The sequence below is a fragment of the Pogona vitticeps genome, chromosome 4 (assembly GCF_051106095.1).
Source record: "Pogona vitticeps strain Pit_001003342236 chromosome 4, PviZW2.1, whole genome shotgun sequence".
NCBI lineage: Eukaryota > Metazoa > Chordata > Lepidosauria > Squamata > Agamidae > Pogona > Pogona vitticeps.
In genome coordinates this window covers 39,054,696-39,106,846 of record NC_135786.1, presented here as the reverse complement: position 1 = coordinate 39,106,846, position 52,151 = coordinate 39,054,696, and the positions used below count along the sequence as shown (strand labels likewise).

The 52,151-nt window shown below is 40.2% G+C and overlaps 1 protein-coding gene across 7 annotated transcripts; it reads right to left on the bottom strand.

Moving 5' to 3' along the window:
• Positions 1–19,738: 19,738 nt before the first annotated feature.
• Positions 19,739–51,548, bottom strand: TNNT2 (troponin T2, cardiac type). 7 transcript variants are annotated; one of them, XM_078393341.1, is made up of 13 exons: positions 51,535–51,548; positions 49,929–49,958; positions 48,651–48,704; positions 46,874–46,906; positions 45,403–45,424; positions 40,728–40,788; positions 40,511–40,627; positions 39,247–39,324; positions 36,610–36,720; positions 35,965–36,074; positions 33,709–33,799; positions 31,942–31,982; positions 19,739–20,066 (listed from the first exon to the last, which is right to left on the bottom strand). In XM_078393341.1, exons 6-13 carry the CDS (start codon positions 40,779–40,781, stop codon positions 20,018–20,020), a joined length of 651 nt encoding a protein of 216 aa, XP_078249467.1. In that variant the 5' UTR covers positions 40,782–40,788; positions 45,403–45,424; positions 46,874–46,906; positions 48,651–48,704; positions 49,929–49,958; positions 51,535–51,548; the 3' UTR covers positions 19,739–20,017. The 7 variants fall into 7 exon arrangements, with proteins under 7 accessions (XP_078249467.1, XP_078249465.1, XP_078249466.1 ...); XM_078393339.1 differs by lacking the exon at positions 31,942–31,982 and adding an exon at positions 30,941–30,981; XM_078393340.1 differs by lacking the exon at positions 31,942–31,982 and adding an exon at positions 30,941–30,981 and having other exon boundaries at positions 49,929–49,955.
• Positions 51,549–52,151: the final 603 nt, after the last annotated feature.

The following is a 52,151-nucleotide window of genomic DNA, read 5'->3' as shown; positions in this document are numbered from 1 at the left end:
CTGTGACCAACTCTGGATAGATCACGGACTATCGGGAAAAGTTCTCCCTGCTGATTAGAAGCTTTGCTTATCTGGACAGTGAAGTGAGCTTGATTGGCAGCTCTCACCCTAGTATGGTAATGGTTCGTCATGATCCTGACTGCTTTCTGATTATATTCTATCAAGTTCCATCTCCAAATATCCCAATACCATCCCTGGCCCCTATCGACACGTGGACAGCGTCAAGACCCAGTGTTGCCACCACCAAGCTCCTTACAACCTCTAGAGTGTTTCTATAAACAATGGCTACTTCCCCCCCCCCCGACCCTCCAGTCTACTTTGGTGTTAGACTGCATAACCGGGAGGACAGACAAGAATCAGAATAACACCCCCTTCCCTGCCATCTAAGTTTCAGTTATGCATGCCAGATCTACATCCTCCTCCAGAATAAGGTCTTGAATAATCTGGGACTTGTTGGATACATATCTGGCATTCAACAACACCAGATTGAGAGTGGAGGGATGGCTGTTCTGGCTACCTCGAGTCTGACAGGTGGTCACAGTGCCAGAACAGTGAACAGCCTTGAAACATCTGTTCACCATTCTTCTAAACTGAGTAGGCACTGTGCCATTGACATATCTCCCTCTACCCGTAATCACTCGGATGTTCAAAGAATCCCTGCGGGGGGGGGGGGAAGCCTTCCACTCTATATCAAACAAGAGGGAAGAAAAGAAATTAAAAAGACCAGAAAAATTAATGAATAATAAAAGTTAACAAAAATAAATAATAATAATAATACTTAACAATATTAATCAAAACCATAACATAAAAATACACATTTAAATTACACTAAATGATAATCAAAATAAGTGACTTAAATCTTAAAACTTTAAGAAAAGAGGGAATAAAAAGATAAGAAACAGAACAACACCCCCACTCAGATCACCCCCCTGGTCACATCCAAAGACAAATCTCAATCCTCCTAAGTTGGTCCACAAAGATGTAAGGCCAGGCTTGCTGCACCAGAGTTTTTCTGGCCACTGATAAGCATCAGCGTTGATAAAACAGCCAGCCCTTTCTAGGGCTCAGTGGCCACCACCAACAGCCCAGCAGACCACCCAAATGGCAAAGCTGCAGATCAAATCCAGCCAAGGAAGGAGAGTGTAAGACGGGGCCAGAGGCAATAAACCCAGTCAAGATGACACAGTGAGATCCCTGCCCATGAAGTAATGGCCATTGTAAAATGGAAGTGGCCACTAACTGGGTACTTGTACCGGTAGGGCCAGTCGGGCTCCAGGTAGCTCCTCCACTGATGAATGCCCAGGCGGGTGGCAGTGGAGAAACGCTGCCCTCAAACCTCGCACTTATAGCTCGTCTCCTGTCTGTGAGCCTGACTATGAGTCCGGAGATTGTACGAGAGATGTTGGTAAAACACTTGCCGTAGCCGGCCACCGAGCAAGCAAAGGGCTGCAGTTTTTCATGAGAGTGCAGGTGACGTCGCAGCTTGTAGGCCGTGGTGAAAGCCCAGGCACAGCCCGGCACCGGGCAGCAAAAGTGATGTGCTACTCCTCCCTGTCCAGGACCCAACCCCGCCACTGTGGCGGCCTCTGAGCCTTCGCCACTCCCCTCCAGAGTAGAGGCCACTGGGCTCCTGCCATGCGCTGACAACTGGTGCAGCCACTGGAGCTACTTACAAGAGAGTGCCTTGGTAAAGTGGGGCTCAGGCAAGGGTGTGAGGCCGGAGTCCGAGAGGGGCTGCCCGACAATGCGGTTGCTGGGCTCCCTGCCGGGCTAATGATGTACGGATCAAATATACTAATGATGAATCCCAACTGTGAACAGAACTTTTTTGGAAAACAACTCTGGTTAATTCATCTCTAGATTTGCTATCTGTAGGCTTGCCTGTTCTTTACATATTCATATTTTTCAAAGCCCCACTGTGGCCTTTTCTCATTTGATGTAACAACTGATTCAAGAAAGCTGCTGTCATCTGCAAGAATCGGTTGTATTTTCCAAAGCAGATATTGCTTGGTGACTTTTGCAGTGATGATAGGCTTTCCAGATGATTAGAACTAGAGATGGGCACAAACCACCAAAATGGCAGTTTCTGCCAGTTTGTACTTTGGCCAAACAGATGTTTGACGCTTCCAAGCCCTACCTCCTTTGGTGGGCACTCACTCAGAGGCAGCAGCCAGAGGAGGCAGGGCAGGGAAGCCAAGGTGCTGCTTCTGAGTGGGTGCCTGCCAGGGGAGGTAGGGCTTTAAAGCACTGAACATCTGTTCTTCTGAAGTACAAACCAATACAAACTGCCAGTTCAGTGATTCATACCCATCTCTAATTATAATGGCAGTTTATGCAATTCTTTATCACTGGCTCAGGCAATTAGAGGGGCAAAAATTCCTCACCCCCTTCCTTGAAAATATCTAAGCCCTGGAATAGCAATAGAGACGGTCATGAACCACTCCTTTCATAGCTTGTGCCAGTTTGGCCAATGGCTGCACAACTGATCTGCAGTTAGGTGGCTCATCCGCTCTGGTGGGCACCTACTCACAAGCAGCACCCCAGGTTTCCTGCCCCATATCCTCCGGGTGCTGCCTTTGAGTAGATGCCCGCTGGAGGGGGCAGAGCACCAAACTACAGATCATCTGTGTGGCCATTGGTCAAACTGACATGAACCACTGAATGGGCAGTTTGTGCCTACCTCTAAATGGCAATCAAGTCTTATTTCACTACCACTTACCAGAAGAACTGCAGCCCAAAACCAAAGATGTTATTAGGAAAGAATGTCAAAAGACAATTCCTGTAGCAAAATGAAAACAAAAACTTAGATGGACAAGGGGAGGAACACTTAAAATAGTTAAGAACAGGAGAAAAGTAAAAGTAAAGGAGGACAGAAATAGTGTCAGAATTCTGAATGCTTTTCAGCAACTGTCACATAGAGATAAAATGAATGGGCGCCCTGTTTAACAACAAATCCACATAACGATGGCTTTTTTGCGATCGCAAAAGTGATCACATTGTGATGATTTAGGTAGTAAAAATTGCTTTGCAATGATCGGTAAGCTGTTTCGCTTACCGGTTTTCACATAGCGATGGTTTTGGAACAGCTGATTGGCAGTTCCAAAATGGCCGTCGGGTAATTAAAATGGCCGGCTGCTGTATTTTTGCGCCCATTCCTCGTTTACCGGGCAGTGAAAATAGTGGCCGTATGGAGGATTTTCGCATAACGGTGAGTTTACAGCCCATAGGAACACATTAAACATGTTTTAATGCATTCCTATGGGCTTTTTTGTTCCGTATAGCGACAAATCCACATAGCGACAATTTTTCCGGAACGGATTATCGTCACTATGCGGGGCACCACTGTACTTTGAAAAGGAATCCTATGATTAAGAACCTGCAGTTCTAGAAAGTGAAGTAAAAACTACTCTAAAAGCAAAGGGAAGAAATAAATCACCAAGGATAGATGGGATACCAGCAGAACGATTTCAAGCCAAAAAGTTTGAATCTGTCAACATCTTAGTAAGAATACACCAACGTATGTGGAAAACAAAACAATTGCCCACAGATGGGAAATGTTCAATATATATTCCAATCCCCAATAAAGAAGATGCCAAGCAGCGCAGTAATTATAGGGCCATTGTTCTAATTTCCCATGCAAGCAAAGTGATGTTTAAGGTATTGCAACAAAGGCCTTTACCTTATATCATGTGAGAAATATCTGGTAAATTTCTGGATTCCAAAAAGGAAGAAAGATTTGAGATCATATTGCAAATACCTGCTGACTGCTGGAGCACACCAAAGAGTTACAGAAGAAGATCAATCCATGCTTTATAGACTACATCAAAGCCTTCAACAGTGTGGGCCATGAGAAGTTATGGATAATTCTGAAAGAAATGGGTGTGCCTCAATAAGACAATATTTATTTATTTATTTATTTATTTATTTATTTATTTATTTATTTATTTATTTATTTATTTATTTATTTATTTATTTATTTATTTATCTATCTATCTATCTATTTATCTATCTATTTATCTATCTATTTATCTATCTATCTATTTATTTATTTAATTTTGTTTGTTTGTTTGTTTGTTTGTTTATTAGATTATACCACCCATCTAGAATGTGTCTACTCTGGGCAGTTTACACATGACATAAAAATAAACTAAGGTAAAATCCAGCTTAATTACAGAGTCTGAGATGGGAAAGAAAAGGAAAAGGGAGAAAACGAGAGAGAGAGAAAAGAAAAGGGAAGATAGTCTAGGTAATGGCTGTAGGGAAGGCCTGCCTGTATAGCCATGTCTTCAAGTTAGTCTTGAATCCCCTCAGCAAGGGAGCCAGGCAGATCTCTACAGGTAAGTTGTTCCAGAGGCGAGGGGCCACTGCCAAGAAGGCTCGATTTCTAGTTTTTCCCCACTGGGCCTCTCAACTACCTTGCTGAGAAACATCAGCGACAGGCCTATAATTGCCAATGTAGTCCGCTGCCAAGCTTGGTTTCTTTCTAATGAGCCTAATGAACGTTTCCTTAAGGGCAAGAGGAACCTTGCCCTCAAGAAGAGACCCATTTATTATTTCATTGGCCCATTCAGTTATCACTGGCCTGGAAGCTTTGATCAAGCCGGGCTAGGGTCAAGGGAGGAGGAGGTGGTTCTGCAGTGATCAAGCCTTTTCCACCTCTGCGAACATCACAGGTTGAAACTGAGTAATTCTCAATGGACAAGGTGCTGCGCTGGATGTCTCAGCTTGATCCACTCTTTTCAAATAGGGTGTGAGATCTTGGTGGATGGCCTTCAGTTTTGATTTTAAAAATGCTGCAAATTGGTCACAAAAAATGCTAGATGGAGGCCATTTATTGTGGCCAATTCCAGATAGGCCGCGTACTATACGGAAATGTTCCACCTGCTTATCCGGACAGCGATGTAGACTTTCCTAGCAGCCTTAGCAAGGTAGAGGTTAGATGTGACCTTCACAGCTTTTAAGTTATATTCTGTTGGTTCTGCACTCCAGACACACTCTAGCCTTCTCCTATTAGGCTTCATAGTCTGCAGCTGCTGGTTAGACCAAGGTGCTGGTTGGGCTTTGTGGCGGAGAGGGCGTTTAGGAGCGATTGTGTCTACAGCCCTGGAAGTGACGGCATACCAGCCATATACCAGGGCCTTGACAGGAGTGCCACCCAGGTCAGTTGCAATCACACACATGGCATCCTGGAATGCAATAGGATCCAGTAGCCTGTGAGGGCAGACTATAAAAATAGGTGTCTGCTCCTCACAGGGAGGGAGGGCCATCGTGAGATTGCACTTTATCAGGTGGTGGTCTGACCATGACAAGGGGCTTAACCAAACGTCAGTCACCATCGGGCCACACTCTCTCTTCTCAGTGGAGAAAACCAGGTCCAAAGTGCGGCCACCTACATGTGTGGGACCATTAACATATTGGGACATGTCCAAGGAAGCCAAGAACTCTGCCTCCACATGGATGTTGAGATCACCCAAGACAATCAGTCTCGGGGATTCCAAGAGAGCCGCAGAGACAAAATTGGTTAGCTCTGCTAGGGAGGTGGCTGGATTGCGGGGAGCATAGTATGCCAGCAAGATCCCAATACCATCCCTGGACCCAATTAACATGTGGAGGGTGTCTAGGCCTGACATCGCCATAGCAGAGAGCCTGACAACCTCAAGGGTGTCCTTATAAACAATGGCAACTCCCCCCCCCGACTCTCCGGTCTACCCTGGTGCTGGACAGCCTAATCGGGGTGACAGGCAAGGTACAGGGCTACACCCTCTTCACTACCCATCCATGTCTTGGTTATGCAAGCCAGATCTGCATCTTTTTCCAGAATAACATCTTGTACTAGCTGGGCTTTATTGGATACAGACCTGGCATTCAACAGCACCTAAGTTAGACTGGAGGGATGACAGAGCTGGCTACCTGGCACCTGGCAGGTGGTAGCAGCACCAGCATTTGTTCACCATTCTTCTGGAACAACTAACAGCTGTACCAGTGCCAGATCTTCCCCCACCTGTAATTACCTGTATGTTCTTGAAGCCCCCACTGGAAGGCAAGCCTTACTTTCCATTCCAAATAAGTGAGTCCTACAACATGTGAAGCCTAAACTATCTCTGGAGGCAAAAATGGCAAAAATGAAGTTGTCATACTTTGGGCACATCATGAGAAAACCAAGATTCTGTGGAAGAGACAATAATGCTAGGATAAGTTGAATGCAGAAGGAAAAAGGGAAGACCAAATATGAAATGGATTGACTTCTTAAAGGAACCACAGACTTGAGTTTCAAAGAAAAAAAGAATGGGGCTGTTGAGGACAGAACATTTTGGCTCATTCATAGGGTCACCATAAGTTGGAAGTGACTTGATGGCATGTAACAACAACAGCAATAGCAGCAACATCAAGTACCTAATATTGTGACTACAGGCATTTCCCATGTGGAGAGTAAATCCCCCTCCTAGGGATACTTGGGCCTTGGGACACCTAGTGCTCTATCTTTACTCTCAGACAACAGAGTTCCCTCATGAAACAGTGAATCACACTGCCACAACTGCTAATTACAACCAGAAAGTTGCTGGTCATGGAAGTGTGCCTGTTAATTTTAAGGCATATCTTACCCACATCAGCAGGATTGCAGAATTACTCAAAATCATTATAAATAATTTCTAAGACAACGAATTAGCAAGAGAAGAAGAGCTAAGGAACTACCCTGGGTGGAACAAATGATTATGACACTCCTTAAAGGTATGACATCATGGGGCGGGGTGTTGCAGAACAAAAGACACACCCGTGTGGGTTTTATGTCCCTGAAACCACTCCTTTAGGAACTCCTGGAAGGGACTTTTATGTTCTTGCTCTGATTAATTGGCATGGGAACAGGGAGGGATAAAAAGGACTCGACTCAGCTCAGCTCAAGTCATGACACAGATACAAATCCAGAGTGAATCACCACTACACTTCAATCAAAGAAACTGTGGGAAAACAAGGTGCCCAGCTAAACCAAGGGCTTTAGCATCTGTTAAGTCAGCACTTACTTGCTTGGGACTATATGTGTTTACACAGAATCAGTACTTTCCAAAATGGGCCATGTAAAGATCTCATTGTCGTGACAGTGGATGGCATAATCAAGTCTTTTCCTCCAGCCCAAACATGGTCAGATGACGGAAGCATCATCTGCTAGGGCGAAAAAACTTCATTGTCTCCCTCCTCTCTTATACATTTAAATCCACTCTGAAATGCCAAGACGGCTACAAATCTTCTTCCTTTCATCCTTAGCAACTTCTTAACCTTCAAAATCAACAGTTCTTAGGCTTGGCTAGACTATGAACCCTGGTGATCTATGGCTTGATAAAAACTGTGTGGGATGCCTTTTCTTGGTGGGAGGAAGAGGTGCTACAGTTTTAATGGGCAATGTAAGGAGTGTATAGAAAAGGAAATGGAACAGGCCAAAGAAAGAAAAGGAAGAAGGGATAGTCTCATTCTGCTGCTTCGCTGTCAAAACTGCAGTAGTCAAAATGTCATTTGGAGTGGATTTTGCAGACAATGTAACACTGAATCGACTTGGATTAATTTCATTGGCTTCCTGTTTGCTTCTGAAACCACTTGAAGGTGCTGGATCTTACTTACAAATTCCTATATAGCTTGGAGCCAGGGTATTTGAAAGACCTCCTTCCTCTACAGGAAACTGCCCATAACCTGCACATTTCTTCAGAGCTTCTTATTATATTTCCACCAACTAGATAGTATGTCTGGGTAGCTCAGTGGTTTAGGCATCTGGTTGCAAAGTCATAGGCTGGGAGTTTGATTCCCCACTGTCCATCCCAGGAGAAGAGCCAGCATGTATACGTAGCTGTGGGCAAACTGCACAATCCCAGGGCATCCCCAGAAGAAGGGAATGGTAAACCACTTCTGTGTGTTCTCTAACTAGAAAACCCTGTCCCTCCTTGGATTTAGTTGTCTGTTTTTGTACTTCATCTCCGTTCTCTTATTGTTGCTTTATCTGGGTTCTAGATTGCACAAAGCAATAGTTCATAAATAAGCTTATTAAATAAATAAAACCAAAACAATTTGAGTCCAGCTCAAATCAAAACATGCAAAAAACAACAGCCCACACAACCCTCAATTCAACCACATTTGATGTAATTGCAGATTACTTCTTGTACCAGCAAAATGGATGAGAAAATACTCATAAGAAAAATCAACAATCACACACAGCATCAAAATATTTCACTGCATGTGGTCTGGATATGGGGAGGAAGATTCATACAGAATCCAGAAGACTTTAAAATACAGAATACTTTAGCAGTCAGACAGGTTAGTGTCTTGGTCAGTTATTAACACTGAATCACAGGTTTTACTACTTAATCATACATACATTATAGAAGCATGTTCCAACTCAAGGAGGTTTTCTCAACTATACACGTGTCTAGGACTGCAATCTTGGGTGATTCGTTGTTGGTTCAGAGTCACTCTGAATTAGTGCAGATTTTCATGGGTGAGACTGAGAGTTTGGAACCTGAATATTTATTTTTAGGAGACTATTTTGATTCTAGTATGTTGCTATTATAGTGGCATGTTACTATAAAAGGGCATGAAAAATAACATTGAAATACATACACTGGTGCCCCGCATAACGACGTTAATCCATTCAAGGATTAACGTCGCTATCCGGATTCGCCGCTATGCGGGGGAGAAAAACCCCTTAGGAATGCATTAAAACGGGTTTAATGTGTTCCTATTGCAGCGAAAACTCACAGCTATGCGGGGAATCCTCGATCCGGCTGCCATTTTCGCTGCCCAGTAAGCGAGGGCAGGGCACAAAAACCCTGCAGGCGGCCATTTTGGAACCGCCAATCAGCTGTTTAAAAAACATTGCAATGCTTACCGATCATCACAATGCGATATTTTCCCTATTAAAACATCGCAATGCGATCGCATTAGCGATCGCAAAAAATGCATCGCTATGAGAATTCATTGTTAAGCGGTGCACTCGTTAAACGAGGCACCACTGTATAATCCTTCTAACAATGAGAAGAAGACATATTCATTACATTCAATTAGTCAAAAAACCAACAAAGAGACATCAAGCAAGGGAAATTCCAGAAGCTGAGTTCTTTTTAATCAATTAACCACTTCTTATCAAAACACAAAGCAACTGTCAAGGTTGTATTTGACAAGTGTGAATGGTAGTGAACATAAGAGTTTATCTTATAGATCATGATAAATGCTGCCATTGGTGTTGTAATAAACATTCAGACTGCCCTTTGAGATGCAAAGCTTGGTATACATTTTTCTGCTGGCGTTGTTGTTGTTCAGTCATTAAGTCGTGTCCGACTCTTCGTGACTCCACACACCAGAGCATGCCAGGCCCTCCTGTCTTCCACCGCTTCCCGGAGTTTGGTTAACTTCATGTTGGTAGCTTCGATGACACTGTCCAACCATCTCGTCCTCTGTTATCCATCCCCTTCTCCTCTTGCCTTCATACTTTCCCAGCATCAGGGAATTTTCCAGGGAGTCTTCTCTTCTCATGAGATGGCCAAAGGATTGAAGTCTCAGCTTCAGGATCTGTCCTTCCAGTGAGCACTCAGGGTTGGTTTCCTTCAGAACGGATAGGTTTGTTCTTCTTGCAGTCCAGGGGACTCTCAAGAGTCTCCTCCAGCACCACAATTCAAAAGCATCAATTCTTCGGCGGTCAGCCTTCTTTATGGTCCAGCTCTCACTTCCATACATCATGACAGGAAAAACCATAGCTTTTACTATGCAGACGTTTGTTGGCAAGGTGATGTTTCTGCTTTTTAAGATGCTGTCTAGGTTTGTCATCACTTTCCTCCCAAAAAGCAGGTGTCTTTTAATTTAGTGGCTGCTGTCACCATCTGCAGTGATCATGGAGCCCAAGAAAGTAAAATTTGTCACAGCCTTCATATCTTTCCCTCCTATTTGCCAGGAGGGGATGGGACCACTGGCCATGATCTTAGTTTTTTTATGTTGAACTTTAGACCGTTTTTCACGCTCTCCTCTTTCATCTTCATTACAAGGTTCTTTAATTCCTCCTCACTTTCTGCCATCACAGTAGTATCATCTGCATATCTGAGGTTGTTGATATTTCTTCTGGCAATCTTAATTCTGGCTTGGGATTCCTCCAGTCCTGCCTTTTGCATGATGTATATTTCATATAAGTTAAAGAAGCAGGGAGACAGTATACAGCCTTGTGGTACTCCTTTCCCAATTTTGAACCAATTAGTTGTTCCATATCCAGTTCTAACTGTTGCTTCCTGTCCCACATACAGATTTCTCAGGAGATAGATAAGATGGTCAGGCACTCCCATTTCTTTAAGAACTTGTCATAGTTTGCTGTGGTCCACACAGTCAAAAGCTTTTGCGTAGTCAATGAAGCAGAAGTAGATGTTTTTCTGGAACTCTCTGGCTTTTTTCATAATCCAGCACATATTAGCAATCTGGTCTCTAGTGCCTCTGCCCCTTCGAAATCCGGCTTGTACTTCTGGGAGTTCTCGGTCCACATACTGCTGAAGCCTGCCTTGTAGGATTTTGAGCATAACCTTGCTAGCATGTGAAATGAGTACAATTGTACGGTAGTTGGAGCATTCTTTGGCACTACCCTTCTTTGGGATTGGGATGTAGACTGATCTTTTCCATTCCTCTGGCCACTGTTGAGTTTTCCAAACTTTCTGGCATATTGAGTGTAGCACCTTAACAGCCTCATCTTTTAGGATTTTAAATAGTTCAACTGGAATGCCATCACCTCCACTGGCCTTGTTATTAGCCATGCTTTCTAAGGCCCACATGACTTCACTCTCCAGGATGTCTGGCTCAAGGTCAGCAACCACACTATCTGGGTTGTCCAGGACATCCAGATCTTTCTGGTATAATTCCTCTGTGTATTCTTGCCACCTCTTCTTAATTTCTTCTGCTTCTGTGAGGTCCCTGCCATTTTTTGTCCTTTATCATGTCCATCTTTGCACAAAATATTCCTTTAATATCTCCAATTTTCTTGAACAGATCTCCAGTTTTTCCCTTTCTATTATCTTCCTCTATTTCCTTGCACTGTTCATTTAAGAAGACTCTCTTGTCTCTCCATGCTATTCTTTGGAAGTCAGCATTCAATTTTCTGTAACTTTCCCTATCTCCTTTGCAATTTGTTTCCCTTCTCTTCTCTGCTATTTCTAAGGCCTCCTTGGACAGCCACTTTGCTTTTTGTTGCTGCCTTCTGTACAATGTTACGAGCCTCTATCCATAGTTCTTCAGGCACTCTGTCCACCAAATCAGGTTCCTTAAATCTGTTCTTCACTTCCACTGTGTATTCATAAGGGATTTGGTTTAGATTATACAGTACCTGACTAGCCCCGTGGTTTTTCCTGGTTTCTTCAGTTTAAGCTTGAATTTTACTATAAGAAGCTGATGATCAGAGCCACAATCAGGTCCAAGTCTTGTTTTTGCTGACTGTATAGAGCTTCTCCATCTTTGGCTGCAGAGAATATAATGAATCTGATTTCAGTATTGCCCGTATGGTGATGTCCATGTTTATAGTCACCTCTTGCGTTGTTGGAAAAGAGTGTTTGTGATGACCAGCTTGTTCTCTTGGCAAAACTCTATTAGTCTTTGCCCTGCTTCATTTTGAACTCCAAGGCCAAACTTTCCTGTTGTTCTTTTTATCTCTTGACTCCCTACTTTAGCATTCCAGTCCCTTATAATGAGCAGAACATCTTTCTTTGGTGTCAGTTCTAGAAGGTGTTGTAAGTCTTCATAGAACTGGTCGATTTCAGCCTCTTCAGCATTGGTGGTTGGTGCATAAACTTGGATTGTTGAAAGATCTGCCTTGGATTCATATTGAAATCATTCTATCATTTTTAAGATTGTGTTCCAGTACAGCTTTTCCCGCTCCTTTGTTGAGTATGAGGGCTACTCCATGCCTTCTGTGGAATTCTTGCCCACAATAGTAGATATGGTAATTGTTTGAATTGAATTCGCCCATTCATGTCCATTTTAGTTCACTGGTGCCCAGCATGTCAAAGTGTATTCTTGCCATCTCTTGCTTGAGCACATCCAGCTTATCAAGGTTCATAGATCTTACATTCCAGGTTCCTATGCAGTATTTTTCTTTGCAGCAAAATGCAGACTAGAAAGCTATGCACCAGTTTCCAAACCCTTTCCTTAGGGTAGGCAACCCGAGGAAGAAAAGTTATATTGAACCCAAATCTCTATTTTGTGTGTTTGTTTTCCAAAAGATGTTCCTGTGCTTTTTCAATGTTTTAGGTTTGTTTGTTTTTTAAGAGCTTGGAACTAGCAAAGAATGTCACTGGAAACCAATGTAAAAATCAACCATACTGTGGGAACGAAAGACAGGGAAACAATCAACTCATTTAAAATGTGGTTTTGGAGGTGAGCACTCAGGGCTTGGACAAATACAACTGCTCTGTGGTTTTGTAATGCAGAAATAGTTTGAATATGCCTTACAAAACTGTATGCTAATTAGCTGGAGATAGATGGCAAAATATCCCCCTTTCTGGAGGACTGCCACTATATTAATTTTTCTTTTTCTTCTTTTACTCTTCAAAGAAAAACTCTTTGTTTCTGTGACCTTTCATTACCCTCCAAATATCTCCCTTTCCAGGCCACAAAGCTGCAATAATGTATCTATTTTGAAACCTTCCTGCTGGTAAGCCTGTTTTTAGGCATGCTCTGTTTTTAAGAAAGATACTGTTTTACCCTTTTGCGAGGTCCTATTTGAATATCAATATTTCAGCCCCTGCATCCTGTATTCATTTCAAATAAAAAAAGTGAGTGGGATCAACCATTCTCTTTCAAGATAAACAAGGGTGATCTTTTCAATTTATCTGATCTATTTTAAACTGGGGACATATAAAGTCACTTGTTTCTGCATGGGGGGCATTTTAGTTTTAAAAAGTCATGACTCAATGTTCCTTTTGTAAACATTTGTTTACCTTGAGCCCAAATCTCTCCACATTTGGCACAGAATAAGAGCAGACCATGTGCTATGTCTGTTTCAAATTTGGTGCTGATCCAAAGTTCAGTTTCAATGTTTTTTTTGTTTCAACCACCCCATTTTTAGAATTGGCATGTAGAATGTTGGTATGCTTTGCTGCACAATAATAAAAAAATAAATGTTATTTCACACTTCCTTTGGATTCAAGAAGTGATAGTGCCCATCAGAGGTCTTGTTATGATACAATATTTATTTAATTAAGCACAGAAAAAGAGATTTTCATAGTTTGGGGGGGGACACCTTATTACCTCAAGATAAATGCAGATGGAGTAGAAGAACTGGCATAGTTCCAGGGATTGGTGCTCTTAGCCTTTTGGCAAAGTAGAACTATAAAATCAACTCATTACTTCAGGCCCAGAAGAAGACATTACATTCTCATGAGCTGAACTGGCTTTTCAATAGAGCTGTCTTTCAGCAGGGCCACATATTAAGTGCCAGAACACTACTTCCCCAGCTGCAGAAATTAAAAAAAAAGATGCCAGATAATTGGTTTTGGCCCTGTTGCTGCTCTGAAGCCAGGACAAGTCTCTGTTCCACATTGCACCCTTTGGAGCACTGTTCATTCCTTTTCTCTAACATTTACTAGAATCTTTGAGTGGCTGTTGCAGGCAGAAAGGGTTGTGTGCCACCTCATCCATTTGCACTATGATTGCCTGAACAGGTTTGAATGTTTAAGAAATGCTTTGAAGATGGAAACTCCTAGATGAGTGAGAAGGACGATGATTTGATAAGCATATCTATGATCTCTTGCAGAAATGCCTTTAAATGAAGAAAAATTAAACTCGGTCCTTTGATCCATAGGAAAGATTGTATTTGCATGGGCCTCAAATCCCTCTGCAGTCCCAAAGGTGAATAGATATAGTACAGATAGCACCTCATTTGAAGAACTTGAAGTGCTGAAAGATCTGATTGTTGCAGCATGAACTTTCACACCTGCTATACTTCTCAAATTAGCTTGCTTTGTTTTATAATTGGCCATCAGGAGGCAGAACAAACTTCACTTGCAAGTATAATTGTTTAGAAATGAAGGACTGGTGGAAACTTTTCTCTGAAACACTAAAATAATTATACAGTATATACATCATTCCCTTCTTCTGGAGGCATCCTGAGAGTGTGCAGCTTCCCCAACATTACACAAGATGGTTCTTCTCCCACAAGCCACAGTGGAGAACCAGCCACGTTCTCTAATTCAGTGAGCTACCCAACTTCTGTACACTGATTTGCTCATATAGCAAATTATTTTATAGATTCACTATAGGCTAAAAAGACAAGTCAGCTTTATGGTTTCATGAATTAACCTAAAGGAGGCAACTAAACATGCTCAAGTTACAAAGAGAAGAAATTAATAATGAGGACTATAAACAACTTTATAGAAGCCCTTGCTGCATTGTACTCTAGTCTACATTAAATGTTGCTCAGTATGTCCTCTCTTTAAAGACAATTCAACAGTAATTGGGTGTTTTTTTGGGGGGAAATTAAGCCACACCTGCTCAACAGATGCTGAGTTCTCATTTAAGTATAAAGAATCATCTAAGATTTCAGGAAGCTTTATATTGCAACAAGAGATTGCCAGTTCCACTCCCCTTTGCTAGCAACATCCTTGTGTTCCTATATATTATCTGTTGGTCTATATCAGTGGCATTTTTGAAGAGTATTTCAGATATCACCAATGATATTCTTCCTCCAAGGGAAAAATATCTAAGGTTGTTCTTGTTGTGTATAGTCATTTAATTTTGTTCAGAATGCTTGTACTTGTCATCTTTTTTCTATACCTGCATTTCCATGTGTGTGCAATTATGCCATAAGGTTGGTTTGTATCTGTGTTTGAGCCAGAGTGTCTGCTCTGACTTGCCAAGAGAATCTTGTGTGTCCGCATCTCCCATTATGAGCTTGCTCTAGTGTAAAGATCATCAGGAAAGGCCTTCCTCTTGGTCCCCTTCACAGGTGCATGGGTGGGGACACAGGAGACTGCTTTCTCTGTTGCTGTTCCCAGACTCTGGAACTATCTCCCAGAGGAAGTTAGACTGGCTCCAGGTCCATCTTTACTGTCCTTCCACAGACATACAAAGATTTTTCTCTTCAGGCAAGCTTTCCCTGAATGAATGGTTGCTGAATGCAATTTCTTAAAAATAGTTTGTTATGCTTTCTGCATTGAATTTGTTTTGGTATTGCTTATGTTTTTTGGGGGATTGTATTCATTGATTCTTTTAGTGTTGTATCCTTGTTGCTAACTTAAATACTGTCTTTTAATCGTAAGCTGCCTTGGCTCCTTTTCAAGGGGAAAGGTGTGTTAACATATTTTAAACAAATGAACAAACAAATATTCATGTGCAGAGTTTCATGTGAATTTGAGCATTGGACAGCAGATAGGGAATATTTGGCTTTGCGCTTTTTCGCAGCTGTACATTTAGATGCATAATAGTGTTAAGATTTCCAAAGAATGATAGTAGCAGCCTTGCAAGTCCTGGGAGGAGTTCGCAATGTGTTGGCCCTGTCAATTCTTCCCAGGTTTTGTCTCAAGTCTGGGCTGGAGTTCATACCACACCTTCTTCTGAAAGAGGGGATCAACGGAGACCAGTTTCCTGGTATCTCTTTTCATCAAACAGTGGGCCCTTATGGGTAGGTGACTCAGACACAGCCTAGAGAAACAAGTCACACTCTAGAGAAAACATGCCTTTCATTCACCATAAAGAAACCACCAACCTCAATGATATCATACCATTTCTTGCATTTTTAAAATAGCCTTTTATAGCATTTTGGTGGCTGATCCCCACGGAAACTCTCCTCTAACCAACCAGCAAACCAGCTTCAGCGGTAAATCATCAGAGTATACAGTCTCTTTGTTGTGCAACGTGTGTAGGAAGTAGCATTTAAGGAGTCTTAGGCCACATATAAACATCCAGTTTTTCAAAAGCATTATCTGACACACATTCATGGACAGATATTTATTTATAGAGTGATTTCATGATCAGCTGCCCCAATCCTTATCTGTAGTTATTATTACTACTGTAGTTTAAGCTGCTTGTTTTTCTCGAGGAAGAGCTGCATTTTCCTTTAATAGCTACATGACAGAAATTCAATACCAATTCATTTCTTTTCTCAGTACAGAGATGCAGTGATAAAGAAAGTTTGAATTGCTGATTTTCTTTTCTGTCGTGCAAGTAATAAGAGCACACGAGCCTTGCCAGAAAAACAGTTGTGAAACCTAATTGGTGATTGAAAGAATGTTCCCACGACTAAAAGTATTCATATATAGCGCTAGCAGTATGAAAATTTGCATTAAATGTACTGTTACAGCTGGCATTATGCTAGCTCTGATACAGATGTCAGAAAGGGATCAATTCTAAGGTAAGTGCTTAGTATTGGTTTCCAAACTGAAGGCATGAAGAAATTCCAATAGGACCAAGAGACTTTTTCCTAAAGAAAAAAACACATTCAAGGAAAGCAATTCGTGATTTTTTGAAAAATAATGTCATTAAGCTTTTGTGGGGTTTTTAAAATTTTAAGTTTATGGGCTGGATTTCTTGTTAAAATGGGGATGGATCCCCCCTATACACACCCTCTCTTCCACCCCATCAAATGAACACTGAGATGAATTATACAAATATTGTGCTCTTAATATCAATATTGGAAAGAAGATGACTAGATGACGGATTAAAAGATTTCTGCCCACTATTAAGCTGAAGGTGCAGTTCTGCTAATGTGTCATCTCCTTTCAGTAGAAAGTTTCTCTTGGATTTTCAACTCCTTGTAGCTGTCCATGGGATTGTGCCAATGAAAACTCACACACCCAAGCTCTTCAAGTTCAGGCCTGATCAAGAGAGGATGAAAAGATCCAGCGTCTCATGAATTCTAGGAGGAAGCATGGGTCCTCTTTGCCATGTACCAATGAACACAAGGGCTGTACCCGTACCTGGTGCAGACTGTTGGTGCCACCTAAAACACTTCTAGGCTCCACTCCAGCTAATGGTATGCCTAAGTGAAGACAGGAGTGCCGTTTGTATCAGACCAGAACTAAAAGGTATTGTGGTTTTGTTCTTTCAATGTTCCATCCAGTGTTTAGTCCAGAGAGTGGCAAATGTTTGGGGAAAGGCCTATTTACACTTGAATTTCTCTTCCCTGATACAAAAGTTTATCTGATTGTGTGCTTCCTTTACCTGATTCAGATCCTTCCTCCTTTCCTGTGAATGTGCACACAGGTTATCTGAGGCATAAATTGGAAACACCCATCCCTAGCACTACTGACAAGGGTAGAAGAAAACTTCACCATTTTTCACTACTTTGGATCCCATCCTCTTCCAAAGAATATGTAGGCCACAATCCATGCTTATTTTTGAAAACTAATAGGGCATTGATGAAATGGACAAGATTCATTTCACCATTTCACCCCTTGCCAGCCTCACCTAGATGGATTTCATAAGAATGGGAAACTGAAGCAGATCGTGCAATCAACATGTGCCTCCTCTACCCTCTGTTCTCTGTTTCTCCTTATCCGTGTTATCAGAAGACAAAGTAGGAAAAGGAACTTGTGGACAATAATAAAGCGCTTGAAGAGAGAACGAAGGCAGCAAATTCTTAAGTACTTGGAAACACATGTGTGATGTCAACCCTAAATACGTATTAAATTCTGACACAGGAAATCTTGAGCCAGCCCCCCCCCCCAAAATACACAAATACCACACTTATTGCACTTCATACACTTACATGCAACAACGACAAGAGACAATATGCAAAGCACATGATGCAAGCACTCTGTTCTTTTAAAGACTAATCATTCTTTTTCTTCAAAATTGGTTTCAGTGCTTTTTCCTTTAAATGCCAGCTGGCGTTGGTGAAGCAGTGTAAGACAGAACATTGTTGTATTTTGGGTCACAATAACAAACTACGTAACAAAGAAAAATGCCTTATATGCTCTGAAGAAATATATTACTTATGTTAATGACTGGTTTAATGCAATTCATGCATTCACTCTATTCATGTGCCAACTGGGATGGTTGTTGAAATATGTGAACATAACTGTTGCTCCTAAGACAAACCCACACACACACACACAATACAGGAATGGATCATGAGGAAGCTAAATGTGTAGACCTTTTTCTGAATAATAGATTCCTAATATGATATTAAGGATCTCCTTCTCTCTCATTGCATATCCCCATTTCTTTATCAGTTGAGGTGAAGGAAGGTAGCTATGACTTCAAATATGAGACATTGGTACAGAACAGATGTCTTTAGTTAAGTCACCATATACAACTTCTGGTTTTCCAGATGGCTTTGAATTATGCCTCCAGTCATCACTTCCATTGGCAATGCTGCATACAGCAGATTGGAATTGCTTTGCAACAACATCTGGAGAGTTACAGGTACGCTGCCTGTAGGTTCAGACTATCTTGCCTGGAAAGGGCAATCTTAACAGTGTGAAAGCATGGCATACTATTCAACAATATCTACATTTGCTGTGTGGAAAATTGGTTGTATAACCACCCATTACTTATGACATAGCTAACAGAGCCCCCTTTAGGTCTATTTGCAAGGAGGCCTTTTGCTATTACAAACCAGTTTGCCTTATATGGATTTTTGGGGTTTCTATCGTTTCTTCTTTTCCATCCCCCTTCATTAGATTCTTGGTTAAGATTAAAGGCCCTGTGCTTGTGATTTGTGAATAAAATAGCTTGTACTCAAGGGCACAATGCATGATTAATGCCCCAGTTTTATCCATGGTGAGAAGATAAGGCTTCAGTGCAAAACTGTAGATTCTTGTTGGACAAGCTCAGCAGAATGTCGGATTTGAGGGCTGATGTTCTCTGCATTTCCAGTTGCTGGCGCAGCTGTCTGACTCAGCTACACCAGGGGCTAAGAGACAGAAAAAAATTGGCAGGTGTATCAGGCTGAAAGAACACCTTCAACTTGGTATGGGTACAAAAGCACACAACAGAAAGCAGGGTGTGGTTGTGTGACAAGGCAAAGTCCAATTTAGATGCCAGACTGCCACCTGGTGCCAAACTGGAGAAAATCCACAGCAGCAAACTTTCCTTTTTATATCTGCCGGCATGCAACATCAGAAGATAACTGTTGGTCTCTTGGCTTATGTTTCCTTGCTTCAAATAGTATAGCTGGGACTCAGCAGTGTGTTCTTTGCTCGACAACTCTATTTCCTCGACTTACCACTGTGGTTTTGCTGATCTGCTTTGGTCAGAGGTCACCAGTTTTGTGTGCCCTAGTTTATGAAGGCTATTGATAAGCTGGAATACACCCAAAAGATGGCAGCCAGCATAGTGATTGGTAAAAGGTCTGGGAACCTAGCCTCATAAGAAATGATTCATGAAGATGGATATAGTTACACTGGACTAAACTAAAATACTTTCTCCTCTCACCTGCCATTTTGACCCATTCCTCAGTTGCTTCTCTGTGTCTTTTTAAGATTGTAGGTCTGCTGAATAATAACTTCTCATACCTATTCTTTGTAAAGTACCATGTAAACCTATCACATAAGACAATGGCTGTGCTGTTGATTATGATGATTTCAAATCTTGGGGGAAGGGGCATTAGGCAACCTATATGTCTATAACTTTGACAGAATTAAGAGACTTTTCCACAAAAATGGTTTTCAAAATCCCGTGCTTGGAAGACTTTTACATGGAGTAAATGTCTTCTGAAATTTGATATTGTTTCTATTCAATATTCAGAGTCACTCAGAATTCATAACTGGCAATCAGGCAAAGGAAGGAGATGTTGCTGCTTAATTTGCTTTATTTACAGATACATTATGCTTAAGTTTGGTGACAGAATAATCTCCACACAGCAATGCATCTGCTCCAAGCTGTGACAGTGCTGTGCTCACAGCTATAGTCATTCTACAGAGTGAGGCCTTTGGAAGGTGGCCTGGTCTGAATAAGCTAGAACAGTTGGTGCATTCCTTTGGGCTGTGTGGGCTGGGAGTTTGGATCAAAAGTGGGCCAAAACAGGAATAGGATGCTCTTCCATCTCCACAGGCAAGGAATTAACCACCTCTCACTTCCATCGGCCACCAACCACCGGCTTTCCACGGGCAGCCTTTGAGCTGTTGGGAAGCAGACAAACAAATGAGGAAATGCTAAGAATTATGAGGGCAAAGCAAAAGTCAGAAGCAGAAAGAGCACACTATCATCCATCTTTGCTTTGGGGGAAAAGGTTGAATGGGTGCTTCTGCACAGGGATTAGTTTTGTCTCATGTGAAGTTCTTCAGCAACACCCACACAGAAACCCACCTGATGTAGCCAATGAGGTTATGCATAGGGTGATGGCAACATGAGGACAAACCAATGAAAACATAAGATGCCTAGCATAGTCAAGGGAAAGTTTGTAGCTGAGTTTCCGGAACCTCCTCAAAAGTTCCTTCAGGCTTATCTTTCAATTGTTTGGTTGTATTATAGTTTTATCTGTAAGTTTCCTGGAGGGCGATGTAAAGGCGTCTAGCCTCGTCGACGCATGCGCATTGCTAATTACAAGCAATAATACTCACCGCGAAAACAACAAAACAACATAACAAGCATAATGGCGACAAAACGTGAAGTTAAAGAACTGTCGGAGTTGATAACTAATATGGAGAAAAATATTAGACAAGACCTAAAAACGCTTCAATCTAAGTTTGGGCAATTAGTGGAAGAGGTTAAAACAGCAAGGTCAGCTGCAGATAGTGCTGTGAAAAAAAGTGAAAACAACGAGAAAGAAATACAGCAATTAAAAAAAAGGCTGGCCATATTATCAGACCGCCAAAGGCGAAAGAATTTAAGACTTTCAGGAGTAACAGAAGACATTGCTGCAGGAGACCTTGGGAAGACTGTAATTGCTTTTTTTCAGGAACATGGCATAAATATAACAGATGAGGACATTGAACGCACTCACCGATCTCTGAAACCGAAACCAAAGCCTGGAGCCAGGCCTAGAGACATTATAATAGCTTTTTCAAGAGAGAAAACGCAGAACTATGTTTGGAACAAACTCAGGAAAATTAAAGACTTACAACTTCAGGGACAGAAGATATTTCCTCGCCCTGACTTATCACCAGAAACCATGAATGAAAGAAGACTTATGAAACCCTTTGCACAGAAGTTGCATGAGAATGGTGTTTTATTTTCCTGGGGTTATCCAGCCAATATTTTAATTTTTAAAGATGGAAAACTCTTGAAAGCTAGCAACCCAGCAGAGGCGGAGAAGTTACTATACAGACTTAACATACAACGTACTACTCAGCAGGCCGAAGAAGAGAAGGAGGGAGGAGAAGAAGAAGAAGAAGAAGATTGAGGGAATTTATATGTGACTGTAAATATGAATAAGCTTCCTTCAGGAATGTAAAATTTATACCACGTGAAAATAGTTTTTTTTGTTTTTGGTTAGTGTTGGTTGAAAAGAATGAAATTTTTTTTGGGGGGGGAGTATGTGGGTAGACAGATCTCCACGTATAGAGACGAAAATGGGGGGATATAGTATCCTTACCCAACTCCTTGGGAAGGGGTTATTTTTGGGCTATGGGGGAGGGAAAGACCATCAAAAAATAGTAAATAATAGGGGCACACCAGGGGGAGTTGAGATAGACAAAAAATGGGGAGGATAATTAAAGTACTCTCCTTAAATGTGAATGGTTTGGCCTCAGATCTGAAACGTTATAGATTAAATAAGATGATAAAGGATCAAGGGGTTGATATTCTGTGTTTGCAGGAAACGCATAAGAGTAAGAGAGACGTAAGACCTTTGATGAAGTCTTCTGACTGGAGTTTGCAGATAGAGTCAAGGGGAACAAACAAAGCAAGGGGTGTGGCTATTCTCTTGCACTCTAGAATGAATATAGATGTTTTGGAACAATGTAAAGATAGAGATGGAAGATTTATTTTTGTGAAATTCAGGATGAATGGAAAGAAGTATACTTTGGCATGTATATATGCACCTAACAAAGGACAAACCCTATTTTTGAACCGAACCTTTCAAAGATTGCAGTCATTTTATGAAGGAGACTTGTTAATTGCAGGGGATTTGAATAATGATATTAGGGAAAATAAGAAATTAAACTTAAAAAAATGGAAACTTAAAGAGGTATTTAGTCTCCTGCAGGATGAAAAGCATCCTACCTTTTACTCAAAAAGGTATAAAAAGTTTTCCTGTATTGATCATATCTTAGTGAAAGAAACTAACGATATGGAAGTTAATAGTGTGGAAACAGGAGCTATATGGATTTCAGATCACGCACCATTACTTGTTGAGATTGGTTTGGAGGAGGAACAGAAAGTTAGAAGGTGGAGGTTTAACTCTAGGATATTTTTGCAACAAAAGGATAGAGAGGATTTAATAAGAGGGATACAAAAATATTTTAAAGAAAATAAAGGATCTGCGGAGGAAGATATAATTTGGGATGCTGCAAAGGCAGTAATCAGGGGAATATGTATTTCTAAAGAAATTCATTTTAGAAGAAAGGTGAATTTTAAAAGGGAACAAAAATTAAAGGAGATAGTTGAATTACAAAGAAGATTACAGGTGAAGTTTGAAAGACAAATACAGGAACAGTTGAATAGGGTGAAAGAGGAGCTGCAAGAGTTAGATAATTTGTTTTTGTGGAAAAAAGATTTATTGGTGAGGAATGAGTATCAGAGAATAAATATAAACTCGATGAAAAGATTGGCAAACTATTTGAAGAAAAGAAAGGAAAAACAAAAGATAGGGTGCATGAAAAATGAAACGGGAAGTAAGGTGTTTAAAGATAAACAAATAAGGGAGATCTTTGAAGATTTTTATAGTAAGTTATTTAAAGTAAATGAAGAGAAACAATTTGAAGAAGCTATTGTGAACAAAATTAAGAAACAAGATTTAGCAATTTTAAATGAAGAAATCACACAACAAGAAATCTTGACAGTTATTAAAAATTTAAAAAGTAGGAAATCACCAGGCTTAGATGGTTTTACATCAGAATTTTATAAAATGGTGGGGCCTTTAATAGTTCCAGAAATGCAGAGTTTGTTTAACAAGATAATGAAGGGAGGGAGAGCCCCTGAATCATGGAGGAAAACAGAAATTATGATAATCTTGAAACAATCGAGAGACCCGACGGACCCCAACTCTTATAGGCCTATTAGTTTAACAAACCAGGATTATAAAATTTTTGCAAAAATTTTAGCAAATAGATTAGAGAAAACACTCCCAAGATTAATAGGAGAGGATCAATATGGTTTTGTTAAAGGGAGATATATTGGACACCCTATAAGGAATGTGATTAATACTCTACATCACGGAAACAGTGAAGGAAGATTTGCCCTTTTAAAATTAGATGTATATAAGGCATTTGACACTCTAAGTCATGGGTATTTATTTCAAGTACTAAGTAAATTTGGATTTGACGGTCCCTTTTTGATAGCATTAAGAGAAATTTATAGAGAAGGGAAGGCAATGATTAAAGTTAATGATAATTATACAAAAGAAATTTTGCTCCAGAGAGGAGTGAAGCAGGGATGTCCCTTATCCCCAATGCTGTTTGTGTTATCTATGGAACCCTTAGCCGAAAAAATTAGAAGTAGTAGTAAAATAAGAGGATATACAGTAGGGAAAGAGGTAATTAAATTAAATCTGTATGCGGATGATATAATATTGGTGTTACAAAATCCTCTTGATGCAATAAGAGAACTACTGATAATTTTAGAAGAGTTTAAAGAATATTCAGGTTTAGGAGTAAATATTTCGAAATCAGAAATAATGTTTAAAAGGATAGATTTAAAGGAACAAAAAGAAATAGCAAAGCTGACAGGTATGAAATTAGGAATTAGGAGATTAAAGTATTTAGGTATAACAATAACAAAAAGTATTAAAAATCTGATGGGAACTAATTATAAAATAACTTGGAGAAGGATACAGGAAAAACTAAACGAATGGGATAATAGATATATAAGTATTTTAGGGAAAATAAGGGCAATAAAAATGTTTATAATACCAAAGATGTTATATCTATTTCAGGTACTCCCGGAGTACATCCCAAAAAAACAATTAGCTGTATGGGATCAAGAATTAAAAAATTGGGTTTTTGGGAAGAAGAAAGCTAGAATAGTAAAGAGGGTAATATATTCACCACAGGAAGATTTAGGGTGGGGTCTCCCACATTTGGAAAGCTATTACGAAGCTTTTCAAATAAAAATGCTATTGGAATTAGATGGGAAAAGTGTGGAGAAATGGGTAAGATGGGAGGATATAATAAATAAAGGAGTAGGTAAATTTGGAATATTTACACAGAAGGTTAAAAACGACATTAAAAATACAATAGGCCCAAGACAGACAGCACTAACAATATGGGGGGAAAGGCAACTTAATTGGATGCCAAGTCTTTCCAAATGGACCCCACTAGAATCTCTAGGTGAGGATTTGAAAATTGAGAAAACTTTTTGGAAGAAACTAAAAGAAACTGGCTATTATAGAGTGAAGGATTTATATAACCCTCAGGGGACACAGATTCCGGCACAAAATGTAGTAGGACAAGTTGGAAGACAATACTGGTTACAGACTATGGCTTTATATAATATTTTGAAACAGAGAAGGTACTCTGGAATACTAAATAAAGAGGATACCCCGCTAGAAAAACTATATAATAATAAAGAGGATAATAAGAAGGGTATTGCAAGGAAGTTGTACAACTTGATAAATACAGATAAAGATTATATGATTGGGACAATACAAACGAAGTGGGAAAGAGAAATGACATTGTCAGCATACGAAATAGATGGGTTAATGGAAGGCATATTGGAAATCAAAATGGATAAATTTAGAGAATTGGAGATGAAATTAATATTGAAATGGTATAGGACACCCCCTCAGTTGTCTTATATGATAAAAGGTTTGAATTCAAGTTGCTGGCATTGTAAGAGGAGTAAGGGATATTATGCACATCTTTGGTGCGAATGCCCTAAGGTTATTGAATTTTGGCAGCTGATTTTAGAAAAGGTGAACGCCGTGTGTAATATTAAATTGCAGCTGACTGGGAAAATCTTGTTTATGGGAGTTCTGGGGAATAATAAAGTAAAAAAACCTAAACAGAATTTATTTAAAGCTATGATTATAGCAGCACATGCAGTAATAGCTTATGGGTGGAAGGATGCATCAAAATGGACTTTGGAAAGATGGAATTGGTATTTATATGAATGGATTCAATCAGACATACTGTCGATTTTGACACAGGATAAGGTATGGGAAGAAAAAACATTAGAGATAAGAAAGAAATGGTCGGGATATGTAAGATGGGTAAGAGAAGGGGGGGCCAATAATGTTATATTGGTTAAACTCCAAAAGGTGTGCTCATGGTTGCAGATTTAAAATTAAATGGTCTTTTTTTTTTTGGGGGGGTGGGGTGGGATAAGGGGGTAGAAATAAATAGGAAAATGATGACTATGTAAAGATAAGAGAAATGGTTATGTATGGATATGTTAATTAAAAAATTAAAAAAAAAAAAAAAAAAAAAACATGTTCATTAACAAGTTATCCAAGTCTGAGGCTTCCTGTGTTCTGGCCAATGAACAAAAAAGCACTTGAATAAAATAATTTCTGTCCATCAAAAAAAAAAAAAAAAAAAAAAAAAAAAAGATGCCTAGCATAGTCATGTTTCTGTACTTTAAACAATGAACTGGAACCTAGGACCTATATACTGAAAAACAAACCTCACCCTGCACCTTTAAGGAAATATAGCTACAGATCAGACTTAAGCTGAAGTAAAGAGGGTTCTTTTTCCCTAGGAGCCCTGAGGGCTGTAACTCTGTGAATAGGGCAGTGCTAGAGAGTTCTTATAGAGAATTATCAGCAACTTCACCAGTTGACATTTCTTTTTTGCATGAGCAGAGAGGTCAATATAACCAGTTTGTGCTGTTTACCTGAATGACTAAAAGCACAAAACAAAACATTTTTAAATAAGCAATAACTGTATGACAATCAGAGTCAGTGCTTGGATAGAAAACAGGCTTCTGGCATTTAAGATACTCAGTCTACCATGATAAATGCAAGTGAAATAAAGAATTAGGTCTGAGCATGTGAGACAACAGTCCACTAATGGAACAAATTGGGAAGGTCTGGCCTTCCTGTTATTACTAGACTGCAACCCGCCTTATCCATTAATCTTTCTTAGTCACTATGTGGGCTAGGGCTGAAGGGATTGCAATGCAACAATGTCTTGAGGTGGGGGTTACACTTTCTGCATACCTGCTCTGGAATTGTTTCAGTCCACACAATTTTGCTGGTGAACATTGCTAGCTCATGGTTACCTTTTAATCGGGCAAGCTTTCAAGGAGCCTGCAGTATAAACAAAGTGAGATGGTCTGGAGGCCAGCCATGCATGAGCCTTTCTGAGAATACTGTATTTCAGAGAGCAAGAATGCAGTATCACTGATGCCACTGATGTCATTCAGATTCACACTGGCTGAGGCTCTGTTGTCAGCTGAGTCAGTGATGAGGCTGCCAGGTGATCTCTAAATATTTGCCTAATTCCCAGCCTTCAGTCACTGGCCAGTGCCTCCGGCTTGCTTCTCAAAAAGGCAAGCAGCTGTTTCTAAATCTGGGAAGCTTTCACAGTCAGATTAAGAAAGATATTTACTGTTTTGAGAAAATATGCAGAATTTTCTCATACCCAATTCGGCATTTAGTATTAGCTTTGGGTGAGAATTTCATTTTGTTATTTTTTTTTTAAAAAATGAGAACTTTATATATGAAGAAAGTTCTCATTTTTCAAAAAATAACAAAATGAAATTCTCACCCAAAGCTAATACTAAATGATATCGTTGGTATGAGAAAACTGTATATTTTCTCACCAAGGAATCAGCTTGGAGACATCATATATGAATAAAATCCTTCATAAATTTGACAGAATGAATTGACAGATTCACCCATGCAGGCAGAGGGACTTGTCTGTTTAGCCATCCATTCATCTGTTTATGGTGTTGAATTAGAGCTGCCACCTCTTTACTAAAAGTCTCATCTTTAATAGTTACATGGCAGGCAGGTATAATGTGGTACTCTCTATACTAGTGCTCAAAAAGCAGTTAATTACCATTATCATGGCATATTTTTTTTGAAAAATAACTTCAGTATTTCTCAAAATCAGTCATACTGTTACTGAAGTAACTTTCAGTTACTTTTTCAAAACATGTAAAAATAGAAGCTATTGGCTTGTGGCAAAAATACCCACACTCTTCTCCTATCCACCTTTACAGTGGTGCTACATCCAAAATAAGACATGACATATGAGTACATGATAGAAAATATTTCAGCACTTGACCCACGGGATATTCCACCTCAACTATTTAATGTGACCACATCTTTGTAACTGTAGAAGTTACAATTATATCTCAAAAGCATTAAAGTTACCCTTACAGTGGGGTCTTGACTTACGAACGGCCCGAGTTACAAACATTTTGACTTACGAGCCACTCTCATAGGAAAATATTGACTTGACTTACATACTTAGATTTGAGTTATGAACTGAAAAAAACCACGTGGGAGGCAGGGAAAGTGCAAAATTTGTACTTTCAGTTAACTGTTGGCCAGTGAAAAGGGTGCCTGTCTGCTTCCTCACTCCTCCCAGCGTTTAGAGAGTGGATTGGGAGACAGTCTTCGGACTGCCTGGTACTGTACTGCCTGGACTGTATTTTCCCTGCCTTCCCTGAACCTTTCTTGACCTAAGAAAAAAAGAAACAAAATATCCCCCTCTAGTGGTCGAAGGCAGAATAGCAGCTTCCCATTAGTTTCTATGGACGGAAAAGAGCAGATACGGATCAAATGGTTTTCAATGCATTCCTATGGGAAATGCAGATTTGACCTGCAAACTCTTTGACATGAGAACCGCCTTCCAATACGGATTAAGTTCTCAAGTCAAGACCCCACTGTACTTGATTTCAGTGGTAATAATTTTAGAATAATCTGAGAACTGTAGAGCTGGAAGGGACCCTATGGGCCATCAAGTTCAACCCCTGTCAAGGAGGCACAGTTTAGAATTGGACTCTCAGCCTTTGACTCCACAGCCAGATACAAAAATTACCGAGGGTAAAGTAACTTAGTTTGACCTCTAATCCTGGGGAAAGGAAATACTTACAAATAACAAGTTACTTCCAGATTATGAACTGTGCCTATGGAATATGGCCAATACAATTTGTTGAAATCTTTATTCATTTTGATTTTTTAATAACTTAACGTTTTATGTAAGAAAAACCATATATTTGACAGGGAGCCCTTGAAATTAAAAAATGTGAACACTGGATAAGCAAAAGTAACAGATTAATCCATCTTTGGTCTCTTTTGTTTTCCACCAGTTGACTTTCTGTATGATCTCAAGCCCCATTGACCATCTAAGATTCGGGAGCTTCACTGTTTATGAAGTCTGGGCTGTGAAGTCAGGGCAGACAACCTGGGCATGTGACTTAAGTGAAAGGATGCCATAGAAAGAAACTTGATTAAATGCGTCGCAGCAGCCAGCAAGGATCCAATCCCAGCTTTTTGATGAGTGCCTCTGGGTGATAATACCCATTTTGAAATACCTATTTCTCACATTCACACCTTAAATATTTAGAAATACTTGTAATCTGATTTGTACATTTATGTAAAGATCTGCATATTAGAATTCTGAAGGTTTAAAAAGTTATAGACTTATTGCCTTTTGAGATATCCTCTGCTATGCTCAGAGGCATTTTTTTTTTAAAAAATCCCTCCTTGGTCATATTGATTAACTTGATTAACAAGGATCTACTTAAATCACAGTATGTAAAACCATTTTTCTTCTTCTTCAGTACTTGCACTACAATCCACCAGAGCACTGCAAACCACCACATCCCAAAGGGCACAGCATGCTACTCACCCTTTCCTGAAGCAGGTAAGGAGAGAACAAGAGAAGAGGTAAGATATAAGAGGCAGGTAAAGCTCCTGGCTAATAGTAGGCTGGATCTAATGCACCTAGAAGCTCATTGAGGAGCAGGGCCAGTTCTACCATCAAGCTGTCACCTTAACTGATAGATGCTGAGGAGTAGAAGCAAGGTGTTTGAATTGAGGACTGTGTGCTGTGCAGCTGGTCTTGTGCCCCTTAAGCTAACCTGTTTCCTTCCGGTGCAGTGGAGGATGCTGTCTCATTGCCTCTGTTCAAACGGTATATCACTTTGGCTTTTATGAATGCAAGGAGAAAGGGACACTACCTTGTTCTTTGTCTCAGACAGCAAAATGTCTCAGCCTGGCCTTGCTCAGTGCAAGCTGCCACTAATGTCTGGACCGCTGGATGAGTTTTGCAACCGTGCTACCTGCACCACCATTCTACTTCCACCAGTGAGTGGACATATATGCTGCACAGTGGCTGGAATGTCTGTCAAGATTTCAGGTGAGAATCAGTTCTCTGCTCTGCTACACACTACCTATAGGACACCAAGGAATCAGCTTGGAGACATCAAATCCATAAGAGAAGTACTGACACATGAAGAAAGAAGCTTAATGCCTTGTCTCAACGAGCAGATTCTAAGATTCATAGGCAAGAAACAGTTTCACTGGGTGGTTTCATTACTGAAACCTGGACATGTCAGCTATGACATAAAAATTCCATAGTATCAAGTCATTTCCAAAGTAATCTTCACTGACACATCCTTAGAAGGGGAAGTGCTGTGAAGGAATTAAACAAGTGGAGATCAAAGGAGGCTGCAAGGAAGCAATACAGGGATCAGTGGACAGTAGCTAAAGCAGGATATAAAAGGTTTGCAAGGGAAGAAAGGAACTTAGTAAAAAGTTAAGAGAGGCAAACAGAGAAAAGCACAGGAATAGAAGCAAACTAGAGATGATGGATGGGGAGAACAAAAGGAAAAAAATTGAAGATAATAAGAAACACATGTCAGAATTCTATTGTGATTTTAATCTCGGGAAAGTGAAATTGTATAGATATGATACCAAATTGCAGCTAATTAACAAAGTGTTGGGCAAGGATCCAGACAGGCACATGACCAGGCACACAATGAAACACCTTGTAAATTAGTGACAATTATCCGGCATGGCTAATGCAATTTCATTTACTCAAGAGAAAAACCCCAGTAGGATTCTGGCCACAGATTTCACAGATCTACAATAGCCTGAGATCCACTACTGGCAAAATGAGGATGACAATAGCCTTCATAAAGTGTGTCTCCTGAAACTTAGTTCTAAAGGGCTGGATATACAGAGGCACATATAAGAGATAGCCAGAGACCCCTTCAGGAAAGGAGCATTGACAAAATTTATCTCCCCTTTCCTCTAGTGGGAACATTGAGCTGAGTCTTAAAGAAGAAGGAGACTTCTTCTTCATGGAGCAGCTGTGTTGGATCCAACTAGGGACAGCTTCTTCAGATTGCAATGGAGGAGCCCTTTGCTCTCCAACCCCACCCCACCCCAGGCACAAGCTTCTTAATGGATCCAACTCCTATGATAAAACAAGGAAAAGGAAATAAAGGGTGTAAAATGGTGGACAGGGGGTAGCAAAAAGCAAGCTCCAGCTGAAATTAGGGATGAAAGATGAAAATAAGAAAAAGCAAGAGCAGGAAGAGGTTTCCACCACCACCATCCCACCTCTCTATAGTCTTAACAGTATTAACTACATGGCTAGTCAGACTCTTGACCACCAAGTCATGGGATCGAGTCATACCAGTAGCCATCATTTACTAATCATGGATTTCTAGAGCAAATTCCTAAAGCAAGATATGAAGAGCAAAGAACTGGCAGTTTTAATTTAACGAGAAGCGAAGGCAAATGAAATGAGGAACAGAAGGTTTAAGGAGGAAAGCAAAACACAGACAGAAGTTTGAAAGCTCCACAGTGAGCCAGCGTTTCGCAAAGGTGAAGGGAAAGGAAAGGAAAAGGAAGTGTCCATGTGAAAGAAAGAAGCTCTACAGGGTGCTTGGTGCCATGAAACAGATTGAGGTGGTACATGTTCTGAGTACTTACACCTTTTGATGATCACTAATGCGATTCCGTAGAACATTAATCTGCAAGAGAAATAGACAGGAGGTGACACTTCATGGTGATATTTCCCCAAGAGGAGATCAGGAAGATTACAGTGTCAGGAGATGAAGGACAAGAAAAGAAACTGAATATGATGGCTTAGGTTCACAATGTGTAATAGTCAGTATAACTGCACTGTGCAATTGCAAATGTAAAGGATTCCTTTGGGGAATTGTTGGAACTTCTTTTTTTAGTACTGGGAATTAGAAAGAAGAGTGGATCTCTTTATGGTCAACTATCACAAAGAGCAGTTCCTCTGTAACATGAAGACTTCTTTCATATGGAGACATTATAAGTCCAGCTGGCTTAAGCAAACATTGCCCCAATTGATAAAAGAAAGGAGCCAAAGCTTGCTTTCTCACATTTCTGTGCATTTTTCAGATTGATTCTCCAATGTGGCCAGGAACTACATCTTCTGTAAATGTCCTCTTTTTCCATCGTGGCAGTAGTAGGTATCTGAGGTAGTAAAATCTGCAATTCCCGGGCTTGATGCTTCTTGCCAAGCATTTCGCTGCATTCTGGAGCTTGAGCAGTATGCATTGTTCTTTGCAGAAAAGAAAGTTCACCCAAAGTGCTTATAAATCTTGGAAGGGTTTAAAAGGAAAGATCAAATCTATGTGGCTAACTAAAAATGCAGTTTTGTCCTTTGCTTCTGGTGTAAGGATCAATAGCAGCAAAGGATGGTTTCAAAAGAGCATTCATGAACATATCCTTGTCAAACGGTCTGGCTGAAAAGACCAAGTGCCTGGCTGACCACAATGAACTGAATCTTTGCAAGCAAAGCAAGGCAAGCATGCAAGACAGCAAAAGACCACCTTAAAAAAAGACTGACAGCCCTGAACCTTTACTGCAGAGGGCGATATCCAATATCTGCACACTGGATTTCACACCTTGTATCATCCATCACTCTACTTTGTTGTTTGCAGGGAACAGGCCATACTTACTACTTGCTTAGCTCATCGCAGCGTGCAGTGAGTATGGAAATCTGGTTAGGGTTAGAGAAAGGAATACATTACATGAAAGCCCTTGCAAAGGAAACGTTCACTGAAAGAAATCAGAGATTGTAAGAAAACAGCCATTGATGTTCAGCACCTTGCTGAATAAGGGTCATTGTGCAGAATGACTGCATCCTATATAGCAGAAGTGGGCATCCTTCTTTGGTTGTGCTGTCTGAGGCTGATGAGAGTTGCAATTCAACTACATGTGGAGGGTCAAAATTATTCTCTGAATGACAATCTTAATGTAGTGAAAAATGACATTATCCACACAGAAGGAGGAATCATCAGGCTTGGAGAAAACTTCAATGTTTACAGAAGTCACCCCCAAACTTCAAAAACATAAAAACCCTAGGAAAGAGGAACATCAAAAAGTCTGATGTGAATTTGAACCTGGTGAGTGACCTCTGGATGCTGAGTGTCTGTTGAGTGGAGGAAGGGAAAAGTGAAAGGGAGAAGGAATCGTGCATCCTCAGAAATGCAAGCTGGAAGACTGAAAATGTGCTCTTCTGACTTACCTCTAACTCACACTACTTAGTTAGTGAAACTGCAGTAACTTCTGAGAGTGATGCTATATTTTGAGCTAGTTTTAGTTCAGATTAATTAAGCTGTTGTAGCAATATTTCATTCAATTCAGCAATGACAGGGGCAAGCTAGTTGTCAAAATACACTTATAAAGGTGGTCTCCTAGATGTAGATAATTGTTAGACAAAAATGCATTGGGCCAGTCCAGTTTTCACAGAGTGTGTTGCAACTTCCAGCAAATGTTGTGGGGCCTTTCAACATTGCACTAGGCAAGGATACACCACCACAGGCCTACATTAATACTTTTACTTCTTTTACCAAAAAAGAGACATACAGTTGAAGCAAAAAGGTATCTGATTCTACTCATTTAAAGACTCATTCAGTTCTGAGGTCTAAAGTAGATTTCAGGTGGGGGGAAAAGCTATCTTCACATCCAAGTGAAACAAATCAGATTAGTCCTGCCTGTCTGTACTTGTTTTGAGAACAGAGTTACCTTGTAATCATAAAAATAGAAGAAACATTAATGCAGCTAGGGTTGAAATAAGGTATGTCTGGATCACTTTGAGAGTGTTTTTAAAGAACTCCTTGCAAAAGAGGGAGAATGAAGCCTGAGAAAGCCATAATGGCAAGAAACATTCACCTCTCCATACCATCAAAAGAAAAAGAAAGAAAGAAAAAAGTTCATCCTCATGATTTCCTTTGTTGCTATTTCAGTGCTGTTTTGCCCTCTTAACTATGGGTCTTCTTCTTTCTGACAACAATAAGATGGGAGATCCCAAGCAATCAGGGATTGTGTCATAATGGAATGTGTGAGGGGATAATTTCATGACATCCTGATAGAAAAGGTTACTAATAGATCAGGAAGGCAATCTGTCACTCATATAGGTAATCCAAGCCAATCAGGGGTAATTCAGTAAAAAGGATGATGACCTGATAATTCATCGCCAAACTTGATTTGACTTGGTTGTTATATCTCTGAAGATAAGTGAGGCACTTATAGCAGATGAATGTTTTCACCCTTTTTGATACATCTATCAAATGTCTAACATCTATCACACAACTGTCAAACCCTTCTTGACAGCACTGGAGATGCTTGTCAGAAGTGTCTACTCTGTTCTCATATCCTTCAATCTAACAGTTAGCTATTGTGGATGTAAGCAGATGGCTATTCCAACAGACATTCAGACTTACCTCGTATTTCTGCTTCTTGAACTTTTCCTGCAAATCAAATTTCTCAGCTTCCAGATCATGGATACTTTGCCAGAGTTCCTTGGCTTTTTCCCTGATATAAAAACATGCTGCATCAATTACGGTGATAGCCGGTGTTTACATGCACAGTCCAACCTATTTGGAATGCAGCAAACCGAGGAAAGCTGGTCTTAAGTATGAGAGTGAATTGCAGCTAAGTATAAGGGTATCTGTATGCCATTGTGACCACAAATGTGTGGGGAGGATGTGAAGATAATAGGTAGATGTTATATATGGACCATCAGTGTGAAAATATACAGTATATGTGATATATATGTGGTGAGGGAGAGAGAGAGAGAGAGAGAGAATGAAGTGTGCATGCTTCTTAATATTCATAAGATGGGTGTTTGGTATGTATATGTATTTCACCTCTGATAGGACTCTAAAGTGTTGATGGGCAGAGCCTACTGAGGCTGATGCAGGTACTTGCAAAGCCCATTGCTACTTCCACTTCTGTTTCCATTGCCCACCAAAACACACTGATTCTGCATGGACACATGGTGTGTGGTAGGTAACGTACGTAAACCTTGTGTCCTATGCACTTTGTCTGGGCAAGAGGATACATGCTCTCTGGCACCATGTTTCTCTAAACAGAATCTCTGTTTTAATGGCAACAGTAGTAGCAGCACCTTCAGTAATGGCAGGCACCTGGATGGGCTGGGAGGGATCTCAGCCACTCTAGATATATATCTATTTTTTATGTAGACCTCAACCAAAATGTCCTCTAAGTTCATGAAATGAAATATTTACCTTTCTACCCATTTGTGAACTTAATTGCTAAAATATATATATTTAACATTTATGTAACACATTTTGACTCATGGATACTTCACAGATTCTAGATGTCCAAAACTTGGGATTTGGGGACAACCTGAATAAAACTGAGAAAACTTGCAATAATTTCCAACCATAGCTTAAACAGCAGGTAGGAAGAGAAGCTTAACTGTATCTAACAAGACTGGGAGTGATCTTCTAATCCACAGTGCCTGAGGTAAAATCTGAAACCTAACACTTCTGCACTGTTTCTGCAACCCCCATTTTGGAACTTGCTTCAAATAAGGAAGCCTGGCCTGTACATCTGGCAATGGAATTCTGAATGTCTATGTTCCCTCTGCAGCACCCCTAACTCTGTAATTCCCAACCAGATGAAGACTCGTGTGAAACTGAAAGCTAGCTTATGTTTGTGGTTTTAGTGGTCTAACAAAGGTACCACACACCCCTTACCTTCATAAATTGTACCTGAAGTTTGCCTCCAGGTGAGGCATACTTTTGTATGATCGTGGTACCCTCTAGTGGTCTGTCTGTTTCTGTACTCTGTCTGCTTAAGCTTGAATGTCAATAATGTTGTATATCTTATGACATGAATGATAACGGTGTGAAAAAACATCTTTAGAATTAAGTAGTTTTTAAGGGGCTCTTGATATGTAGTCCTTGGCTGAAATTCTATTACGCAATTCTACTGATGCAACAAGAATGACATCATTGGCAGCAGCAAATTGTCCCTGATGAAAGGCTTCCTTTTTTAATTTTGGGGTGCACCCTGCTATCACATAACACAATGAATTAATGTCAAAATCTCAAAAGGAAGTCTTTAATCAGTGGGCATCTGCTGACACCAGTGACATCATTCTCATTGTCCAGGCAGACCTTGCCCAATTTTGGCCATGTGACTTTATCCCAAATTAAAACAAACAAAAAAAAAATGATCCTCTGCCAGTTTATTCTGAATGTGGGAACAGCCCCTTAATGCCACTGCATTCTCATCCCATCCCAGTTCCATTTCAAATTGCAATGCTTTTTCTCACTTTCTGCAACTCCAGTTTCTAGAGATTTTGCTGGTTGTCTTCCCTCCCACAAAAGTACAACACACTTATTTTGTCTCTCTGTGCATTTTATATGTATATATTTCCATTAGCTAAGGCTTCCTTGTGCACCTTTTTTGCATGTATGCATCTTAGTTTTGTACATTTTTCAATGTATGCATGTTTTGTGCAGATTACTTATTTGCCAAACATACTGCAACGCTCAGAAATGTACAACTTTCCAAGGGACAATACACTACACCTTCTTGCCAGTACTGAGAGGTATGACATATGTACTTTCACAGTGAAATGCAAATCTGACAGAGGTCATTTCCACCCCTACCTATTGCCATTTCAGCCTTCACCTTCTGGCCAAGCTATCAATCTCCATCTTTACCTCAGTTTATCTTCATTCAGGTGATCAATATTCAGAGGTTTCCGGCGCTCAGTGAGAATCTTTTTCTTCTTTTCACGCTCTGTTTGCTTCTTCCCACCTTTCTTCTCTGTCTGAAAAAAGTCATTTATGAGTGTCCCAGTGGGTCTAAGTATAGCCTCATCACTGCTTCTACATTTCAGAACTCACATGTGACTCAAAATATCACAATAGACTGTAGCACTTTTAAAGGTTGTGTGCTTATAGTATACAGTAAGGCTCCTTCTTGTAGTCAAATGGCATAGCACCAGATTACCCCTGGGAAATAAAAATGGAAGTGTGAGAGTGAGGGTACCCTAAAAGCCTTGGACATGTACCTTAGCACTGTGCTGCTGGAAAGCAGATTGGGCAGACACTGAAATCACATGGTCACAATCTTACTGTGGCAATTTTTATTTCTAAAGCGTTCTCTCTGTCTATAAATCAGCATATACATTTTTTTCTGAAAAATCTGTGTCATGTTTTATCCTCTTTTTTCCTTTTTCTTTGGCAGAATATAAATACCCATCCTAGCTGGTGCTGTAACCAGCCTCAGGTCCTTTTAAGGAGAAAAGCAGGGTAAAAATATTTTAAATAAATAAATAACATTTGGGATGAGGGGGCAGGTACCTTCTGTAGATAGCCTCCAAAATGGAGCATGTTGGAGAAAGCCTTCTTCTTCCTGGCATCCTCTTCCGCCTTCTTCCTAGCTTCTTCTTCTTCTTTCCGAGCTTTCTCTTCCTGCCAAGGAAAGAATCGTAGTAAGACTTCAAAACAACATAGAGAATTGCCCAGAAGCCCTATGCAAAGTTTGCATAACTTAGGAGACTTCATGGACAAAACAATTAGAAGTGATGGCACAGAAGTGCAGTAGGCTAGTGGGGTCTCGACTTACGAACGGCTTGACATACGAACATTTCGACTTACGAACCACTCTCATAGGAATATATGGACTCGACTTACGAACTTAGATTCGAGTTACGAACTCTTTTTTCCCCCTTTTTTTAAAGCTAAGTCATCTTAAGTCAAAAGGAAAAAAGAAAAAAATTATCCCCCTCTAGTGGCAGAAGGCGGAATAGCAGCTTCCCGTTATTTTCTATGGACGAAAAGAGCAGATGCGGATTAAATGGTTTTCAATGCATTCCTATGGGAAATGCAGATTCGACTTAAGAACTTTTCGACCTGAGAACTGCCTTCCAATACGGATTAAGTTCGTAAGTCGAGACCCCACTGTAGGCTTTGGACAAATGAGCAAATGCAGACTGAATCAGAGGGATGTTTGTGCAATTCTTGGGATTAAACGGCAGATGAAGGAACCACTCTTCTTCACTAGGAGAGAGCAAAACCACAACAGCTCCTTTGTATCCTATTTAGCATTCATAAAGTTAAAAAGCTGTCAGTAGTTTGGATTTAGGAAAAGGGAAATTCAAACTAATGCAGGTAACTGAACTACTACTGCCAAAGGAAAAGGCAAAAAAAAAAAAAGTTGAACTACCCAATAAAGCTCCATATTTCCCTGGACACCCCAACTGCTAAGTCACTATGAAGCATTTGCACACTGTGATGCATATATACGGTATATCATAGAAATGAGTACACCCCCTCACATTTCATAAATAGTATATCTTTTCATGTGACAACACTGAAGAAATGACACTTGGCTCCAATGTAAAGCAGTGAGTATACAGCTTGTATAACAGTGTAAATGTGCTGTCCCCTCAAAATAATGCAATATGCAGCCATTAATGTCTAAACAGTGGGGAGGTGGTAGCAGTGGGGGCGGTGGCAGTGGTGGTGGTGGGTTTTTTTAATAACACCCCCACAAATCGATGAATAGCTTCATTATTCATTGCTTCATGGGGGCAACTTCATGCTTCGTGAGTCGTCAACTTTTGGCAATTCACGAAGCAGGACAACTCATCAAAATGGTGAGTCGTCGCCATCTCTAGTAATGAACTATCCGAGGATCTGAAAAAAATGAACTGTTGCTCTACATAAAGATGGCCTAGGCTATAAGAAGATTGCCAAAACCCTGAAATTGAGCTGCAGCACGGTAGCCAAGATCATACAGTGGTTTAACAGGACAGGTTCCACTCAGAACAGGTTTCGCCATGGTTGACCAAAGAAGTTGAGTGCCCGTGCTCAGTGTCATATTCAGAGGTTGGCTTTGGTGTATGAGTGCTGCTAGCATTACTGCAGAAGTTGATGGGGTGGGGGGGTCAGCCTGTCAGTGCTCAGACCATACACCGGACACTTCATCGAATTGGTCTCCAGGGCTGTCGTCCCAGAAGGAATCCTCTTCTAAAGATGATACACAAGAAAGCCCAGATGTGGTTTGCTGCAGACAAGCAGACTAAGGGCATGGATTTCTGGAACCATTTCATGTGGTCTGATGAGACTAAGATAAACCTTATTTGATTCAGATGGTGACAAGCGTGTGTGGTGGCAACCAGGGGAGGAGTACAAAGACAAGTGTGTTGTGCCTACAGTCAAGCATGGTGGTGGAAGTGTGATGGTCTGGGGCTGCATGAGTGCTGCCAGCACTGGGGAGCTACAGTTCATTGATAGAACTATGAATGCCAACATAGTGAAGCAGAGCATGATCCCCTCCCTTCAGAAACTGGGCCACAAACACACCTCGAAAATGACCACAGCCTTGCTAAAGAAGCTGAGGGTAAAGTGATGGCCAAACATGTCTCCAGACCTAAACCCTACTGAGCATCTGAGGGTCATCCTGAAACGGAAGGTGGAGGTGCACAAGGTCTCTACCATCCACCAGCTCTGTGATGTCATCATGGAGGAGTGGAAGAAGACTCCAGTGGCAGCCTGTGAAGCTCTGGTGAACTCTGTGCCCAAGAGGGTTAAGGCAGTGCTGGAAAATAGTGGTGGCCACACAAAATATTGACACTTTGTGCTGAATTTGGACATTGTCACTTGGAGTTGTACTCACTTTTGTTGCCAGTGGTTTAGACATTAATGGCTGTGTGTTGCATTATTTTGAGGGAGAAAAGAAAAGCTAGAAAAGAGACAGCTGTAGATTCTCATTCTGTTTTTCTGCTCCTGGAGACAGGAAACATCTAGGAGAATAAGCACCAACTGGGCTGGGCTTGTACATAAAATGTACATTAGTGATGGTACTTATTTCAAAGTTTTCATAGGCAGCAAACAAGCACTGAATGGCTGAAATTACAAAACCATTTTCCTTCAAACCTCTCAAAAACCTAGAAGCAAAACTTGTTCTGGACTCTGGGTTTGCAGTATACTCACAGCCAAGCGGGCTTGGCGCTCTTTCTCTCTCTCACTACGAATCCGTTGTTGTTCAGCTCTTTCCGCTCGCCGCTGCTCCTGGAAGGGGAATACTCAACATGGGTTATGAGACATCTTGATACACTTTCATGAATGTTCTAAAGGAGGGATATCTTGCTATAAACATAAGCAACATGGCCTGAAGCAGGATATAGGCTGGACATTTGAGCTGGGAAATGCAAATGTTGTCCCCCCCAACATTAGAAAATACTGTGGCTACAGTCCTACACTTCCTAGGGACTACATGCACTAAATACAGTGGGACCTCAATATGTATAGCAGGGCAGTGTTTATAAGTAACTGACTCTTTGTAGCCCTTTTAATGAGCTACCAATTTTTCCTTTTACAATGAGCTACCTACTTTCCCACTTTTGCTTCTTTGAAGCCATTAGAAAGGCCAGTTCTGGCTATGCACAGTTTTTGAGTCCCCAGTTAGTGAACATTCTTAATGGAAGCAAAGCAGTATTTAGATGGTGAAGCTAACTGTTTATTTGGACCTAAAACATGAAAAATGAAGACAGAGTTTTTCCACAACCAAAATGTTAAATAAATCATGACTTTTAGATCTGCATGTAATAAGGATTCATCTCAGACCTTCTCAGACCTTTAGAATAATGGTAGTATGCACTAGATAATTAGTACTATGTACTAGATAATTAATAGCATTTTGTACCAGGGGATGGAGTTCATGGCTGTGGCACTTCCCATTTGACATTAACATCCAGTGCATGAATTCTGGTTGGAAGTTTCCAATTAGAACTGAGACAAACCAAAACAAAAGCTCCAGGAGAGAAGTGGATTTCGTAAATATTTTTTAAAGGTGTCTTTAAAGATTTTACAAGCAGAAAGTATTTTCTTAAAGGGAAGAAAAGAAGGTCTGAATGCAAATCCCAGTAAATCCCCCATTCTCTCCTAACCAAATGAGAAAAAGGGTGATGGGTGCTGCCTGTGAATGAGTTTAGAATTACAGTATTAGATTCTAATCTTAGATATCATAGCCATGAGATTCCTAAAGACTTACATGGTATCTGTGAAACCAAACAATTGTTGTAAGACCATCAAATATTAATGGCAGAAAAAAAAACTGGCCATAGAGGAATCTAAATTGTTTTGGATAGTAGCAGTATGTTAACCTGTAAGAAGACAGGACATGCACCCTGTTTTGGAGAACAGGACCTTGTCATAAAGTGCACATGGTCAAGTGGCATGGAGTGATTTGACTTACAATTCTGTCCTTGAGGAAAATCAGTTCTTCTTCCTCTTTCTTCCTGTTCTCAAAATGGGCTTCAATTAAGGCTTGCAGCTCATTCAGATCCTTCTCCATCCGCTTGCGATGGATGTCCTACAAGGTAGAAAAGGCTTAGTTAAGATTTGGTACAGTGGGAGATTAAGGCCAGGTAGTATGGAACACGTTTATTGAGATGGCCGTGGTTAATACTCACATCAAAGTCTACTCTTTCCCCATCAGGGATCTTTGGAGGCACCAGATTTGGCATAAAGAGCCTGAAATTATGTAGAAGTAAAGAATTAACCCAGCACTATTGCAACATCCGCCTGCTTTATCAGCTCATCTGTTCTCGCAAGCCCAGGGGCTGATTGATATTACCTTTCTTCCCATGACAAATTTATTCACAAATATATACTTAATCCCACTGATTTTAAAGAGTTCTGTCTCTGGGTTTCAGATCAATGCGGTCAAGAAAATATCACATATAAAACTGTTCCTTTAATTAAACCCTCGAGTGCGAGTGAGAGACTGCATTGATTAAATATTCATCCATGACAGTGGGAATACATACATTTAGAAAATCAGCATATCAGGGTGCTCTGACTAGACCAGATTAGACTAGGAGTTTTCTACCTGCAGATGTTTTGCTTTGTTTAGTGGGCATGAGGATATTCAGCTATGTAGACCACCATATGGAATAGCCTAGGAACAGTTTTCCCATACAATGAGATGTTTGTCCAGACCAAACCATACATCTGGAGCCTACATCTGGAATAAACACCTGTCATGAAGATGATATAACTGGATTAAAAAATATCACACTATAATCTAATTTCATTTATTCATAAATTCCTAAAGTGGAAAAACTGATTTTAAAAGACAATACAAAGGCCTAATACTTAGCGCTACTGACAGGTCATTATCTCCATTATTAATCCACATATTATTATGAAGCCATTACTTATCCACACATTATTATTATCAAAATATCTGTTGTTCTGTTGTTGCTGCTGTTATCATCAAAAGTGCTGTAGGATGTAAGAATGAAACAGTAAAGAGGCTCTGCAGTACATGCAGAATGATAAATCCATTCAATTCAAATTCTCAAGAATGAAAAACTGGAAGAAATCTAACTCTAACAAATAAACTGGTTGCAAAATCCATTTTATTTTAAGCTTGTTGTCCATGTGAATACTGTTCCAAGCCAAAGAAACAATTTATAGCTCATTGGAGGGCGCCATATGGAATGTCATGGTTGCTGGGCTTTATACCATGGCCACACCTGTCACTGTGGTCTTATTTTTCTTTATTTGACTTATGTGAGCACTGAACAGCTGTAATAACTTCATATCAAGGCACACTGGAGTGAGAATGGGATAGCACTATATCTGTTTCCAAGCCCCCACAGCCTGCTATGCTTCACAGCATCTTTGCACTTCTGGACAATACAGTTAAAAGTCAGTATTTTTTTTTACCACACAAGAGAGATTTTGTGTTTGCTCTTCTGTATTTTCAGATTTTTAAAAACAACTTTAGTTGAAGGGCAACCCTATGCAATTCTTGTCAGAAGAGATGCTTTGTGGAATTTAGGAAAAAATCCTACAGTAAAGTATGCTCAAAGGAAATTATTCCTACATAGGTGAATTTAGGAGCAGGTGGGGAATTCTTGGTTTTCCAGAAATTTTTCATTTGAACTCCCTTAAGTTTTGCCAGGAGGAATTAAAGAACCTCTTAATGAGGGTGAAAGAGGAGAGTGCAAAAAATGGTCTGAAGCTCAACATCAAAAAACAATAAAGATCATAGCCACTGGTCCCATCACCTCCTGGCAAATAGAAGGGGAAGATATGGAGGCAGTGACAGATTTTACTTTCTTGGGCTCCATGATGACTGCAGATGGTGACAGCAGCCACGAAATTAAAAGACGCCTGCTTCTTGGGAGAAAAGCGATGACAAACCTAGACAGCATCTTAAAAAGCAGAGACATCACCTTGCTGACAAAGGTCCACATAGTCAAAGCTATGGTTTTTCCAGTAGCAATGTATGGAAGTGAGAGCTGGACCATAAAGAAGGCTGATTGATGCTTTTGAACTGTGGTGCTGGAGGAGACTCTTGAGAGTTCCCTGGACTGCAAAGAGAACAAACCTATCCATTTTTAAGGAAATCAACCCTGAGTGTTCACTGGAAGGACAGATCCTGAAGTTGAGGTTCCAATACTTTGGCCATCTCACAAGAAGAGAAGACTCCCTTGAAAAGACCCTGATGTTGGGAAAGTGTGAATGCAAGAGGAGAAGGGGATGACAGAGGATGAGATGGTTGAACAATGTCATCGAAACTACCAACATGAATTTGACCAAACTCTGGGAGGCAGTGGAAGACAGGAGGGCCTGGCGTGCTCTGGTCCATGAGGTCATGAAGAGTTGGACACAACTTAACGGCTAAACAACAACAACAAAGTCTTGCCAGCTTAGTCAGTGGGAATACTGGGAGATAGAATTGATCAACATCTGGAAGCTCATGTCTTTCTCACTTCTGACATACAGGATGACATCACTGCTGTGTAATTCTTTCTATGTCTACTTCAAAGTAAGTCTTGGTGAGTTCAGTGAGACCTACCCCCAGGGATTCTCAATTTTGATCACTATTGCAAAATATTGTTATTGCTGAAGATTAAAAATATATTGATACAAATAAAGCAAGCATTTAAAATTGTACTTGCAGTGTGAAATATGCTATGCCACAAGTCTTTCACACTAGATTTCCTTTTTAGGAAGCTTAACTGTACTTTGCCTTGAAGTTAGGTCAACATTCAAGTGTGTCACTACAGCTAAAGGATTGGGTGTGGCTATGGGAAACACAGGTTGAAGTCGCTGTTCAACTTTCTGGATTGCTTCAGGGCAAACTGCTCTTTCCCAGCCTATTTCCCATAAATGTTGTGAAACCAATCTGCTTGTAAGTACCTTCACAGAAGCACAGGAAGAAAATGCAACAGAGTAATAGCGATGACTTTTTTTTACTGAGTTCTTTGAACATTGAAGAGTTTTAGTGAAATTGAAGCCTCTGCTGTGGGCACAAAGATCCCTCAGGCTGAACACGACATACAGGAAGAAGAGGACCAGAAGTGTTTCTCCAGTCCAGTCCCAAACTCTGCACTTTATGTCTGCCATTCCCTGGAGTCTAGGAAGGGTCTGATTCTGCTGGCAGATTTGCAACAGGAAATGGTCAAAGTCAGTCTCTTCCAGTCAACTGGCTCCTAATGGTCATAGGTTCTGAATTACCTTACTACAGTGAGGGAGGAAGTATGACAGAGCTGATGCAGTTGTTAAACTACAGTACTGTAGCCAACACTCTGCTCACAACCCAGATTCAGTCCCAGGTAGACAGCTTGAGGTTCACTCAGTCTTCCATCCTTCTGAGTAAATTGAGTAACCAGTTTGGTGGTGGTGTTGGTGGTGGTGGTGGGGTAATGTGTAGCCTGCCTAATGAAGTTGTAAACTGCCCATAGAGTCTTTTAAGCACTATGGGATGGTATATAAGCAACACACTTTTTAAAAGTCAGAAAGAATTTCACTAATGTAGCAAAAGGGCTAAAAGTAGATGTTATGAGGCAAAGGTCCTAAGTTCAAATGTAGCTTTCACCATGAAATCATAATGCCATTTGTCTTGAAGTCACTATCTCTTAACCTTAGCATATCATTTGCATAATGTCATGTGGATAATAACAGAAAACTTTTATAGGGCTATTTTAAGATTAGGTTCACTGAGATAACATATCTATTCCTAGCACTTAGGAAAGTCTCATAACAGCAGCAGGAACAACACTGAGCAGATCCAGTTGTAGATGGCCTTTTTGAGAGAGGATCTACAGCTCCTTTAAGCTTCATATAGACTGTTATAACCAGTATATTTCACAAAAAATTGCAATGTGAATTGCTGTTTGCCATACTTGTGTTTATATTGAATTGTTTTATACTGATTTTGCTCTCCTTGAAATGATTCTTACTTATTTGAATGGTTTTTACTGTAATTTGAACTGTATTCTCGAAGGCTTTTATGACCAGGATCTGATGGTTGTTGTGGGTTTTTCGGGCTCTTTGGCTGTTTTCTAAAGGTTGTTCTTCCTGATGTTCTGAAAGTTGTTCTTCCTGATGGCTGAACTCTACCCACCCACAAGGACCAGGGATCATTGCACAAAAGAGACCAGCTAAAGACACCCATCAACCACAGTGACAGATAATCTCTCCCACTTATCACAACAATACATCCACAACAAAAAAAACGCTGATCACCCTATCTCCTGAAAAGGACAAAAGCTGTTCTCACAGCTATAAATACTCAACTATCCAACAAACAGCAACAGAGCATGGACAGAGTTCCTACTCCAGTCCTCTGAAGATGCTGGCCACAGAGACTGGCGAAACGTCAGGAAGAACAACCTTCAGAACACGGCCAAAGAGCCCAAAAAACCCACAACAACTGTAATTTGAACTCTTTGTATGATGTCCTATGTATTTCATGATTTTTCTTGCAATCCCTTTCCATTCATCTTATAAAGAAAATATTATTTCCTAAAACTGAATAAACCCACCCATTATTTAATGGCCTTATAATTTTTCTTTCAGTCCAATGTAGGCCACAGAGGTCTCATAAATACATATAATAACATGATGGCCATTTCAAGTACTGTGGAGGTTCAAACAGTGTCCAACAGAATATGATATAGTGCTATGATGCTACAAAGTGAAAAGATGGGTTCAATTACTGGACTGTTTATTTTTCTTCAAATTGGTTGCCTTATTACTTGTTACCTCTTATTTTCATTCCCTTCAACAGCTTTTGCCTCAGCAATTGTACATTTAATGTAGCATGAAATATGAAGAATGTATACTTACTTAGGTTTGGGCTTAGATTCCCCTGCAAGAAAGCAAACAAAAATTTAAGACGATAAAACAAAGATATGTTATCTGCTCTCATGGAAAACGAATTGTGGACATAGCACTTCCCTCATTTTTACTGACTCCAAGGGCTTATGGAACTGTTTTTATGTATAAAGCATTTGGTTTCTAATTTACAGGGTAGTCTTTACATTTCCTTTTCTATGTTAGTGCTTTGCTACCATTCTTACCTGCTACCTTTTCTGGCAAGCTTCTTAACCAAACCAAGACTAGGAATGTCTGTAGCTTAGCATTCCTGTATCTGTAACCACAGGTGGATGGGAAATTTGGAGGAAGAGTTAGGGGTCTTCCCTCCCCAGCAGTGCCCCCCAAACATGCCTTTCCCCAGTGTTGGAGGGGGAATTTGGACACTTTTATCTAGTTCCTGCCTTAGTTTTCACGGGTAGGATTTCAGTTTTCTGGTGGAATTGTTTCCTAGGATGCCCAGTAGAAATGTCACATGCAAAATACATGCAGATCTAATGTTTTGAGCCCATGAAATTATAGATGAAGATGGCTATGTCTTATTTGCTGTAGCTGTATCATGTTTCTCTGCTGTACAAAATGTACGTTCTTGTTGCTTTTTAAGGGCTTGAAAAACCAGCAGTGCCTACCATGAAAGAATCTTTTCTTATAGTATGGTTTTGTTTTAACCGTAGGACTGAAATCATGTGTGCAATTTGTGGTCTTCCAGGGGATGTTGGACTACTGTACCTGTCATCCCTCAATATCAATTATGTTGGGTAGGTCTCCTGGGAGTTGTAGTCCAGCAGCACCTGAAAGGCTGAAAGGCTACAGACCCCTCCCACACACTTTACATAGATTACAGAAGCTATCCCTTGTGTGGGATTGAAACAAAAATAGGACTTACAATATCCACTAGAAAAGCAAGAACATGAGACAATATGATCCTACACACAGGCCTTGGTTTCTAGTGAGTCTAGAAAGCTTCATACCATGCATGTGTTTCTGCTTTTTCTGCCACACTAGTAGGATTGGGTGAAAAGTGTTGTTTCAGTTCATTTTTGATAAATATTTACCAAGATCTACCAAAATCTTCACTTTTATGATAGATAGTACTTGAGGCATAAAGCATTCCAATGCAGGAGAAAATGAACCTGGAGGATTTTCCCATCCTTATGTCCAGCTCCACTTTTATTTTATTATTAAAACTTCTGGGAAAGGAGATGGCAAACAATGGAGGTGACCTTCCACACATTCCAGATCTCCTTTTCTCTCTTCTGCTGCCAGACTCTCCAGATGAATGCTTGTCATACTCTCCTCCCTTGCTAGTGCCGCTATGCAGACACACCCAGCCACCCACTGCTTTGTGTGAGCCTGAGAGCCAAGATCAGTATCAGCCCCAAAGTAATGAGATTTTCTCATATTCTGGCCCTGGTGCACATGACAGATTTTTCTTCTCATGTACCTTCTTCTGGTTCTTTAGCTTGCTCTTCTTGTTCTGTTTCAAAAGAAGAATGATGAATTTTGATTAGAGTTGTGCCATGTAGACAAAATGATACCTAGAATCATCACTGCCTGATACATATTCTATGTCCTTCTTAGCCATGCCTGATACCATTGCCAACATGTTTCATAGTTCACTCATGCATTACTGGCAAGGTTTGCATTGTTGGCATTCTCGTATACGGAATTCAGAGAAAGCAGCCTCCCCACTCCTAAATACAGGGCAGAGGATGACGTGATATCAGCGTAATGGATATTAGAGCATTTAGTTGCATCAAAGAAGGTGCCTTCAGGAAAATCCAGGGCAGGGGTGTGTCAGTTTCTGAAAACATTCCCTAACATTTGTTATGTCCTCTGGAAACCTTAGCAGTGTTCCTTTCTCGCAGTAGGAGGTGAAAATAACAAAACTAGTGTCAACAAAGAATGCTAGATGTTTGTTTCCTTTGGCCAATGGAGAAAAAACAGTGTTTGTTCAGGGTATATTGACTGCTGATGAAGACACTGAAGCCACATTAAAGAATATAGAATGCAGTTCCTTGAATGTGTTTAGAGGGGAGCAGCTAGACCCACCCATCACCTTCTGTACATGAGTGACAGTGAGTTTGCAGAAGACAAGTTAATTCTAGCATGTGCGATCTACATGCAAGCAAGAACTGGAGAACTTCTTTCCAAGTTCTTAGTTGCTTCTGTGAAGAACACAAGGACAGAGAGAGTGGGCTAACTGTTTCTTTAAGCAGAAATTAATGCCTGACTAGGTCTCAAGACACCGACAGTTCTCAAAATCATTGATCTTCTCCCTAGGGAAAAGAGATATTTTAATTGACATTTGAGTTCAGACACAAACAGGTGCTGTTTACCAAAGATAGAATATCTTCCTCTATCTCTCAGCTTTGTTGTGGTACCCCTGCTACATATGCTGACAAAATAGCGTAATGGAGGATTGATTGAAACAAAGTCACGGAAGTGTGACACAAGGTATGACACAAAGTGATATAAAATCTGTACCCCAAGAAACCTGGGCACTGTACAAGTCACAGAATCAACATTTCTTCCTCATTTAATACTTATAAATACTCAAACAGCTCCCTTCTGTCCATAAGGAAGGAAGGAAGGAAGGAAGGAAGGAAGGAAGGAAGGAAGGAAGGAAGGAAGGAAGGAAGGAAGGAAGGAAGGAAGGAAGGAAGGAAGGAAGGAAGGAAGGAAGGAAGGACATTTAGATAACCACCTGGCAGATAGCCTTTGATTTGGATTCCTGCATTAAGGAGGGGGCTGGATTTTATGTAGGCCCCTTCCAACTACATTATTCTATGATTTTATGAAAATCTACAGCTTTACTCATTTTGGCCAGAATCCTGTTAGTGATTTATGCATATCTAAGTTAAACTGCATAATTCACTGTGAAAAAATGTCACTAACTAATGAGACACTGGTTGTATCACTAAGTGCATGCTGCTTGTGCAGTTGGGTGGGCAACCCATAAAATGACCAACACGCCATTAGTTAGCAACAATTCTCTGTGGTGAATCACACAATTTAAATTATGCATGCATAAACCACTAACAGAATTCTCATTATTCTTGGATGAAAGCAATATTGACAATTTCTGCAATGTACTTCCTTAGCTAGGTGCAGAGTCACTATCCCCTCCAATGCCCTTGCCCCTCTGCATTCCATGAAGAGCATGCCATTATGATATTTACATCAGCCATCGATGTGCTCAAGTGAACATCAGTACGCACCTTCTGTGGCTTCTTCTCCATTTTCTTCTGCTTCCTCCAGTTGTTCTTCTTGTTCTGTAGAACAAAACAGATGAATGATTTTAATGCTACAGAGGATTTCAGTTGTAGGTTGGCAAATAATGTGCTTGAGGTAATGAACCCCAGCCATAGAGAAGCTGATCAAAGAAGAAAAGTAGTTAACTATAGCATCACCGAAGAGCATGGCTAATAAATGATGAGAACAATCTCTTAGGAATATCATCTTAAACTGAACACATTATGATTTGTGGGAGGGGAAATAAGTTCTGCCAGTCCTTAACATGACATAGAGAGAGTTACTCAAAGTGCATCTGGGAAGAATCTTCCCACATTCCTGAACCATCTCAAAAACATCAGCAGCCAATGGTCTGAGCAGGAGTGTGTAGGAATGACCGGACACTCAGGAAGAATGTTCTATGAGGGGACTGGCTGTTGCTGCCCTTCAGAACCTGCTAGTTGAGGCAACCACCTTATCTGATTAATGGAGCTGCTGGCCTTAAGTCTCTCATTAAATTATAAGTATGATGTTACAAAAGGGAAACCAATTATGACCACACCCACCAGACCCTTACAAAATCTACATCTGGTATTAGTTTTACAATCCTGCATTTCTGAAATGCAGGAATGAATACGTGATTGCAAGTTTAAAACCCAAGTACCCCCAATAAGGGTACCCATTCAGGAAGTTCCAGAAGGCATCATTAGAACTCGGCCTTTGCAGCACTCAGTCTTAAATTACAAAGATCTCTTCCACCTTCAAAGTATTTTTCTCTGAAAAAATATCTTTATCTGAACACATGGAGAGTATCCTTTTTCCTACCACTATGCCATCGTAGCTGAACCTAATAGCATAAATCCAACTGCTAATCTCAGCTTGAGCAGAGTCGTTTAATCAAGTTGGCACTGATGTTAACATTTATGTAGGTCCTATTGAATCAAAGGATCTACTCGAGATGGGCCTAGTATCGGATTTAGGCCAGTGTGCTTAAGTTTCACAGTAAATTGGATGTTGATAAGATACTGAGAATTAATTATTACAGATCTCTAGCTCCTCTTCCCAGAACTGCAATTCCCTGAATTCTCTGGGAAGAGGAAATTATAGTTATGCATAGATAGGTTTGTGCAGTGTAAATTTGCATACAGTGAATGCCCAGTACAGACGTGGATATATTTCTCATGCATGAAAGAACAATGAGTATTCAGCTTACACATCATTAAGAAACTAGTGATAAAGTGAAATGAAAAGAAATGTTCTACTACCGTCTTCCACCTCTATCCAATCTTCTTCTTCTTAACCAGGACAAAGCAAGGATGGTGAAAGGGAATAAGTAAAGAAGGTTAGCAAAGGATCACATCAAGCTGTGGGGTCAAGCAGGCTTTCTCACCCAGTGCTGATCTTTTTTTTACACTTGTGCAAGCAGCTAGTTTTCAGGTGCAAAGCACTTACAAAACCAAGCACTAGCAAAGACAATAGATGCTAAGGTATGGAACATCCAGAACAGCAACTTATTCATGGACAAATAGGCTTCATTCAAGTAAAAAGAAGAACAAGCAGTATTCTGTAAAAATGCAGATATACTGATCAAGTTCCAGTGAATGAAGTAACCAAAAGCTTGTCCTAGACTTATTTTCCCATATATGGGTTTCAATTTAGTTTCAGAACTAATCCATTCAGTTGCATAGAGTGATAGCATAAATTCTTTTAGAACATAACAAACAAAACAAACAATTCTTCAAAGATATGTTTCCTTACTTCTTTGATATAATAACTAAAATCCTCAAGAGACATCTTTTAGATATTCTTAAGCCTTATTTAGGGAAAATAATTTGTATATTTCATAGAGTTATTTATTATTTATAATAAAAGACGTGATTGTGTGTTCTATATTGTCAAGTCGGAACCAACTTATAGTGCCCATAATAGGGCTTCCAAAGTAAGTGAGATATTTAAGTAGTGGTTTTACAAATTCCACTCCCCAAGTGAGCTTCCATGGCCAAACAGGGATTCAAACCCTGTTCTTCAGAGTCCTAGACCATAACTCTATCTACTGCACCACACTGCGAATCCAAAAGACATGGCTTACCTCGCCCAAAATGGAGATAGCAAAATTGCTTCATGACAATAGGCATTAAACCCACCAAATAAGCACTGACAGTACTTAAGATGTCAGCATTCAGCATCACTACCTGTCACCATTAAAGCAGTAGTAAAGCACCAAGCATTGTTATATAGGAAGCATAACAAAACACAAAACAAATATTAAACGAAAAGTATTGTGGCATCTTGAGGACTAACATATTTATTTCACTGTGAGCTTCTGTGGAAGTTCCTCAGACACATGCAGCAGAATAATTAGCCATGCACCAGAGAACGTGGATTGCAATCCAGAACAATTTACATTGAAATAAGTCTGTTAGTCTCTAGAGTGCCATGAAATTTTTATTTTTGTTTTTGTTTTGGTACACAAACTGAAACAGGCTAACACAACCATCTCTTCTTGCTATGTTACATAGCAAGGAGTGTAGAAGCTTAAGTGCAGAAGCTTAATGGAGCAGAAACTTTGTCAAATGGTGGCAAAGAAGGATACAAACTAACTTGGTATGGTCAGAATTCCACATTTTGGGTACCAGGGGGGAAAAAAGACAACATCCTCCCTCTCTCCTCCACCAGCCACAGCTCAGAAGGCATTGACATGAGCTAAAGTCTTTCATCAAATATAGAACTTACCAGTAGCCACACTGAAAAACATAGTTTACAGCATAAACATAGTTTACAGATTTTTTTAAAAAAACTACTATTCTTTTTGCATAAGACACATCACTATTGATCCCTAATTTGGCTCTCCTAGTAAATGTAGAAGTGTACCTTCTTCAATGCAATCTTCTGCAGGCAGCCAAAAGAGAGAGAAAGAGAGAGCATTGTCAGTGACATCTTGGTTGTTCAGAAAACATCTGGATTTGGTTGTTTAGTAAACATCTGTTTCCTTACCTTCTTGTTCCCTGTAAAGTAGAAAAGAAAATAGCTATATTACAATAGTTTTAGAAGTCTGAAAACAAGGAAACACATCAATTATAAAGTAGAAAATTATCATCTATGAATTTATACATATTTTAGTCCTGTAGTACAAAAGTTCATGCATCTATTAATCCAGGATAGGAAACTTTGAAGGCAGTTTCCTGTTCAAATCCCTCTTTCAGTGCAGATGTTTTCAAGAAGGTGCCTTGCCAAAGGGCTGGATAAGTTCCTCCAAGCAGGGTTCCATTGTGACTTCTAACAGTGAGGTTTTGTGTCAGTCTCAGAGGGATTTTATTAATTTGCAAGAATGATATTTGCAAACCCCTGTAACCTGCAGTATCATAACATGCAATAACTGTTTCCTTGTTACATGGGCTAGTAAAAGTGACAGTATCAGATAGATGGTTTGTGTCCATGCAATCAAACAACCCCTCCTGTTTGCTTGATGTGTCTGTAAATTCTTACCT

What these genes read in the sequence shown, in the direction of transcription:
- TNNT2 (XM_072997132.2), bottom strand. Translation starts at nt 48,891, where the DNA reads ATGATATTCCTAAGAGATTGTTCTCATCATTTATTAGCCATGCTCTTC. An exon ending in GGGAAAGAGTAGACTTTGAT is followed by an intron (nt 40,628 to 40,727) that starts GTGAGTATTAAC and finishes TCTACCTTGTAG; the next exon opens with GACATCCATCGCAAGCGGAT. An exon ending in AGCGCCAAGCCCGCTTGGCT is followed by an intron (nt 36,721 to 39,246) that starts GTGAGTATACTG and finishes TTTCCTTGGCAG; the next exon opens with GAAGAGAAAGCTCGGAAAGA.